This window comes from Meriones unguiculatus, chromosome X (assembly GCF_030254825.1).
Source record: "Meriones unguiculatus strain TT.TT164.6M chromosome X, Bangor_MerUng_6.1, whole genome shotgun sequence".
Lineage (NCBI taxonomy): Eukaryota > Metazoa > Chordata > Mammalia > Rodentia > Muridae > Meriones > Meriones unguiculatus.
Genome location: NC_083369.1, coordinates 57,215,170 through 57,287,258, shown reverse-complemented (window position 1 = coordinate 57,287,258; position 72,089 = coordinate 57,215,170). Strand labels below are relative to the sequence as shown.

General features: G+C 38.7%; 1 protein-coding gene across 1 annotated transcript; it reads left to right on the top strand.

Annotated features, from left to right (window-relative positions):
* Positions 1 to 24,387: 24,387 nt before the first annotated feature.
* Positions 24,388 to 70,977, top strand: Fam199x (family with sequence similarity 199, X-linked). Its single transcript, XM_021627592.2, has 6 exons — positions 24,388 to 24,584; positions 38,719 to 38,938; positions 51,357 to 51,506; positions 58,688 to 58,849; positions 60,274 to 60,540; positions 61,826 to 70,977. The coding sequence occupies exons 1-6, from the start codon at positions 24,388 to 24,390 to the stop codon at positions 61,994 to 61,996; spliced, it is 1,167 nt and encodes a 388-aa protein (XP_021483267.1). The 3' UTR covers positions 61,997 to 70,977.
* Positions 70,978 to 72,089: the final 1,112 nt, after the last annotated feature.

Here is a 72,089-nt window from a genome sequence, read left to right as displayed (position 1 = left end):
TCCTCATTCAGAAAGGCAAATGGGATAGACATTGGAAGTGGGAGAGATTACAGGTAACAGGACAGATGCCACAGAGGAGCTCTGAAAGACTCTACCAGCAGGGTATCAAAGCAGATGCCTAGATTCATAGCCAAACTTCAGGCAGAATGCAAGGAATCTTTCAAAGGGGAGATAGAAAGACCTGGATGGGGAAGGAGCTCCTCAAGGAGACCAACAAAACCAGGGGTCTTTGCAGAGACCGATACTACAACCAAGGACCGTGCATGAAGATAACCTAGACTCCTTGCTTAGACATAGCTCATGGCAGCTAAGTATCCAAGTGTGTTCCCTAGTAAGAGGAGCAGGCTGTCTCTGACATGAACTCAGTGGCTAGCTCTTTGATCATCTCCTCCTGAGGGGAGAGCAGCTTTACCAGGCCAATGAGGAAGACAATGCTGATGAGACCTGATAGGCTAGGGTCAGAAGAAAGTGGAGGAGGGTCTCCATTATCAGTGGACTGGGGGAAGGGCAGGGGAGGAATAGAGGGAGGGAGGGCAGGATTGGGAAGGGACAAGGGAGGGGGTTACAGCTGGGATACAAAGTAAATCAACTGTAATTTATAAAATAAATAAATAACTTTTTAAAAAGACAAAGCAAGCACAGTTCACATTAGTCCAAGGACAGGGTTCAAGAAACAGTTAAGCTTGTTTTCAAAGGCACATTCCTGTATCGCAGACATGTTCCAAGGTCTCACAGACAAGTTAACGAATCTTGGCAAAATCTCCTGTTTATTTCTGTCTCAAGGTAAAGGCTAAAGCATATTTTTCACTGAATAATATATAACAAGGCAAGCTTGCCAGGGAAGGAGCTGTCCACAGCTTGAGAAAGAACTTTTGCTTCCCACACCAGTACCTTGCTCAGCCACCATCAGAGAAGCTTCTTCCTTCAGCAGATGGGGACAAATATAGACACCCACATCCGGATATATGCAGAGAGTGGAAAACCTTAGAACATTCATTCCTAAATGGGATGTCTCTATTAACTCCCTTCCTTCAGATCTCAGAAAACTCTGTGGAAGAGGAGGCAGAAAGAAAGTAAGACCCAGAGGGGATGAAGGATACCAGGAGAACAAGGTTCTCTACCCGGTACACAGTATCTCCCTGTCTCCCTACCTCCTAGTCCACAGCTAAATCTGCAGATGAATATAATCTCTTCTATGAGTTATAGCACTGATAATTGGCAAGGCCAAGAAACACTAAGCATTTTTCTCTGCCAAGTTTGAATACAACTCTAAATAAACTCAGTTTTCATTTTTAAAAAATCAGTTAAAGTCCAGCAAGACAGTCTAGTCCTGTGTCTACATAAATGGAAGGAAGCTGGAGTGATGGCTCAGCAGTTGTTCTTGGAGAGAACCCACATATAATTCCCAGCACCCGCATAGTGACTCACAAACAGTTGGAATTCTAGTCCCAGGAGATCCAATTTCCTTTTCTGGCCTCCCAGGCATGCACATGGTACAAAAATGTACATTCAGGAAAAAAAAAAAAAACACAAAACACATACATTAAATTTGAATGTGCCCGAAAGAGGGCACCAGAATCCCTGGAACTAGAGTTGCAGATGGTTGTGAGCCACCATGTGGATGCTTAGACATAGCCTCAAGTCTTCTGCAAAAGCAGGATGTACTCTTAACTGCTGGCCACCTCTCCAGCCAAAAAAAAAAAAAAAAAAAAAAAAAAAAAAAAAAAGATAGAAGAACTGAGCTCACAAAACTGTCTTCTGACTACCACACTCTCCCTGCCAAAACACAAAAATTTTGAAATACACACACACACAAAGTGATTTTTTACAAAATCTGTTAATGAAGCAGACCATTCTGACTGAAGCCAAGGCATTACAGCCAGGGGCTTTGGTTTAGGCATTAAGGCTTACTTAGGTCAGGTTGGTTTAGATAACAACATTTCTTGTGATCCTAAGCTCACAAGTATTAGCATTTCCCTGTATAGGGAATCCAGTGGCCTATACTTTAACCAGCATTGGAGCTGATTCAGAAGCATGGAAAACTTTGAGAATCACTGACTTAGATTGCTTGCAAAAACATTGATTTTCTGGTTTGCAAAAGCACTAGGATGTATAAAATTTCCTGATGTGAAACCACTTCTTTGCAAAGTGAAAGTGCACACAAATATGTCAAATGTTCAGACCAGCAAATGTTGGAGTTTTGCATTGCGTTGGCCTAATATAAGATCACAGGCTGCACCACTCAGGGAAGACCTCATGGCTGAGTAAGGCAGATTCCGTTACTTAGATACATCCATTATGTGGGAAACACTCTAAACCAACCAACCAACCAAACAAACAAACAAACAAAACTAGTTTGGGCTTATATGCTGCTCCGTTCTCCCATGTGGCTGCACAGCGGGGCAAAAGTAGGAATATCCAAGGCCTGGAGGAAAACTTCCTTGAGGCTACTTTTGTCTTTATTCTGTTTGTAAAATCTGTTGAATCCCTGCTTCAAGGAACTGTACCAGACCTTGTCATCAATGTCGTCTGGTGGTCCATAGCAGGTTTCTCACACAAAATATGTCTGAGTCCAATGAGGAGGATCCACCTCTGACTAGCGCACAGGACACATGTCAATCACTGAAAAAGTCACTCTCAGTATTAATGATAAATTAAGTTCATAGTGTAAGGACTCCTTTTGATGTTGATTTTCTTTTAAATAAGACAATAGCAGATGGGGAACTGTAACTCTCCGTTGGACTCACTTGCTGCCTTGACTGTCTTGAACAAAAGGACTATCAGTGGTATAGCCAGCTGGACTACTCTTATTGCAGCAAGTCTTTGGAACGTTCTACGGATTCCTTGAGAAAACTATACGATGATACCAGCTGATTTCCAGTGATCCTCAATGCACCCAAGGCTGTCTGAAACAGTAGAACAAGCCTTGGTGAACCTCAGATGACCCTGAAACTACTTCTACCAAGACCAGGGGGAGTGCCCTTCACTTGATGAAGAAAGGGGACTTCTGGCACTGGTGTTAAGTTACATAGCTATGAATGGTCCAAAACGCAAGACTGAACAGTTCTGCCTGTATAAACAGGTTGCTTGGGCCCAATTACTGAATTGGCTTACATCAAAGGTTCTCAACTTATGGGTCACAACCCCTTAGGGGATTGTGTATCAGACATCTTGCATTTCTGACATTTACATTCTAAGTCATAACAGTGGCAAGTTCCAGTTATGAAGGAGCAATGAAAACAACTTCATGGTTGAGCAGGTCACCACAACATGAGGAAGTGTATTCAAGGGTCACAGCATTAGCAAAGTTGAGAGCCACTGGCTTAAACAAATCCTCTTGTGCTTTTTGATAGTTGTGTAACATCAGGCCCAATAAACTTCTCTTAAGTATTCTCTTCTTACGTACATTTAGTAGTGCAGGCTGAGCTGCTAACCCAAAGCAGCAAAGAGTGAAGGGCAAGGGCATCCTAGCAGTAGCTATCAGGCTAAGAAAGGTGGCCAGCTGTTATCAGCTGAAGATGAAGCTGCTGAAGAATTCCAGGGTGGCCAGGGCACAAAGTAAGGCTGCAGAACGAGAGGTAAAACAGGATGAAGAGTTGCTATTGAAGAAGCACAAAAATCTGTAAGAAGCCAGAAAGGAGAATATGCAAGGCCTAATCACCAGGAGAGTTACAAAGGGCTGTGAAAAACTTACAGACAAAGGAATCAGACCCTGTGTCAAGAGGTGTGATGTGTAACTGAGTTAAAGGTTAAGGAATCCCAACCTACTGGGCCTACAAAAGAACTGCAGTAGTTTCTGTGGAAGGCCAGTGATGTCACTCAACCTTGACAACCTAGGTTTGATGCCCAGCATTCATAATGAAAGAAATCAAATCCAGCAACTTATCCTCTGACCTCTACCAGCATACCACGGATCCTTTAATGCCAGTTGGAACCAAGGGACACAGAATCCCACTTTCTTTGACCACATAAGAACTATAGCACTTGTATAGTTAGTGTTCTCGGTACCCAAAAATGGATATTTCCACCTGCCAGATCAGCCACTGCTGTTAAGCACCAAATGCCAGACGGCAGTCCTTGAGGTCACTGTCCTTGTTTACTAAATTTGGAATCTGGGTAGAACAAAAGAATCGCCATCCAAATAATAAGTAACATATTTTTTTTCTTACTCTTTGTGTTCTGATTGCCCCTGTTTAATATGAGATGACAACCAGGAGAATGTAAATGACAAAAATAAAGCCAAATTCCTAAGTCAGGAGCCTCCCCAACAGCCAGACCATATCAAGAGCAACTTCAGGACCTTGGTTTTTGGGGGTTTTTTTTGGTTTTTTTTTACAGAGGGGTGAAACAAAAAATGTCACATAAGCCAGCCTGTCCTTGAACTCCTAACCTATGACCACCTCCCAAGTGCTGAAATGACACACATGAGGCACCATGCCCTGCAGAGTACTCAATAACTTATGTTTAAATGACTTATGTTTAAATGGTGGGGTTGAAGAGATGGCTCAGTCATTACCAGCACTGGCTGCTCTTCAGGAGGATATGAGTTAGATTCCCAGAACCTGCTTCAGGTTGCTCACATGTGAGCAGGTACCTCTTCTGGCCTTCAGAGCATTGTCTATGCAAGTGTTGCACAAACATGTATGCAGGCAAACCATCTATACACATAAACATTTGAAGTTTTGGTTTCTATTTTTAATATGTATATGTGACATTCCATTTTCTGGAGCCAGGTCACAGGCTGTTGTGATCCAACAAAAGTGGGTGCTGTAATTATTTTAATGTGGTGGGTGGTGGGGGTATTCATAAGCATGAGGAAGCACATATGTACCAGTGTCTGAGGATACAGGAGGACTCCAATGCCATCCTCAAGGAGCCATCCATCTCCTTTAAAACAGAGTCTCTCACTGGCCTGTAATTTGTCAGTTAGGCTAAAATGGCTGGCCAAGAAACCCTAATTATTTTCCTGTCTGTATCTGCTTTTTCCAGGACTGTGGTTACATAGGTTCTGAACTCAAGTCTTTATTCTTGAAACACAAGCAGTTTAGTGACTCAGCTATGACTCCAGCCCTATTCAGTAATTTCTAACAGAAATGAGTCACCCAGCCAGTGTCTGAAAAGTAGGACCAATCACACAAAGAAGTTCATCTGAGAGAAATGCTACTCTGGAGTGTGTAGAAACAGTAACATGTTCACAGATTTTCCTCCATTCAATATTCTCTGCTGTTTCTTCCCATCCTGCCTGTGACAAACATCAAAGAGTCCAAAGATGTCCCATTATGTAAACACACTGGAAACAGCACACACCTCATGTGGACATCATCAATAGTTGCCCAGCGTTTGTTCCGTTTTCACTCTCCTTTCCTGGTCCCCTCTCACTTCTGTTCCCTCTCTGTGTGCCCTGGGTGGCTTTAAGCTAGAAAAAGGCTGCAAGATCTGTCTCCTCTCCATTTTTGGTGTACTGCTGGCCCTGACCCATGGCCTCTGGGTCAGTATTGGTGGCAATGGCCATACCAGCCCTGGTGAAAAGCCTCAAGGGTGGTCATCATCAGTGAAAGCTCTGCATACTTCCAAAGGCGGTCAGGAAGTTCCAGGAAGTGAATCACCTGCATCTCCAACATGCTCCAACCTCCAGCCAGTTTGATCCCCAAAATTTTGGTTACTACCAGATGTTCACTGCATACCTAATAAGTATAGCCATATTAAACCACAGATCCTGTCACTAAGTAAGCATGTGAATTGGGAAGAGAGTATTTGCTATGTAGCAGCTCACTGTGTAACTCTAGAAGTCATAGAATTTACTCTTTTGCCTAGACTGGACTAACTAACATGTAGTCCAAGAGCTGAGGTAACAGGCATATGCCACAACAGCCCCTTTTTATTGCTTTTTTTCCTTTTGTTTTGCTTTGTTGACTCCCTGGCTTTTCTCTTTTTATGTTGTATCATTTATTTTATTTTAAATTTTACACATTATCACTATACGCTCCTCACTGAACTGGTAGTCCCTAAGCACCCATGAAGACCTGCTCCTGTTTGGAATCTCCCACTGTACATTGTATGTATGTAAATCCCACTTTCATTGTGGGTTTTATGAACAGAATCTAGATACAGACACATGCCAGGTAGGAGTTCTACCACTGAGCTATCTCCCCAGCCCGAAAGGTTTCATATGCTAATAATATGAAATTGGTAACTGGAAAGGAAAGGATACATGCCAATACTGACTTAAGCATTATAAAAATGGCAAAATTAATAATCTGTCAACTGATGGATAAAGAATTTTGTGTAAAATATACAATGGAACAAAAGCCTTCAAAAAGAAGTAAATTCTGAGACTGGTTTGCTCAGTTGCTGAAGTGATAAAGCCCATAAAATGCTTGCTTTGTAAGAACAAGGACCTTAATGCTATCCTCAGAACCCAAGTACAAAAGACTGGGCCAGGGACTATGGAGAGGTCTCAGTCTTTAAAGTGCTTGTCCTGTAAGTATGATGATCTAAATCAACCTCACAAATCCACATAAAAATTCCTGGAGGGGTAATTTATAATTCCACCCCTAGGAAGCCGGACCACAGAAGCTCTACAGGGTGCTGGCCAGCCAAACTAAGTGAATCCTGAGCTCCTCATTCACTGTGTGATTCTTTCCCAAAAATATGACACTTTAAGGTACCCCAAATCAGTCTCTGTATGCCATATGGTGCATATTCACACATGTCTGAACATGGTCCAGGAATGGAGTTGTGTGAGGAGGATTCTGAGTGTTTGTACGTACATTCAAAGAAAACAAGAGTCTTGTGACCTTAGTTCCTTCAAAACACAGAATTGTTCTTGGAATGTGTTTTTGTGCTTCTCCAGATATAGCAGATAGGAGTGAATAGAAGTCAGATTACTCATTATTGTTTACTGCTGATGTTCAATTAAATATGTAAACTATCCTTTATATGCCTCTTCAGAAAAACATGTTTTGCCATATGTGGCTTGTCCTTGTGATTGTGAACAGCTTGAACTCATGAGAATTAATTTTACTCAGGTGCTTTTTCTTAGCCCTCACAGTATAAATTGTCTGATGATCTGAATAAAGTTGACTGCTGCATGAGACTCTACTCTGCCTCATTTATCAGCTCCATTCTCCCAGGCCAGTGCCTCTAGAGTGGACAGAAATAGATGGACATGGATACACACACACACATACACACACACACACACACACACACGCTGCCCATAGGGCTGAAGAGATGGTTCAGCAGTTAAGAGCACTTGTTTTTCACCCACAGGGTGGCTTACAACTGTCTGTAAGTCTAGTTCCAAGAGACTGAAACTCTCCTCCCCAACCTCCAGGAATACATATGGTACAAAGACACACATATGAGCAGAACATTAATACACATAAAATAAAACAAATAAATTATTTTTAATATGTTGGCCTTAGGCCTAGGTAGATGAAGACAGGAAGACCCCTTGGGTTCATGCCTACATGAGGGGTTCCAAGCCACTGAGAGACCCTATCTAAAGAATAAAATTGTACATATGGCCTGATGAATAATGTAGGAAACTGTCCTCCAGGAAGAGTCTTACTGGGGAGACACAACAAACACATGTCTATTCACCTCAGAAAGGGAACCTACAGTGATCTAAAGTAACGACTGCATCAAAGTCTGCATAGGTGAACCAGTGAGTTTTTCCTGGAGTTACTCACAGCAATAATTGGGAGGGATTACTTACAAGGAGCAGAAGTGACTCAAAAGCAGCTGTATCACCAAAGCCCACCTCAACATAGGTGATGTTCACCAAGGCTTCTAGTAACCCTGGAGCTCTTCCCAGCTTGCAGGTAGCTTGATGGTTTGAGAATATCTTTTCTCTCAAGTTGGGTTTAGCAGTCTCCACACCCAGCAGTTGTTTACTCCTTTTTATACTGCTAGAAAGGCCCTCAAAAATCTTCCAGTTTTCTGTTCTCTCAGACATTTGTCTGTTCACAAGACTTCTTGGACCCTCCTGGACAGAATATTTTAATTTAGAGGAAACCACCATACAAAAGTATGTAGTGCACATTTGCCTACAAAAAAAAGGGATCCCATGCAGACACATGTCCACACATATGCACTTATCTTGCCACATCAAAGGAAGTAAATTCTTTTCTTTGCAACAGCATACAAGAAATATATATGAAGTGAAAACAGCCGGGCCTTCACAGAAGGAGAAATTCTCTATCTTCTCACATGTTGTAGGAATCTAAATCACATATATTCATGGTAGCAGAATTGAATAATGTATCTAGAGGGTGTGGAAATTGGAGATTAAGGACACAGGAAAGATGATAATCAGAGTGGGTTGAATTTTCAATTAGATATGAGGAATGTTTTAAGATTACTGCAATGTACAGGGACTAGTATTTTTTTTTGTTCTTTTTCATTTCTGTTTATTTACTTTGCATCCCAAGGGTGCCCCTCCCATCTCCTCCCAGTTTCCCTCCTTCCCCTCGTCCTTTCCCCCCAGAAACAGGGAGACCCCCCCTCCCTTCTCTCAATCCTCCCAAACACATCAAGTCACATCAGGACTAAGCATATCCTTATTCCCTGGGGCCAGACAAGACAGCCCTACCAGGGGAAAGTGATCCAAAATCAGGCAATAGAGTCCATGTTAGAAACAGCCCCCTCCCCGAACACACACAGACACTTGGCAAGCGACCCACATGAAGACTAAGCTCCCCATCGGCCACATAGGTACAGTAGGCCTAGGTCCAGACTGTGCATGCTCCTTAGCTGATATCTCAGTCTTGTAATTATCCATAGGTCTGGGTCAGTTGTCTCTCTTGGTCTTCTCATGAGGTTCCTGTCCCCCCACCCCAGTTCCTTCCATCTTTCTCTCAACATTTCCACAGGACCCCCGGAACTCCATTCCATGCTTAGCTGCAAGTCCCAGTATCTGTTCCAATCCACTGTTGGCTGTAGACTCCCAGGCAACTGGTAGGCTTCTGTCTACAAGTATAACAAAGCATCATTAATAGTGTGAGGGGCTGGCTCTCTACCGTGGGGTGGGTCTCAGGTTGGTCCAATCATTGGTTGGACATTCCCTCAATCTTTGTTCCCTTTTTATCTCTGCACTTCTTGTAGGCAGGGTAATTTTTGGATCAAAGGTTTTGTAGGTGGGTTATTGTTCCCCTCCTTCCACTAGTCCTGCCTGGCTAAAGAAGTGATCACTTCAGTCTTCATGTCACCACATCTTATGAGTCTGAGCTAGAGTCACATCCATATCCTCCCAGGAGCCTATCCTGTAGCAGGCCTCCAGCTTGACAAATCGTTTCCCCCCCTCAGTTTCCCTTCTTGTTCTTTACCCTCTTACCTCTTACACCTGTTCTCCCCACATCTGCTCCCCACCTTTGTTTTCCTCCCTATTCCATCTCCTGCCCAGTTCCCTCTCTTTATTAATTTCCAATGTCTATTTTATTTCAACAGGGTGCCACAAAACTGCCAAGGAAACATTTCAAATGTTCATATCAGAAAACACCAATATTTTAGGTGTCAGATAAGTTAGTTCTCTTGATTTTATTATTCTATATTGAACACATATAATATTGTGCACCCATAAACATACACAACTTTTTAAAGTAAAAAAAATAGTGTAAGTAAAATATCAAAATAGTTTTTGTGCACCGTGAAAACAAAATGAATTTGCCCTTCTCTCTAATGTGCTATTATTCATATCTAACTATCCTTTCACACAGAGATCCTGTATAAGTGGAGCTAGAAATCAGGATTACTGAGGGAAATGCCATGCTAGCAGTAAAAATGAACCACAGCCAATACTTCTTTTCCTCTGGCACTAAGAGCAACACTCAATTTCTAGTTGTCATCAGTGAATCTACAGGCTTATTCTACAAGTGTCTGTTTATTGAATGTTGCTTCCTCTTTTTTTCTCTCCTTTAACACCACTAAGGAAAATGGGAGACAAACTGAGAATTTCTGGTTCTCCAGATTCTGCCAAAACTATAGTTAGATTAAAATTCATGGGAGCTGAAGAAATGGCTCAACAGTTAAGAGCACTTGCTCATCTTCCAAAAGATTGGAGTCCAGTTTCCAGGATCCACATCAGATGGCTAACAACTGCCTATAACTTCAGCTCCAGAGGATCCAGCTCTTCTGGAGTCTGAGGTTGCTAGCACTCATGTGCACAGACACAAACACCAACACAAATAGTCTTTAAAATAATTAAATCTTTTATATACTCATATCTATGTATACATACATAATGTGGTTTTATAGATTTGTTTATGTCAATGTGGAAGACCATTCTCATCTAATCCAGGCCTATGGCCATGGGCTTCAGCGACACTTTCAGGTTCCCCGGCGTCAGCTCAGGAGACTAGTAGTGCCATTGCCAGGAAAATTATTTAAGATTTACATTCAGGTGCCCACCCCATAGCCAGCCAACTCAGCATTCTTTGTACTGCTGGCTTGGAGGCACAGAGAAATTTCAAAAGCACTAACTTTTACTGCCATAAGTGCAATTGTTTTTCTGGTGAACAAAGAAGCAGGTTGGATTATACAAAATAATTTAAAATATGTTTAGACTTTGGGGCAGACACACAGTTCACAGTTTCGAGTCTGAGTTGGCTGGGAGAAAAATGGGAATGATTTCAATATTCATGCGAGCTAAGCCCATCCTTGAGTTCCTGCAAAGCTGTTCTGACTAGACAATATAGGCTCTTCATGGAATGGAAAACAGTACCTATTATCAAATAAAATAGATTCTTTAGCAGGGGTCCAGCTATTACGTGCACAATTGGTCTGACCAGGATTAAGTTATTTTGAGACAGAAGTTACACTCTGTCAGTTCAAGTTGGTAGACAGAAACCTAAGTTTGTCAGAAACATGCCTGAAGGAGAGTTTTACCATATTTTTATCCTGAAATATGTTTAAGCACCACACTAAAGTTCCTGATACAGACTCCTACAGGGTAGGTCGGGTGGTCTCAGACAAGTTTTCCTGACACGATATGTGTCTGTGCTTTGAAGCAGATGGGAACTGGTAGGCTGCAAAGGGCAAAAATAAAATGTTACTCCTTTTGCTCATCCAGAGCTTCAAACACAGTATTTATAAAAGCAGCCCGTCTGGCACTTTCAATTCAAATCAACCTGTCTACTAGCAGTAGAACCTGAAACCAAGGCACTAAACTCATTCTGTCCAGACACAACTCAGATACGTGTGTTTGGGCCGGCAAACACACGTATCTTCCCTTGATCTGTCTGCTGTTCTCTTCCCTTAGATCCTGCCAGCCACTCACCCCAATAAAAAGTTGAAAATGCTCCAATCTCAACAACATACTAGAAACATCGATATGCTGCACCAGGAGACTTCATCACTGTTCCTCCGTCTCTTCCCCTTCCTCCTTGTAGTCACCTCTCACTTTGGCTCCCAGTTTTCTGCACCCCTGGTAGCTGGTTGTTCCATGACTTATCCTTTCCTCTTCTGCCATCTCTGGCTTCACTGGCCTCGCCCAGAGGCTTCAGGGAAGGTTGCTACTAACTAGAAGTTCACACCAAACACAGTGCCATAGAATCACATCACACATCCCCAGGCTATTCCAACCTCCAAACTGGGTTTGACCCTATGGAGTTCCTAGGCATTGGCAGGCCAACTGGTTTTTGCACCTGGGCAACTTTTATACTTAAACATATAAAATGCTTAGCCTGCCCCCTTTTCATTTGATAACATTTCCCTAAATCTGTGTTTAAGGTACACTCTTATTATTCATTCTGAAGTGGGAATTCATTTACCTCTTCAGTGAGCAGTATTTTGTGAGATGTTTTAGCTGCTGTTTTCACCACTGTGTTATGTTCACTGGGTTCAGCATGGTGCTGTAGCTTCATGTTTGACTTTCATCATATACCTAAGCAACAGAGATGTTTATTAATCTTAGTTTCTGGCATAGAATCCCCACTGTTGTGCTATATTTGTACTTTTGCTTGGGTGGGTTTTTGTTTGTTTGTTTTGTTTTGTTTTAGGTAGAAAGTCAATATGTATCCCTGCCTGCCTTTCTCATACCCACAGTCGCCCTTCAGTCTCTGAGTCCCAAGCTATGGGATTATACACCCAAACACCACATGTTCAACTGATAGTTTTGACAACACAGAGCCATCTCATTTAAGCAAAATACAATCCACCCAACTCTAAAATAACTAGGGAAGAAGGAAGAAAATAACATGACATTATCTACAAAGATTGTTGGATTTGAACTTCAAACCAACAAAAGTAACCATAGATAAACAGAATTATTCCAAAGTAAGGCCCTCTGCATGGTAAAGAAGACAATTAAGAGTACATAGAAAACATCCAGATGGTAAACAAAAAAAAAAATTGAAAGATAGCAGTTAAGAGGTTTGATATCATTATCTATAAAGAACACAACTCTATATACAGGAGGAGAAAAAAAAAAACAACTCAAATTTAAAATGACTAAAAATCCTCAATAGATTTCTAACAGGCCCCCAGGCCTTACCACAACCGACACCATGTTAGAGGCACCATTCTGACCTTAAAACCTAGCAAGTAGGCCTCAATACCTGCCAAAATGGGAACAAAGACCTAATCCACCAAATGCCTAGTCTGTACTTCAAGAAAATCCCCCAAATATCCTAACCTTGTTTTTTGGCTTCTATAGTTCTGCTTCTTGCTATATGAAGTGTTTTTGTGCATAAAAAAACAAGGAACTGTAAGTGCAGGGCTGCATGATTTGGACACGTTCCCTGTGCAGCTGACAACTGGCTAGAAAAGACTGGCTTTTCAGCTTTACGAGTGTGCTGTGGTGGTCTCCAATGGGCTTCCTTGTAACAATATCACTACCAGTGAAATTATAAGTAGTTGATTTCTCTGTAGTTTGTTGTTGTTTTGTCTTGGACAAGGTCTCCTTATAGGGCAGGTTTGCCTTTAAATTGTCCTCTTCCTTCCTTTGCTTCCCAAGTGCTGAAATTAGAGGCATGTTAGACAGGGCTCTACTAATGACAAGCTGTTTCTATTATGCTGAGGAAACAGCTCATTCAATAAAGTGCTTGCTATGCATAATGCATGAGAACCTGAGTACAATCCTTAGAACTCACTTAAAACTGAAGTGTGTGTGGTGGTTCCTACCACTGAGGGGGGGCACACAGAAATAGACAAATCCCTAGAGCTTGCTGGCTCGCCAGCCTAGTTTAACTGGTGAATCCCAGGCCTGGAGGAGATCCTGTCTCAAAAAACAAAGTAAATCTCAGTGTGGTGAGTGGTTAGTCCATGCATTTGGTAAGCAGAGGCAGGCAGATCTTTTTCAGTTTGAGACCAGACAGAACTACATAATAAGACCCTGTCTCAAAAGACAAGCGAAAATAAGGTGCTTGGTTCATAAGGAATGACACAAGGTTGACTTTTGACACACACAGGCATCAGTATACATGCACATACACACAAAAAAATTCTTCTCCATGTCATATAAAAAAAATCATTTGGGAGTGTTATAGGCTTCCTACAGCTCCCTACTGGTGTGGGTCCCCAGGAATTAGGATTCCCACAAGAGACACCATTTGGGGGAAATGGGGTATCTGGTACATGGAAGAAGAGCCATTTCCCAATTCTTATAACCTTGATTCCATAGCTCAACATACAGATTTGTATTTCCTAATAGTTGGATCATTGTTTCTATAATCTGTAACACTGCTATGGGTAAGGTGGAGACTGATTGAGAAGGTCTTTCCTCAGTTTTAATTAAAATTGTGGAGAAATTCAGCTCTATATAAGTAAATGATATTTTTCTTATCATTTGTGAGGGAGCCCTGTGGCCCAGGTCATCGGGAACACTACTTGGTAGTTTGCACTAAAGCCCTCTAGTAACACTTTCATGTTTACATGCCACCTCTGTTGCAGGCTGTGTTCAGATATTTGGCATTGCAGCATAAAGGTGTGGGTGCTAGGGATATGCTGGGCCACATTCCTAGCTAGCTGATACATATGTGAGACACAAGCTGGCTAGGAATGATAGCTTAACAGTTTTCCAAGGATGGAACAGTTTCCAAGGAAAACAGTTTTCCTATGGCCAGTGCTTTTTCCTGGAAACTGTTAAAATTTCACATTCTAGGAAGCATACCCACCAAATAGATGAAAGAACCCTATTACTGAAGCCAAGCAGCCTGTGTCTTAACAAATCTGCCAGATGATTAGGATGCCCAGAGAAATTTAAGCAGTAATTTGGATTACCTGGTATATTCTTGTTTCTCTCATTAATAAGCAAGAGGACAGGCTGTGGTCAGAATCTTTAAAAGCTTGCTTAAGGTTTTAAGAATGAAGGATTTCATGCTGTCAAATGACTTGGCTTAAGAAACAAAGAACTAACAGGAACCCTACAAGGAGACCAACAAAGCTAAATAATGTGAGTCCAGGGGGTCCTGCAGAGACTGATGCAGCAACCAAGGACCATACATGGAGAGGACCTAGACTTCCTGCTCAGATGTAGCCAATAGGCAGCCCAGTCACCATGTGAGTTCTCTAGTAAGGGGACCAGGGGCTGTCTCTGACATGGACTCTGTTGCCCCCTCTTTGATCACTTCCCCCAGCAGGGAGGCCTTTTCAGGCCACAAAGGAAGAGGATAAAAACAGTTCTGATGAGACTTGGTAGTCTCAGTTCAGATGGTAGGGGAGGAGGGCTCCCCCTTTCTGAGGACTAGGGGAGGGGGATAAGGGGAAAGAGGAAGGGAGGATGGGACCAGGAGGAAATAAGTGTGGGGGGGTCTACAATCTAAATGTAAAGTGAATAAATTACATATAAAAAAGACTGATTTTCCCAGAGGGGTTCTGCTCTTAACTACTTTGGGGCTTAAGTACTACTTGACAACCTTCATTCCCCACTCCCACCAAATAGCTACACCAAGAGCTAAACTCCCCAGAGGAAAGATGCCCCAAGGAAAGTTTTGCTTTATATTCTGTTCAAAAGAGGTGAACACAGTCCAATCAAAGAAAGCACTCTGCCAACCCTTTCCCAGGGGCAGTCTCTAGGTAGCTAACTCTTTGTGCTGTATTTGGTCTAATCCATAAATTAATGACAGCCCAGGGTTGTCATGCAGACCTGTAATCCCAGCACTCAAGGAGGCAGAGGCAGGCAGAGGCAGGCAGGTTGGTGTGAGTTCAAGACCAGCCTGGTCTATAAAGCGAGTCCAGGAAAACTGTCAGAATGTAAAGTGCAAAAATAAAGTCTAATTCCTCCCTCCCCCGCAGCTCACAGCCAATTACAGAAACCACAGAACACAGTAGATGTTAGTATTTAGGCAGCCTGCTTCTCGGTTGCCTAGTAACCTAGGATGTCATCATGTGTTCCCAGCCAGGTAGATGCACTTGGCAGGAGCAGTTCACCTGTGCAGAAGTATAAGTGGACCCCTTCCTCTTACCAGTCTCTCTGGTCTTGTGCTCTCTTGCTGTCTCCTGGTTTCTCCCTTTTCTCTATCAGGGCACACCTCTCCCTGCCACTGTGTCTCTCTCTTTCATTTTTCTCTCTATCACTCCACCTCCATCCAATAAACCTCTTTCATATAATATTTGTTGTGCACAACATAATTTCAGTAGGAGCATTTGATAATTTATATCACAAAACAACGATCCCACCAGAGGCCGAAGGAATATGAAACCAAGGAAGGGCCCAGATAATTTCATACAAATGCGACCTCTATTGAGTACTGGGCAGCAACAAGTTCTTATCTTCACTTCATCTTTTGATGTCCACCCTGGCATGCTGCTGGTCGCTTGCTGCAAACAATCCAAAAACAAAAACGAAACAAAAAACGGAGGCCAGCACACTGGTAACAGCTACACTCCCCACTGTGTTGTCATCAACCATCCCCAGGAGTTAGTCTGTCTCTTATTGCTTCTCCTCCCCACACCCACTCCCAACACCGCCTTCAGTTCCCATTTCTTTGCACCTTACGGGGCTGGAGACTTTTAGCTTTGAAGTGGAAAGACGCACTGCAACATCCTGCCTTGTCATTTTCTCTGAGATCTACCAGCCCAGCCCTGCGGCCTCCGGGAAATGGGCTTCGGCAACAGCAGTGACTGTGGATGTGGCCACGCTGGGCTCAATCCCAGAGGACTCTGTGAAGGTCGCAGTCCTCGAGAGCTTCTCACAGCATCCTTCCCGAGCCACCCAGGACAATGTAGGGTGGATTGTTCTGTAGTCATCCCCAACCGTCTCCAATGTCTAACAGAGGTTTGACCCTGAGAGTTGCTAGGGGTTGGAGGGCTAACATATTGTTGCAGCCAAACATCTTTTATGCTCAAGCATATAAAATGACTGCCCTGCCTCTTTCCCTTTTGTTCGAGATTGAATCACAGTTCTTCTGTGATATGTTCACTGAACTTTAACTGCATGCCTTAAGTGCAGGGGTTGTTTATTTTATTGTGTTTGTAGGCAAGTGTGCCAAGGCACTCTCATGTGGAGTTCGGAAGACACTCTTCAGGAGTTGATTCTTTGCTCCTACTTTGTGGGATCTGGGAACTGAACCCAAGTCATCATGCTCTCATCTTCAGAGCCATCTCACTGACCCATAGGGATTTTTTGAACTGCAGTTTCTGGATTTGAATCTCCATTCACCCTCTATCAACCATGGTGTCTTGGGCAAATCAAGTAGATATTCAATTGGCTTTCTCTTCTGTACAATGAGTATACTAGAAGTACCTACTGTTAGTGTGCTAATAAGAAGAGAAACATTTTGTAGCACAAACTTAAGCAGTATATCAAGGTACATATAATTATGTTTAAAATTATGTTTGATCTTTAAATTATTTTATATGTATAGACTCTTGTTTGCATTGATGTCTGTGTACAAGTAGGTGTCTGTAATCCACAGAGGCCAGAAGACAGTGCTGAATAAATCCCTTGGAACTGGAGTTAGATAGTTGTGAGCCACCATGTGGTTGCTGGGAATCCAACCCAGGTCCTCTGGGAGAGCCACCAGTACTCTTAACCCCTGAGACAACTCACCAGATTCATAATTAAAAAAACAAAACGATTTTATTTTCTGTATATGTGTGTTTTGTTTGCAAGTATGCGTGTGCACTACATGTATGCCTTGTGACCACAGAGGCCAGAAAGTTTTATGGAAAATTGTGAGACACCATATGGGTGCTGGGAACCAAGCCTGAGTCCTCTGCAAGAGCAGCAAGAGCTCCTAACTGACGAGCCATCTCTCCAGGATTTGGCAATTATAATTCTTGGAATTGATGGGATTATAGTCTCACCTAACTTAGGTGGTTGCCCATGCATAAGAAGGATAATAATGTTTGTTAGAGGAACTATGGAGCAGACAATATGGCAGTGATACAAAACAATAAAACCCATTGTTGCTTAATCCTCCCAATAACACTTTGGTGGTAGTTTAATATGTTGTCTATTGCTCTCCTTCCTTTGAATTTGTTTTGTGGGGAATTTTTTTGTTTAATTTTTCCCAGTGAGAATTGATTCCATGGCTTCAGGCACGGTAGGCTAGTGTTCTCCCATTGAATTACATCACCAGCTAATCCTGTTGATTTTTGAAGCAGCAGGTTTGAAAATTCATTTTACTCAGCTTGCAAAGAAGTCAATGCCCTGCAAATTGCCACAGTTCAAGAATAATTTCAGCCTATACTTTAGTTCAAATAAATCCACTTGTGGCTGGGGAGATAAATCATACCATAGAAGAACTTGTTGCAAGAATGTGTGAGGACCTGAGTTCAAATCTCCAACTCTCATGTAAAAATCTGTTAAACCTATCAAAATCCTGGTTCAGTGAAAGAACACGATGTCTTAAGGGAATAAGGTGGAGTGTGGGGATGGGGACACTTAAAGAAAAAAAAGTACAGGTATATCACCGTACTTTTCAAATGTCATCAAGAAAAGGACCATTAATAAAAGTATACTAAATTGCTGCTCCTCCCCCATAACATGCTCAAGACTTGTGCCAGTACACATTAAGGTCAGACTTATCTTTTGAACATAAGGATAGCCATCAATAAAGATCTGTCTCATGAAAGCTGGTCACCTAGGCTAGGAGTAAAATAGCACTGTTCACGAATACCTACCAAATTCCCTTAAGCCATGCAGACCTCAGTACTGCCTATTTTACTTCAGGCTACTGAGAGTAAAAGTGCAAGACCCTCACTTCGCTCTGTTCTTTATAGAACATATAGGATAGATTATGACGCGAAGAGACTGTGCAATAAATACTCCTGTTGCCAGCCAATATTTAAGTAATTTCTACAGTATTACTCTGCAGATTTGGCTTCATAATAAGTTCTTAGCTAGTCTAGACTGCCACATAGTGGCACAGGTCTATAATCCAATAATCAATGAGCACAGACAGGCAGGAGTATCATCAGTTTCAGGCTCTCCTGGGCTATATAGAAAAACATATTTGTTTGGTTAGCTCTGGGGGGGAATTGAAAACAAAGCATCACAGATGGCAGCAATTATTTTACCATTGAGCTAAAAATCAGTTATGATTCACAAGACACAGCAGCCTTCACTATGCAATCAGTGAACATATTGGGTAAGACTAATGGTAAGACTGAAAAATGCAGCTTAAAATGATCTGATTTTTAAAATATACATTTGCAAGCATGAAAATTTAGTGACATCTGACATCTTATTCACTTTTCCCCAAACATGTATATTAGATGGATTTGATATAGTTACCTATGTTAATCTCAGTAAATCAAAACAAATTTTTTCCCACAATAAAGAACCCAATACAATAATTTTATTGGGATTATCCTTGCAAATCACTTTCATCTATATAAAGGACCCAGTCTTATCTGAAAACTTATTTCAGAGTACATTTAAAAATATTCCTTTTGGTATGGCTTTTTGTAATTACTTTGCTTTAAAAATTATTTATATTTGTTTATTATACTGTAACTTATTTTAATTAATTTAAATAGTTTGTTGTTTATAAAAATATACTCATCATCACCCCTCCAAAATCGTATTATAAAAAGATTTTTTGGCTCAGTAACTGAAATAAACAGTTTTTATAAGAAAATTTGATTAAATTAAAAAATTGTACTTATCTGGAATGTTGGAATTTTTTTTTGAAATCCCTCATTTAGTATTTCTAATAGTTTTCTCATTTATGAAAGAAATACAGTTCTTGATCATAATAAACCTATTTTGTTTTAATTTTTTTGTTACTTTTCAAAAAGTACCTAACTCTTGTTTTCCATTGCTAACTATCATAATTATTGAAGTTTTCTGACAGTTTTTTCTTGCTAAGTCTGATTTCTAAATGTAAAATGGAATACCATTCAAGATCGTGTTTTACAAGTACATTTTGATACTTTCAGAGGCTCATGGATGACAATAAGAGACTTTTTTTTTTGCTTTATCAAAGTAAAATTGGACAGTAAATTCCAAAGTAAATTGGAAGCAATTATATTTACTTGATGTTCCTGATGATGATAGCATAGGTAGTGTTGACCAAGCAGAAGAGATGTCAAAAAAGGGTCAATACCACCCATGTTAAATGTGTATAAAATGCTATAAAATTTTCAGAAAGGTGTTTTGTGGAAGATTACCAGTGATATCACAGTTTATCTGAGTACTGGTGGTGCTTTTTCTGATCACACAAAGCAACCACAGCAGAGTATTATCAAGCATAATTTCAGTCATAACTATTAATAAAAGCCATACTTGTTTACAATATTTTATTTATTTTAATCTACCATTTTTAGGTCACTGTTTAAGGTTTTGGTTTTGGTTTGTTTTGGTTTGTTTTTTTGAGATAGGGTTTCTCTGTGTAGCCTTGGCTGCCCTGGATTCCCTTTGTAGGCCAGGCTGACCTCAAAATAACAGAGATCTACCTGCCTCTGCCTCTCTGAGTGCTAGGTCAGTGGTCTTTAATTAGGTATCCACGAGAAATTTAGGATATTTAATTAGATAAAGATTTTTTTGGACTTGCTGGAAAATAACTAATTTATTTAGTTGATGTTATTGCTATTTTCTATATATTTGATGTTCCTGTGGTATTATACTTTATATTCTAATGTTTTTGCATCTGTAAATGTTGTAAATGTTGTAGTCTATTCCGGAGACTTGGGAGGCTGAGGCAGGAAGATACGAGGTTCTGGCCTAGAATAAATAGGAAATTTAAGGCCAGTTTTTGCAACTAACTTAGCAAGACTCTCTCAAAAATTAAAAACAAAACAATATATATATATTGTTACTTTTCAAAAAGTACCTAACTCTTGTTTTCCATTGCTAACTATCATAATTATTGAAGTTTTCTGACAGTTTTTTCTTGCTAAGTCTGATTTCTAAATGTAAAATGGAATACCATTCAAGATCGTGTTTTACAAGTACATTTTGATACTTTCAGAGGCTCATGGATGACAATAAGAGACTTTTTTTTTGCTTTATCAAAGTAAAATTGGACAGTAAATTCCAAAGTAAATTGGAAGCAATTATATTTACTTGATGTTCCTGATGATGATAGCATAGGTAGTGTTGACCAAGCAGAAGAGATGTCAAAAAAGGGTCAATACCACCCATGTTAAATGTGTATAAAATGCTATAAAATTTTCAGAAAGGTGTTTTGTGGAAGATTACCAGTGATATCACAGATATATATAGTAAGGGATGGGTGTTTTGTTCAGCAATAGGATAGTACAGCATATTCAGGTCCACAAGTTCAAACACCAAGAAGGTGTCACTTAGACCAGGCTGTTCTGACACTCCATATGTAGCCAACAATGGCCTTGAATCATAATCATCCTGCTTCTGCCTCTCAAGTCTCCACTGGAAATTGACTCAATTATTGTCTTTATGGTTATTTTGCCAGAGCATGTGAAATTACTTTTATCATTGGCATTGTTACCGAAATTCTTCATTTGATACTATTTTTCTTATAAGAAAAAATTGATAAATGCAGGATATTGAAAACTGGAGGAATTCTGATTCAATAACTGAAACCTAGGTTAGAGATGTAGCTCAGTTGTAGAACATTTGCCTAGCATGTGCAAAGCACTGGGCTCAGACTACAGTACCAACAAAATAAAACACCTAAAACCCTCACCACTTGATAAAAATTTTGGATATGTTCCTTGTCTCTTCAGGCCTCTTAATTTCATACCTTATAAGAGGACTCATAAGTAAACAATTTCTACATGTTATAGTTCAGAAAATAAGAAGTCATTTAAACCACACTCTATGGTAGGCTGAAAAATAATAGTCTCAAACGATATATCTACTTTGTAATATATGGAACTTGTGACTATTACTGTATGCGTCAGAATAATAGATTCATTAAGAATTTTGATTGAAGCACTTTGACTGAATTATATGCTTATGCCAGAAGCCTGGTAATAATATGGTTACAGATGTAAGTCAGAGGGAGATCTAACAAACATGCACAAAGGTTAATGTTGTGAAAATGAAGATGAAATGTAAACATGAAATCACAGGTGCCAGAAGGTATGTGAAGCCACCAGAAACTGAAAGAGATAAGGGGCAATTTCTCCTCCTAGCAACTCTGGAGTGAGTATGGCCTTTCCAGACCTCACACTTTGAGCCTCCAGAACTGCATGAAAATAAATTGTTGTTTTAAATTACCAGGTTTGTAGAAATTGTTTAATTTAACTTCAGAAATCTAAGATCTCACTCAAGACTAAAGAATTTCTTGCCCTAGAAGGTCATGAAATTGAAAAGCCCTTAGTTCAGAATAGTTAATTCAAGATATGAGATTACTTGTTGAGGGAAAATGTGGGCTGCTTTGGAGACAGAGAGAGGAAGAGAGACAGAGACAAAGACAGAGACAGAGCTTTGATCTATGGAGACCACATCTTAACTTAGACAGTTTGGATAATTACATCATAGCTAATTCTGCAGACTTCAGACTGGACATGGAACCTATTCCCTTGCTTTGAGGAGTATTCTTAGCTATAACTTCTATCACAGTCCTTACAAAATGTTTTGTTTTGCAGTTTCAGATGTGTGATTTCCCATCACATCCATTGTTCCAATTAGTGTTCCAACAAATTATCATACCACAAGAAATACAAAGAATCTGACATACAGACTTAAACAATACACAAAACTCGGAGGTCTAAACATCCATAGATAAGAAATTGATACATTGTTGCAACACCTTGAAAAGTAGTGAAGATATGGATTGATTACACCACGTTGTTTTATTTTATATACAGAACCTTACAGTGCAGCCCAGGCTGGGCTTAAACTTTTGGCAATCCTCCTGTCTCAGCTCCTTGACTGCAGTGATTGCCAGCATGAGTCACCATGTCTGGCTTTCATCCTGAGTTATTAATAGTTTCCTCTTTGGTTTAGGCAAAATTTACAGTTCACAGGAGGGCCTGAGTACAAAAACTGTCTAGCTGCACACTCAGCTTCTTAGACAAATTCAATATAAAAGTAAATTTACAAACTAAGAACAGAATTCATTTAAAAGTTAATATGGCTCATGATATTTGCAGAAATAAAACTTCGCTCGGAAATGTAAACATATGTAAACAGTTATTGGACAGAGTATGCTCTTGGGCCTGAGAGTGCTGCATAAGGAGGCATGTGAGGACTCCACAGTCCCAACACTAATTTTCAAAATTCTGCAAAACTTTTGTGGAATCTATGGCTCATTCAGCTTCACTAATCCCAGACAAACCTCTGTCGATTGGCGCATCGGGGACTATGATGCAAAACACCATCATTTGTACAGCTTTTAAATTGGTCAACCCAATCAGATCTTAAGGAATGATAGTTTTGAAAGTCACATTCTCGGTGCAATACTTTTTTTAAACAATCTAAATAAAACAACCTCATTTAGTAGGTATGTGACTACCCCTATCCAGTACATGGAGTGAGCTATCTACATCTCTGGATCCACATCCTCGGATTCAATCACTTTGGGAGGGGGATATTGGTGGGGGACTCAGATGACAGGGTAGCTGAACAGTTGTGAGACATGCTCAAAGCCCTAGGATCAATTGCTGTCATATAGTGTTTTAAAACACATGTATTTTAACATGCAGATTTTTGTTATTTGTAAAACAAACTAGCATAAATTTTCATAGCATTTATACACCCTAGAGATGATTTAAAGTATTTTAGAAAATGTGTGTAGATTATATGTAAATACTATATAATTTTATAAAAGGAATTTGAATTTCCATTAATTTTCCTCTTTTTAGGTATCCCTCATTCAGGATTAATCAGAATTATTCCAGGGATAACCAAGAATGTGCATATACATTTTAAAAGGGATTTAAAGAAGCTGAATATTAGGAGAAAAACATGCCTCCAAGATTTGAAATCACTTGTCTCCAACACAGATAAAGGTGAAGTGCTAGGATAAAAGAGCACCATGTGATACCTAATAAGATGATTTAAGTCGAACAAGTTAAGATCCATAATACCAACGGAGGCAGGGTTGCGGGACCTAACAGCAGGAGTAGGACATAAGTCTCCTTTGGGAGATAGAGAAGGCTTCACCGAGAAGATAGCACTTGAGCTGGGGATTTAAGGATTAGCAAAGGAGAATGGCAGGACGTTCCAACAGAAAGAAAGCGCAGAGCACAAAAGAACATTACTATCCAGCAGCTCTGGGTAGCCTAGCCACTGTTATCAGCGATTTTGGAGTCAGGTGACTTAAAAGTGAGGTGGGATTTTTTTTCCTCTCTCTATGGCCCATTTCTCTTACAGCTCATTGCTTTGGTTGGACACACATACTGCAGGAGCTCAGTACAAGTAGAAGCCGGGTGGTTCCACGTGCTGGTATTCAAGGGCACTTGGGACTCCTTTTACACATACTCCCTTAGTTTGACCTTGGCTAAGTCCCTAGTCCTAAAGGCTATAGTTGTTATTTAGCCACCGTTTTGTTCTCGAGAGCGAGTGGGAAGCGCAAGGAGAAGGTTGGCTGAGGCGTGGGCCCTTCAAGCATCCCCGAATGAATCCGGGACCGCGTAGGTAGAGCACTGTGCTTGGGGCAGGTCGCCCCTGGCTTCAGCCACCAACATTCAGTTCCTCCTCCACTCCGGCAGGGGGCAAGGGCAGCGGCTCGGGGCGGCCCTGTAGCTGGCAGCGGCTGCGGGGCGAACTGAAGCCACAGCAGGCGGCGAGCGCAGTGGGCGGGGCGGCCGGGCCGGGCGGCAGCGCCGCAGTGACTCGTTCGTCCCGGCTGCGGCGGCGGCGGCTTCGAGGTTTCAGAGAAGCGGAGTGGGTGGCTGGTGGGTCGCTGCGGCCTCCTAACGACCTTTGTGCAGAGCCCTTGACTCCTCGGGCAGCTTTGGTGGGCACACCCGGGGACGGAGGCCACCTCGGACAGGTTAGCGTGGGGGAAGGGACGAGCACCAGAGTAGCCCATCTCCAGCCGGTGAGTCCGAGCCGGCCCATCTCCCACCATGTCCGACGAGACGTCGGCCACCACTTCCTATGAGAAGTTTCTAACCCCAGAGGAACCCTTCCCGCTCCTAGGAGCCCCTCGCGGGGTGGGCACCTGCTCCAGCGAGGAATCCGGCTGCCTGGACATCAGCGACTTCGGCTGCCAGCTCTCCTCCTGCCATCGCACGGATCCGCTCCACCGGTTTCACACCAACAGGTAAGGGTCTCTTCCCAGAGCAGGGGCGGACTTCCAGTAGCCCCTGGAGGACGCAAGGTCGCTCTTCAGTGGGTCTCCCCCTGGTCTCTCGTGCTGGGCTGAACTGCAGGCTTGCCCCCTCCCCCATCTTCCTTTGACCAACACGCTTCCCAGCTCCTCCCTGTTTTCACCCCCTGCCCTCTGATTTTTCTTAAGACCTGTTTTCCAGCGCCTTCTTTCTTCCCCTCCCCCTCTTTGGACTCTAGTAATTCCACCCTTCCCAGATCTTCTTTACCTCTCCGTGACGCCCACCCCCACCGGCGCGCCAAGAATCCTAAACCCCAACTCTTGTTTTTAGATTCATCTGTAAAACTTTAACCCCTTTCATTTCCTGTCTACTATTGAGTTGATTTGAGGGCGCTCAGAATCGATCTGTGGATCTTATGAAAGCACTTTTAAGGTTAGAACCTCCTCTTTCTCAATTTTTAGCTTTGCCCTAAACCAAATTATACGGAAGCATTAGAAAATTAGTCTTTTTCGCCCCTGTTGCTTTGAGACAGGGATTTGCCATAGCTTAGTTTATCATCAAAACTGGTTACGCAGTGAAGATAGTCATGAATTCCTGATCCAGTTTCTGCCTCCCAGGTGCTGGGATTACAGACGTTTGTGATGTCCCAACTAATTTTAATAACTTCACATTTATAATTTGTTTTCACATTACTGTAGCTTGAAACCAGAGCCTCGTGCATGCTAGACATTCTACCAACTGAGCTATACCCTTACCTCAGAACCTAGTCATTTTTTTCTCTCTTCTTTATGAACACCTTGACTTAATTCTGTAGGCTATCCCAAAATGTAAAGTCTGAAAGATTCCTTCCTATAACATACCACTTGGTTTTCATCATGGACAGAAGTAGAGCAAGTTTAGGGTGGGCAGATTTATATAAATTTCTTTAAAAGGATCATCTATAGATTTTTTTTTTTTTACTGGGAGGCAGTGTTCTGGAGAATTCTCTCATGCAAGCATTTAAGTGTTATACATAATGTGGGTTGTTTGAAAGGGGTTTTCAGTATAGCCTCAACTTTTTAAAAATGTGTTCATTCACTTAACACCCCTCTCGAAGCCCCTCCCTTCCTTTTCTCCCAGTCCCACTCTCCTACCCTCTTTCTTTTCTCAGAAAAGGGGACAGCCCCCTCCCCACTAACCAACCCACCACACATCAAGTTGCATCAGGGTTAAGTACATCCTCTTCCACTGAGGCCAGACAAGGCAGCCCAGCTAGGGGAAAATGATCCAAAAGCAGGCAACAGAGTCCATGTCAGAGACAGCCCAACTCCACTTGCTAGGGAATCCACAGGAAGAACAGGCTCCTCATCAGCTACATGTGTGTAGGGGACCTAGGTCTAGTCCATGTAGCCTCAACTTTTAAAAATGATTTATTTTATTTTAAATTGTGTGTATTTCGTTGGTGTACGCACAGGTGTCTGTGGCAGCCAGAGACATTAGACTCCCTGGAACTGGGGTTAACAGGTGGTTGTGAACAGCCTTTATCTAGATGTTGGGAACAGAATTTGTATCTGCTACAAAAGCAGTATGTGATCTTAACCACAGACCCATATTTACACACACCAATCACCAGGGCTTGTAGAGTATGGATAAGAGATGAGGAAAAGGATCCATCAGAGCCATATTTACACACACACACACACACACACACACACACACACACACACACAAAAGGGCTTGTAGAGTATGGATAAGAGATATCCGTCTATGAACAATAGAAATAAAGAATCCAGTTGCGGTTTCTGATTCAGGTTTGCTCTGTGAGTTTGTTCATATGGTTCCATATTCTGCACATAATTCCCCTCTTATCCTTAAATCAATCTGTGTAACCCTTGTGTTTACATAGATAATGTAATTTTAAAAGGTAAATTTATCGTTTTTGAAACAAAATGTTATAGCTGAATAATCTTTCAGAATATCATCACAACACATTTTAAAATGAGGTGACAGTATGTTTCTTAGAAAAATTCTCAATATTCATGGCAAACTGAAGAAACTAAGGCCCAGAGAGAAAGATCATATGTGAAGGTCATAATCCCTATTTCAGGTAAAGGCCTTGCAGACTTAGCCTACTCCTTTTGGAGGCAGTGATTAGAACCAAAGGATCTAATGTTCTCAATGGTCAGTTATTAAACTTATTAAAATAAGAGAATCATAGTTAGCCTGTGATGTAATGAACATGCATGTAAAATTGACAAAAAAAATTAAAGTAGGCTTAAGGTATTTGACTTTTGTAGCAGTAGACAAAGTTATATACCTAGTAATATTTCAGTAATTTCACTATTTGCCATCAATACTGATTGGTTGAGGGTAATCAGCTAGTGAGAGGTTGAACATTGCCACAGTCTGGTTTGGGTGAGAGGTTGAGGGGCTGGAGAGATGGCTCTGTGGTTAAGAGCATATACTGTTCTCACAGAGGACCCCATATTTGTTCTCAGCATCCAAGGCTTTCATTATTGTACAGCTTGTTCTCCTCTGTTATCACCCCTAACAACTCTTTTAAGATCTAAGCTATTGTTTTGTTTTTGGTTTTGCTTTTTTGGTTTTTTTTTTTTTTGAGTTTTCTGAAGTCACATTATTTCTCCTAGCTACTGTTTGTTTAGTTATTTTTTGTTTATTTCAGATAGGGTATCATTCTGTAGCCTGGCCTGGTCTGGAAATCACTATGTAGCCCAGGCTATGCTGTAAATTAAGACAGTTCTGGCCTGGTCTCTTGAGTGCTATAGCACTGCAGCAAGAAAAACCAAACCTGGATTGACTGTTTTGCTTCCAACTTCCCTCTCCAAGGAGGTTCCAGCTTTTCACAAGGCTTGGAACAGTAAGCAGGAGTCCCAACTGTGTATAGTTTTCATCAGAAAGTACGAGAAAACGAGTTGGTAATATATGTACAATGGATGCTATTTTTGACCTAGACTGTTTTTATTTTTTTTTTAATGCATGTTTGTTTGGCTAGAGGTTTGAGATATCATCTCATTTAGCCAAATATGGCCTTTACTTTGTGATCTTCCAGTCTTTCAAGTGTTGAGTTTACAGGCAAGTATCACTAAACATCTTTCTTTTTGTTTGTTTGTTTTCAAGACAGGGTTTCTCTGTATAGCCTTTGCTGTCCTGGAACTCGCTTTGTAGACCAGGCTATCCACCTGCCTCTGCCTCCAGAGTGCTGGGATTAAAGACATTCACCACCATGGCCTGGCTCAGGTTCTTTTGAGTGAATTGGTATACTAACTTGGTTTTATTTATTTATTTATTTATTTGTTTATTTATTTTAGTGAAGTTTATCTTTCTGTAGCCCAGGCTGGCCTGGACTTTACTATACAACCTAGGCTGAATCTCTAAATGGAGATCCTACCTCTGCAGTGTGAGCTGTCATACCTGGCATGCCTTTCTTTTTAAATCTTTTCACTTTCTGCAGTGTTCTCCCTTTTTGCCCTTCTGTAAGAATACCATCTTGGAGAGATCATGTCCTTGCAGCCCAGCCCATTCTTAAAAGGGAGAAGCAGACAGCGAAGTCATACATGCAGGCACAATTTAATTTGGGTACTTGCTTTATTTTGGAGTTGTATGCATCTCTTGTTTTCTTCACATCATTTGCCAAGTCATGCAACAGTCCATAAACCACATATAAATAGTTGAACATGAAACTTCTGCTTGAGATTCTGTCATTGTAAAACAAACTTTACTGCATCTAGAAAGTTTGTCAGTGGTTAGATATTTGGTTTATCTTTGTTTTGCTTCCTGTTTGTTACCAGATAAGAAAATGGCCAGGCTGTTTAAATAATACCCTTGATAAGAGCCTAGTGATGATGATGACTCCTCATTTATCAGATACCAGGCTGTATCTACAATCTTATTAATCCATGGAGTCACAGCACTAGCCTCTGAAGTTGCATCTCACCTGTGACATAGATTTTGTCTAGATTTTGGGAGAAATATATTCCACCACAGGTAAATGCTGTTGTTAAGGAACTCAGTGGCATACACATATGGTCTCTATTTCTTGGGGTGCCAAAGCAGGAGGATCACATGAGCCCAGGAGTTTGAGAATGTTGTAAGTTAAGTTTCTAGACTCTGTCTCAGAAACATTTATCTTTTCTTGTGAGTATATGTTATAACATAATTGGGTTTGTCTAGAATTCTGGAGAAATAGAATACTTTTTTATTTGTTTTTCAAGACAGGGTTTCTCTGTGTAGCCTTGACTGCCATTAGACTCCCTTTGTAGACCAGGCTGACTTTGAACTCACAGGAATCCGCCTGCCTCTGCTTACCTGAGTGTAGAATACATTTTATTAAGTCAAAAATGAGTAGACTTATAAACAAAATGTCAGTGTTAAATATATATGCATGTGGAAGACTTTCGTGAGGTTTTCTTCTGTAAATAGAGTTTTTTTTTTTAACCTATATATCTATCTCTTGTTGCCTTCCTGAGAATATTGGTAAGTCTTATAACTAAAATACGAGATGAAAAGGTATAATACAGACTACCAGATAAGTTGTCCCCTTCATCTTTCAGGAGAATATATATCAACCTGAACATTGTAAGAAGTATATGGATGAGGACATTACCTTACTTTTTCATACCTTCCTGGCATGATGTAAAATGAGCTATTGAATATATCAATTACTCAGTTGGGTCATCTGTTTTTGTAGAACTAGAGAGTGTTCTAGAGCCTCCTGAATTCCAAGCAAGCACTCTACTACTATTGTATATCCCTTATCGTATTTTTATTTTGATCTTACAGGATCTTGTTGAATTAACCTAGGCTACCCATGAAGTTGTACTCTTTCCTACACCTCCTGAGCAGTTGGGATTACAAATGTGTACCACCGAGCCCAGGCCCTGATCAGTTGTGAGATTTTATAACCACATACTCAGTCACCACCTACCACAAAAATTTCAGTATCTATTTTGTATCTTCTTTTTCTAGTTTCACTGAGTTACATTCTTAACTCTAGTTCTGGGTGTTTTGTACCACTTACAGTTTTCCTATGTAAGCATGGATCTGGAGGTTCTTCAGGTTTGTGCATCAAGTACTTTAACCTTTGGACCACCTCAATAGCTTCATGATTTTTGTTTTTTAAATATAAAGTCTCGTTATATAATTCTACCTGGCCTGGAACTCACTATAAAGACCAAGCTGGCCTGGGACTTCTATTGATCCTTCTATCTCTACTTCCTGAATGCTGGGATTATAGGCCTGCATTACCATACTTGGCTATTTTTTATTTTTATGTTTTGGTTTTTCAAGACAAAGTTTCTCTGTGCATCCCTGGCTGTCCTGGAACTCTGCCTGTAGTCCAGGGTGGCCTCAAACTCACAGAGATCTTCCTGCCTCTGCCTTTCTAGTGCTGGGATTACAGGTGTATGCCACCACTGCCTGGTTGCTAGCTCTTTTGTTAATTTTAACATTTTTTTCTAATTTTATTTTTTACATAGTGCTTTGTACTGTAGCCCAAGCTGGCCTGGAACCTAATCTGTAGCTTAAGCTCCTCTTGAATTTGCTTTGTAGCCCAAGCTGAGCTCAAACTCATACAATGCTCTTTCTTTCTGTAGCTTGCTGAAATACTGGAATCACTGGAATGAGCAAAAGCACCTAGTTTAATTTTAATATTTAAACAACCACATATGAAAATCACCAACTCCGTAGTGCTTATATACTCTGGAACAGCCTTGGGAAGAAATGCTATTGGCTTTACTGTTTAAAAAAATTTAAAATGTGAACAGCAAGGTTGAGTGTTTAATAAAAAGTAAAATTTGAACAGCAAGCTTAATTGTTAAAGTCAAATACCATAAATATCGGGACTTTTGTCAACAGTTTTCTCTTAAAGTTTTGTAGAGAGTCTCCTTTGAGATATATGGCCATAGTTAGAATTTTGATGTTTAGCAGCCTCAGCATAAAATGTAAGGGCTCAGGCCCGAGAGATGACTCTGCAGTTAGGAGCACTGACTGCTCTTCCAGAAGACTAGGAGTCCCTTTCCCACCCAGCTGTAACTTCATTTCTCAAGGATCCAATGCCCTCTGCTGGCTTCTGTGGGTAGCAGGCATGCATGTGTTGTCTAGACACACATGCCAGGAAAACACCATACACATAAAAATAAATAAATAAATAAGTTGAAAGTGTAAAGGCTTGTAAATTTGAACAATTCAGTGCTGAACACAAACCGAACGTACACAAAGAGTTCAAAACCATCAGAACAGTATAAAGAAATCTTACTTTGCTTTTATTGCAAATGCTCATTATAGAAAATTGAAGACTGAGCCAGGTGTAGTGGCACATGCCTGTAATCCCAGTACTCGGAGAGACAGAGGCAGGAAGATCTCTGAGTTTGAGGCCAGCCTAGTCTATAAAGAGAGGCCAGGGCAGCCAAGCTACACAGAGAAACCCTATCTCAAAACAAAACAAAATTGAAGGCTCTTTATTTATTTTAGAAGATTTATTTATTTACTTATTATTTATACAGTATTCTGTACTGCATGTATGCCTGCATTCCAGAAAAGGCCACCAGATCTCATTATTGATCATTATAAGCCACTGTGTTTGCTGGGAATTGAACTCAGGACCTTTGGAAGAACAGCCAGTGCTCTTAACCTCTGACCTATCTCTCCAGCCCTGAAGGCTCCTTTTTTTTTTTTTTTTTTTTTTGAGTTTTCTTCTATTTAATACTAAATAAGAGCTTCTATTTTCTTTGATTCAGGGAAAACCCGTGTTCCTTTATTTTTTTGGGGGGTTGAACTTTTTTTATTAATTACACTTTATTCACTTTGTATCCCCCCATAAGCCCCTCCCTCCTCCCCTCCCAGTCTCTTCACACATGCCCCTCCCCAAGTCCACTGATAGGGGAGGTCCTCCTCTCCTTCCTTCTGATCTTAGTCTATCAGATCTCATCAGGAGTGGCTGCGTTGTCATCTTCTGTGGCCTAGTGAGGCTGTTCTCCCCACAGAGGGAGATGATCAAAGAGCAGGCCAATCAGTTCATGTCAGAGGCAGGCCCTCTTCCCATTACTATGGAACCCACTTGGACACTAAACTGCCATGGACTATATCTGTGCAAGGGTTCTAGGATATCTCCATGCCTGGTACTTGGTTGGCGTATGGGTCTTTGGGAAGACCCCTGTGTTCAGATTTTCTGGTTCTGTTGCTCTCCTTGTGGGGTTCCTGTCCTCCCCAGATCTTACTATTTCCCACTTCTTACATAAGATTCCATACACTCTGCCCAACAGTTGGCCATACGTCTCAGTGTCTGCTTTGATAGTCTGCAGGTCAGAGGCTTTCAGAAGCCCTCTGGGGCAGGTTCCTAGGTTGTTTCCTGTTTTCTTCTTCTTCTGATGTCCAGCCTCTTTGACTTTCGGGATGGGGATTGAGCATTTTAGTCAGGGTCCTCTCTCTTGATTAGTTTCTTTAGATGTACAGATTTTAGTAGTTTTATCCTATGTTATATATCTATATGAGTGAGTATATACCGTGTGTCTTTCTGCTTCTGGGACAGTTCACTCAGGATGATCCTTTCCAGGTCCCACCATTTAACTGCAAATTTCATGATTTCCTCATTTTTCATTGCAGAGTAATACTCCATTGTGTAGATGTACTATAATTCCTGCATCCATTCTTCAGTTGAGGGGCATCTGGGCTGTTTCCAGCTTCTGGCTATTACAAATAAAGCTGCTACAAACATGGTTGCGCAAATGTCCTTATTGTGTACTTGAGCCTCTTTTGGATATATGCCTAGGAGTGATATGGCTGGATCTTGAGGAAACGCTATTCCTAGTTGTCTGAGAAAGCGCCAGATTGATTTCTAGAGTGGTTGTACAAGTTTACATTCCCTCCAGCAATGGAGGAGGGTTCCCCTTTCTCCCCAACCTCTCCAGCATGTGTTCTCTTGAGTTTTTGATCTTGGCCATTCTGATGGGTGTAAGGTGAAATCTCAGGGTCGTTTTGATTTACATTTCCCTAATGGCTAATGAGGTTGAGCATTTCTTTAATTGTTTCTCTGCCATTTGATATTCCTCTACAGAGAATTGCATGGTAGCTTCTTTCATTTCTTTTTTTTTTTCTTTTTAGCCGCAAAGACCACTCATCTCTTTTCTCAGAGAGAACACAGTCAGCACTTTGTTTCTTTTCATGTTTTTCTTTCTATGTAGAAATACAGGTTCAGGATTGCTTATCTGAAATACTTGGAATCAGATGTGATTCAAATTTTATATACTTTTGGTTGTTGTATTACACACGAGATATGCTAAGAGATGTGAACAAAGGTATATCTTAAATTTATGTTTCATGTGTATATCACAGACATAGCTTGAAATAAATTTTATGTAATATTTTTAGTACCCCTATATTTGCCTGTATTCCATCATGTGATGTTAGGGTAGAATTTTCCATTCATTCTATAAAGCTTGACTACAAAAAGTTTTGGATTTGGGGACACTGTGAACTCTGGGTTTTTAGATTAGAGATGACCAACCTATACAATAAAACAGGATCAGTTATATATATATATATATAGTGAACCATTTATTGTAATTATGTTCTATGTTTCCTGTTCTTTTTTCTTATGTCCGTGTGCAAGTATATGTGTGTTCAAGTATGGGAGTACCTGTTTGTGTAGGCCCAAGTAATGTTGACAGTTGTTTTTGTCTGCCCTCCACCTTGTTCATTCAGACAGGATGTCTCAAGTAAAGCCAGAGTTTGTCCATTCAGCTAATTTGGTAACCAGCTTGTCTTGAGGTTCCCCTGTCTCAGCTTTTAGAATATTGGAATTACATGCATAGTTTTATGGATTGTGGGATTTGAATTCTGGTCTTTGGACTTGTGTTGCAAATGCTTTAACCATTAAGCCATCTCCCCAGCCCAGCACTTTCTTTTTTGATAAGTGGTTTTGATAGGTATCGTTATTGAGATACATTGATTATTCTTCATGCTTTGGGGCATTTACTTTTATTGTTTAAAAATAATGCTATTTGTTTGTTTTGTAATATATTTTTCATTTTCCGAATTTCTGTTTGGGGATTGGAGTAGATCCCTAGAAGAGGAATTACTGAGTCCAAAGGATGAACTTTATAAACCTCTTGCTGTTCACACAGTACCGACTGCCAGAAATGGATAAAACTATTACTTACCTTTTGTTTTGTTTTGTTTTTTATTTGTTTTGGTTTTGGTTTTCCATGACAGGGGTGTCTGTGTAGCCTTGGCTGTCCTGGAACTTGCTCTGTAGATCAGGCTGACCTCAGGCTCACAGCGATCCTCCTGCCTCTGCCTCCTGAACGCCAGGATTAAAGGTGTGCGCCACCACTGTCCAGCATACTTACTTTGTTTTATCTGCATTGCTTAAAGATAATAAGAATTGTGTTTGTAAATTAGACTAGCTCTACATATATAGAATTTAAAAGTTTTTGACAGGAAAAGGGACTATTTTGTTGTTGTTGTTGTTGTTTTACCAATTATTTGTTTTAACTGTGAATCCTGTTCACTTCCTGCTGATAAAAAGCAGCCATTTGGAGTGTATCTCAGCCTTGCTATATACACACACTGATCTGAAAACCTGAGTAATATGGTAAGAGTACAAAACCAAGCAAATACCTGGCTCTTGTCAGTGATTGACTAGTTAGATTGTTAAGTGTGACAGGCTTTTTGTGAAGAATGTCATTATTGCTCAGAGAGGGAAACGTGTTTCTGTAGGACTTTTTCAAGCTAAAAGGCCATTCTAATGAAAAACAAAAAACAAAAACAATTAATCACAGCTTTCCCCAGCACTGAAGATAGTATTTGGCACCTGGATGTTACTGACTAACAATATTGTCGAATGGGGTAATGAGCAAAGGTAGGGAGTCACATGGAATTTGAAGACAAGAAAAAATAGCTTACTTAATCTATTGCAGCATGTAGGATAGATTTTCTGATTGCTATTTAGAGCTTTTATTACATGACCTGGTAATTTGGTTAATTCTGCTGGATTGTTTATTAGTACTTTGTGTGTGTGTGTGTGTTTGTGTGTGTGTGTGTACTTGTTCATGTATGTGTATACGTGTTCATGTGTACACAAGGATTGTTGTCAAGTGTCTTTCTCAGTCAGTCCCCACCTTATTTTTTAAATTATTTTAAAATATTTGTTTATTTATTTAATGTGTATGAGTGTTAGGCCTACATGCATATCTGTGCACTGCATACATGTAGTGCTTGTGGTATCCGAAGAGAGTCAGAACCCCTGGAACTGGAGTTACAGATGTTTGTGAGCCATCATGTAGTTACTGGGAACTGAACCCTGGTCTTTTGTAAAAACAAACACAGAGCTAGCTCTCCAGCCCCTAAATAATAATAATAATAATTATTATTATTATTATTATTATTATTATTATGAGACAGGATCTCTCATTGAACCTAGAGCTCACAGATTTGGCCATACCAGCTGGCCAGCAAGACTGGATCCTCCTGTCTCCACCTTCCTATCACTGAAATTCTATGCTTTCATTACTATACCAGTCTTCCTTACATGGTTGCTAGGGCTAAACCTCAGGTCCTCACATTGACACCCCAGGAACCTTACCAACAGAGCTGTTTTCCCAGCCCCATTATTTTTTTAATGAGGATATTATCCACCTAGTAATTATATGTTAAATCTAAAATATTAGGAAATGTTCTAGGGTCTGGGGAAATAGCTTCGTCTGTAAGGTACTGGCTGAGTTCAATCCTTGGAACTCCGAAAGTGGTGAAGCCGCATGCACTTGTAATCCCACAGCTGAGAAGAAGGGCACAGACAGATCCCTAGGACTCACTGGCCGATCAGCCTAGCCTACTTGCTGAGTTCCAGCTGGTGACCTATCTCCAAATGAAAGTGGACAGCACCTGAGAAATCATTCAAGGTTGCCTTCAGGTGTAAACACATAATCTGCACATGCATGAATCTCTTCTCCTAAACACACATATCCACACAAAACAACAGAAATGAAAGTGTTCTTTCTAGAATTCTTACACGATTTTTCTCTTTACGAAAGTTTATTGATAGCTGCTCTTTTACAGATTGAAATAAAGTAGTTTAGTATTTGAGTTTCAGTGTGTTAAAATATTCACCTTCAGCTCAAAGGAAAGTACACCCTGCATTTTTTATTTATTGCCTACATTTTGTAAGTCATGAACTGTGCTACTTAAGGTTAGCCATACAAAACAGATGAGGAATTTTTCAAGATTATGTAATTCAAGAAAAGCTAGATTTAATGAAGGATGCGGAACAACCTAATAATAGACTTTTCCTCAGGAAATCATTATTCCAGGAGCTTACTAGTGTTGTAAATACTAATTAGCTTGAGGATTAATTTCCTATGCTACTGTCAAGGCAACTTGAGTTTATGTTTGATCTTAATGATGAATGATATAAAACTAGTGGAAAAAGATTGTTATATTTGCTATATTGCAAGATACTCCCTGTAACATACACTAGTGACAAAATGTTATATATCCTTGAATGTCTGAAACACTCACAAAGCAGTAATAAAACATTAGCACAGATAATAAAAAATAGCTGATACATATTTTTTGTTGTTGTTGTTCTGAAACAGACTTTCAATATGTAGTCCTGGGTGGCCTGGAATCACTTTGTAGACCAGGCTAGGCTTGAAACCACCAACATCTGCCTGCATCTGCCTCCTGAGTGCTGGCATTTTGCAGGCATGCACTACCATACCTGGCCACATACATGTCTTTAAACAAATCAAACAGAAGCTATTCTATTTATTTTTAAAGCTTATTCATTACTATTGTGTGTGTTACTATTACTATATGTATGTTCATTCTCTCTCTCTCTCCCTCTGTGTGTGTGCATTTGTGTGTATTTGTTTGGGGGGGGGAGGCAATGGTGCTAACAGGACTCTTTTGTAGACTTAGTCTCTTCTTCTGTCTTTATATGTGTTCCAGGGATGGCACTCGGGTCACCAGGCTTGCTTTAGCCTCTGAACCCTCCTACCCATCCCAGAAATCAATTTGACTAAATGTACAATGAACCTTAGAATTGGATGTATTTTTGATTCAGTAGTTACCTTTCAAGCAGCCTATCTTAGGAGACCTTATCTTTGGCTAAATAATAAACAAGAGTGCTAATTTCAGCTAGACCAAAAGCACAGGACTAATCCCAGCTAGTAGCAAACCTGAGGCAGAGAGATTGCAAGCTTAAGACTTCATGGCCTAGAGAGCAAGTTCTAGTCCAGTCTGTGCCACTTAGTGAAATCCATCCTTAAAAATGTAAAACGACAGCCAGGAATCTAACTAAGTGATGTTAGAATGTTGAATCTAACTAAGTGATGAAGAATGATTTTCTGTCCTGTGATTCTCTATGTTCACTTGCTTGTGGTACTGCCAAACATATGTGCACACGCACGCACACAAACACACAGCTCATCTCAGTATTATAAAAACACTAGAAGCAGCCTATATATCTATTATTGAGATAATATGGTAAGTGAATCATGATGTATTCAGTCAATTGACTACTACATGATATTGAAATGCTTTCATACAATAAATAGGTTGAACATAATTTATGGAAAAATCCCAAACCTCAAACTTTTGAATACCACCATTACCCCTCATGTGGAAAATTCCATTCTTGCTTCATATGATAGGGTGCAGTCAAAATACTAGTGCATTAAAAATACTTTATATTCCACTGGGTGGTGGTGGTATGTACCTTTAATCCCAGCACTTGACAGGCAGAGGCAGACTGAGTTCTAAGACAGCTGGTGTTACAAAGTGAGTTCTAGGACAGCCAGGGCTGCACAGAGAAATCTTGTCTTAAAAAGACCAAAAAATACTATACATTTCTCCACAGGTAGAGGCACTTACCACCAGCCAAGTCTGATGACCAACTCCTGCAAGTTATCCTATGACTTAGACACACACACACATCATAATAAATATATAGTGTATAGGATTACTTTCAAGTTACGTGTATCGGGTGAATGTTAAAAATAAATTAGCTTATTTATTTTTATGTATGTGGGTGTCTTGCATTCCTGTATGTTCCTATACCGTGGTTGTTCCTGATGCCTGCAAAAGCCAAAAGAACATGCTGGACTCTCTGGAAGGAATTACAGATAATTATGAACTGCCATGTGAGTATTGGCAGTTGAAGCTGGTCTTCTGGAAGAGCAGTCCCACATAAATTGGTTTTATATTTAGACGTGGGTCTCATCTTCAACATCCCTTAATATATGTATATACATATATTCTTGAAATTAAAAAACATTTGTAATGTTAAAACACATCCAGTCCCAAACATCTAAGGTAAGATGTATTTATCTTTTACTTAAAATGTTGAGTATATAGTGTGCACTAAGTGTAAGCAGGATACTAAAATATTCGCACACATGGGAAAAAGCACTCTTTTTTATCCCAGCATTTTTTATAGTGAGCCTATTTAACATTTATAAAAAATATTTAAAGGGTCAGAAAAGTGGCTCAGTGGTCCAGAGAACTTGCTGCTCTTCCAGAGAACCTGAGATCAGTTCCCAGCACCCAGTTAGCTCAAGTGGCTCTAGGTTTATTCTAACTCCAGGTGTCTGATGCCCTCTTCTGCCCCCTTGGGCACCTGCATATACAAGACATACTTGAGTTCGTGCACACAGACAGAAAAAAAAAGAATAAAGAATTATTTAAGCTAAGAGGCACTTTCCCCTTTTCTAAAGAGAAATGGAGGGCAGGGAGGACTGGAAGGAGAAGAGAGAGGGGAAACTGCATTTGCAGTTAGGATGAAAAGTTAATAAATGAATTAAGAGTCACTTGAACTTCTGTCCATTTCGTATTCCTTTTATCTGTCCTGAAGTGGCTTGCCTCATTCTTTAGTAACAGTAATAACTGCTGTGCATTGTGTTGAGTGTGTGTGTGTTGAGTTTTCCATATGGGTTGTCATGTAACCCTCACAATAACTGTGCCATCTCTCCAGCCCTTATTATATCTTTTAAAGGTAAAGGCTTTAAAAAGTAACTATGCTACCCTTATACCACAAAAGATGTTTGTCTCAAATATCTTAATTGGGTTTTATTAATGTCTTCAAATTGTGTGTGTTCTTTGCGTCCTGAGGTGATTTCTCTTGTGGTTTTGAAGGTGGAACCTCACTTCTTGTGGTACAAGTGTTGCCAGCTCAGAATGTAGCGAGGAGCTGTTCTCATCAGTTTCTGTCGGAGATCAAGATGATTGCTATTCCCTGTTAGATGATCAAGACTTCACTTCTTTTGACTTATTCCCCGAGGGAAGTGTCTGCAGTGATGTCTCCTCTTCTATCAGCACGTACTGGGATTGGTCAGATAGTGAATTTGAGTGGCAGGTAAGGTTCTCCTCCCCTTGTTAACATCATTATTAGGTAAGTAAAGGTGTAAATTCTTTTAAAATTTTCATTTCTGCCTCCAAATATTTATTTACTTAATTCCTTCCTTCCTTCCTTCCTTCCTTCCTTCCTTCCTTCCTTCCTTCCCTCTTCTTTTCTTTTCTTTCTTTCTTTTTGGTTTTTCAAGACAGGGTTTCTCTATGTAGATTTGGCTGTCCTGGACTCACTTTGGAAACCAGGCTTGCCTCTAACCCCCAGAGATCCACCTGCCTCTACCACCCTGAGCACTGGAATTTTAATTATATTTTTTATATGTACCACATACCTTTCAGTGTCATTGCTTCTTCAGTTAGGATGTGAAAAGAATTGGTCTGAATTTTTATCATTCATGGCTGGGAGCTAGGCAGGAAATTATATTAAGGAGAGCAAAGTGCCTTTTATTCTTGCTCCTTTTTAGTGGTACTTGTGCCAACACTCATTTGAGTTCCTTTTAAGAAACAGAAGTTGTTAGCTCTAAGTAGCTGAAACGTATGTAACTATTAGCACCGTGCTGACCCTAGCGATGCTCCCTTTGCTTGTGTTGACATTCTTTCTGTAATACTGCGCATAATCAGTCTGAGGTGTGTCAGCTGTGATGAAATCCCACATCAGTATCCAGTATGGCAGCCCTCCCAGTTTAACATCCATGGCCTTTTTCTCTTTCGGTGGTATGACTGATGCCATCTTGGAGTCCTGGTGAAGTAAAGTTTTCTATTTGTAGTTTTTGAAAGCATGTTGTTCAGTTAGGAAATAAATAGATGGAATATGCTTTCCACATTTTCGCTACTATGCCTTTTAAGCTTCTGGTGCTACAGTTATCCTATTGTATCTTTTATGTATTGTGTAATAAGTACTTTTCTGTGCAAATTTTTTTCTCCCTAATAGCATTTATATGCTTAGAAGACACATACTAGGATTATGTTACATATCAATATGAAAAACCATTTCTACCGTAGGCATATAATTTTTGGTTCTCTTAGAAATATATGGTAGTTTGTCATTTTATATTGTTTTTGTATGCAGTTGTTTTTCTCCCCACAATAATTTTTCTCTTCTTGTGGTATACGTAATATGTAAAATGTCTTTGTGGGAAATTGAAAATTGAAAAAGCTGCATTGTAATGAGTACGATATGTCAGAAAATGCATGTTTCTTTATTGTAGCATCTATTTTATGAAAATAACATTAAAAGAAGTTTCCATTGCTTAGACCATATGTTTTATTAAACAGATAAACTTGAATCCCTGTTATTTTGGGAGTCATCAAAATATGTGAACTTGTATTTTTAAAAAGGGCTCAGATATTATTTATTTGATTAGAGCTTGACAGAGGGTGTTATAAATTAGAAGTCTCAATCCTACTCTGATTACTGCTATGAAGCATTTCTACAGTTACAGATATATGTTCATATACAAATAGGATCATATAGTCAATATTTGTATGATTTTTTTCAGATAATGGAATATCTCATTCTTTTCCAGTGCTGCATCCATAACATTTTTAAGTTGGCTTCAGTTTTGTGTACATATGTGCAATAAAGATTGCTACACCAAATTAAGAGGTATTAGAGAGGAAAAAAAGAATTCACTATACCCATTTTTATTTTTGTGTTATTTCAGCTTCTGTGCTCCATATAGATTATAGATATGCTTTGCATAAGTTTTTAACTTTAAAAATGATAGATTTTTTCATTTAAATAATTTAAAAACATACAATTTTGCCACGGACCGGCCCAGTCGGGCTCCCGTCATCCACGGGAAAACAAGGCTTTAGACAGGAAGACACGGTTTCGGCGAAGAATTGACAGACAGAGACACCTTGATGGTTTTGACTCTGCTGCAACTTTACTGAAATCAAGCTAGTATTTTTATAATGATTTCACAAAAGGCACCTTAAAATTGGCATACTTCCCAGAACATTCAGACTTTTACCAAGAATACAAAGTTTACATTTTAACTCAAAATGCAGTCAAACATAAAGCAGTACCCACGAATAATCTTGGCCTAAAAACTTTTTGATCAGAGCAAACAAAGGAAAAGAAACCTCAAATATAGTCAGATGCCTGCCAAAGTCCCTCTCTATATCAAAATCTAACTACACCTTTGTTAACCCTCCTCCCATATGTCCTGCCCAAGATTTATGATCTTCCTTAGGAACAAGGCACTGAAGAGAGGGGGGAAACTCCCGCCAGCTGCACCTCTCATGCTATTATTTCTTAAGAAGGAGCCTATTATTATTTGACTATTCTTAATGCCTTTTAATACTAAATCTAATTCATTACTTTCCTTAAACTTATTTTTATTAAAGCCTTTAACAATCTACTAATAATAAATTTCTTTATAAAGTTAGTTGTGCTGTTTCAGGTGTCACAGAGAAAGATCAAAGAATTCATTATTCCAGCCCCAGAGCCACAACTGAAGAAGCGTAGAAATCTCAAAACACGTCTCTTTTCCAAGTGGGATGAGTTTGCCAGGGACCTTCCAGGGGGCGTATTTCTGGGGAAATCATATCCCCCACCCTGTAGCTTATGCTACTATGGTGACACTGGCGTGGGCGTAGCACAATTTCACGTTTATTAATATACTTACAGTATTATGTTGGTATCACCATTAATTCCAGGGTATTTCTGTAACACCACCACCACCACTAAAAGAAACTGTATACTTGTTAAGCACAGAGTTCTACTTCCTGTCTGCCTTTATCACCTGGCTATCAGCAATCTCTTCTATAGATTTATTTCTGAAATGTTTATTAATTTAGTGTGTGTGTGTGTGTGTGTGTGTGCACATGCATGCATGCCATGGTGTGCATGTAGAGGTCAGAGGACAAATTGTTAAGAGTGAGTTCTTGTCTCTCATTCCATTATGTGGATCCCTGGGATTAAACCTAGGTTATTGGGCTTGACTATAAGCTTTTCTACCCTCTGAGCTATCTTGCCAACCTTCAGTTTACCTTTCTTTTTGTATACGTGGGCTTACGTAATTAAATATGGCTGTTGTGTCTAGCTTCTTTAACTATTGCACTGTTTGCAAGGTGCATCCATATTGTACCATGTAACAGTACTTTATTACTTTCTGTGGCTGATTTCAATTTCTCCATCTTTGACTGTGCTTCATGTTCATCTATTTTATTTCAGCCATCATAGTTAGTGTGAGTTGGTGTCGTATTGTGGTTTTAATTTACATTTCTCTGAAGACTGATATTGAGCATCTTTTTATTATGTCATTTCGTACACTTTAAAGAAACACCTATTTAAATACTTTTCTCATTTTTCCTGATGACGTCTGACTAATTGTAAACCCCTTTTCTATATTTTTCTTAATAAATATACAAATTATTAACTTTCCCCTTTTGTACATTGTCTTTTCACTTGATAGTCTTTTAATTTGATAATAATATTTGATAAACAAAATAATTTATTTAGACAGGATCTTTCCACATAGAACAGGCTGACTTTCAACTCAGGACCCTCCTGATCCAGTTGTAGTCTTTCTACTACGTGCAGCAAATTATTACTTGGGGCTGGGGTTTAGACATGGTTTCTCTGGGTACCCTTGACTATCCTGGACTTGCTTTGTAGAGCAGACTGGCCTCAAGCTCAAAGAGATCCCCTGCCTCTGCCTCTGGGAGTACCTGGATTACAGCCGTGTCTTACTACACCCTGCTCAGCAAATGATTTTTAATTTAGATAAGATCCTATTCATGTTTTTTTTTTCTTTATTGTGTTTATAATGTTGTATTTTTTTTTACAGATAGTTCCCTTTTTTCCAATGCTCACTTTAACAAGGCCTTAATCCAGTCGTAAAGTAGTTGGTGACCCACATAACATTTATGCCACTGCTGTACCATAGGCATATCTTGCCAGACCACTTGCTATTGTAGCTCTCTGGGTTGTATTTTTAAAAATTGCTTTACTCAAGATCAAGATCACGATTTACCTGTTCTTTCTTAGGGTTTTAGAGATTTGGTTCTTTTATTTTTTTGCTTATGGTCCTCCCTGCCTCAAAAGAAAAGTGAAACTGGAGAAAGCCTAACTTTTTTCTTGGTCAGAGGGGAAAGTTTTCAATCTTTTACATTGAGTGTAATGTTAGTCCTGTTTTTCAGTAAATGCCCTGTGTGATGATAGAGAGTAATTTCTCTTCTCAGTTTATACAAATTTATTCCTGTGAATATTGATTTTCAGGTTTTTAATCCAGCATCATTTGCTAAAACATCTATTGTATTTTTCATTGAATAGTCTCAGCATACTCTTGCCAAGTTTTATTTACTGTTTATTTTTAGACTCATAATTCTAGTCCCTTAATGTCTGTGTATTCTTGTGTTTGAACAATACTGTTTTAATTGTGGTGTAGCTTGTTTTGAAATTGGGAAGTGTGTGTTCTTCCATGTTGTTGTTATTTGTTTTTAGTTAGTTAGTTTGTTTGTTTTTTAGTTTGTTTAGTGTTTTGGTTAATTTAAAAGTATGGCTAAATAATGTTAATTATTAACCTTACAATTATTATGGTGGTATATTTAACCTGCTCTCACAATCAATATAGACATAGACAGCTGATAGATTTTAGAATAGCCTTATTTCACCTGGGGCAATAAAGATATTAAACCTCTAAATTACCATTACTTCCCAGTCCCCATCCCAGGCCAGTTGTTCTAATTTCTATCTGGGCTACCTTCCATCCCTAATTCCATAAATACTTGCTTATTCTCTCATCTGGCTGCTTTCCTCTATCCACAAAGCAACCATGTGCTCTTCACCCAGCTAACCCATCTTCCTGTTTCCCTTCTCTTTCAGTACCTATCTCTCTCTCCCATGAGCCTTCCATTTCCAAAGCCCTCAAATCTTAGCCATGCCTATTTTTTCTGCCCTTTCTAGGTACAGGCCTTTTTATCAGCCAATCAGGAATAATTTATTAGGCAAGGTTACAAATGTCATTTTGAGGTATGTGAGGTATGCTAGCCTGGGGAGCAACCAGATCGTGGGGGTAAATAATTAGTATCAGAATACAAAGCACCAGACCAACCCCCAACAGTTTTGTTTTATATTTTGTTTTTGTATTTTTCAGACAGGATCGCTCTGTTTACCTTGCTGGCCTAGAACTCACCGATCAGGGGCTGGAGAGGTAGCTCAGAGGTTAAGAACACTCGCTGTTCTTCCAAAGGTCCTGAGTTCAATTCCAAGCAACCACATGGTGGCTCACAACCATCTATAGTGAGATCTGGTGTGCAGGCATAATGTTGTATAAATAATAAATAAGTCTTTAAAAAAAAAAAGAACTCACGGATCAGGCTGGGTTTAAACTATATTCACCTAACTCTGCTTCCCAGACTTTAAGACTTGCACCTTCATGCCCAACCAATGTTGTTGCTCTTTATTAAGATTGTTTGGATATTGGGAGTTTCTTATAATTCCATATGAATTAGTTTTTCTGTTTCTACAAAGTAGGGAATCGACATTTTAATAGAGATTGCATGGAGCCTATAGATCACTGGGAGGAGTGTCACTGCCATAATTTAAATATTACAGTTCATAAAGGTGGGGTTGTTTTTATTTAATTCTTTCAATGATCTTTTACAGTTTTCAGTATTCAGATTTTAAACTTTTTTGGTTAAATTTGTTAAAAATTCCTTATTTTGTGTTTGGAAGTGGCATCCTTTCCTTAATTTTATTTTCAGATTTCTCACTGCTGTGTATATAAAGCAATATACAATCCAGTCTTTTTCATATTGATTTTGTGTCTTGTAGCAGAACTTGTTTGTTTGTATTTTTTTTTATTTTGTGCTTTGTATTTTTCCTCCTGTGTGGTTTCATCTCTGCTTTCCATATTTAATATCCTGTTATTGGTGAATAGTTTTCCTTCTTTCCTTCCAGTCTGTTTATTTTTGGCTTGTTTGCCCTACCTAGATCACACAGTGTTGAGTACAATTTTTGAAGTGGCATGGTTATAATGATGCATACCTATATTCCCATCACTCAGGAGACCAAGGCAGTTGGAGGCCAGCTTGGGTTATATAGTGAAACCTAGCTTTGTCAAATGTTTTTTTTTTCTTTTTTATTGAAATGTTAGATGATTTCTTCGTTCTATTAATAGAATGATTAAAGATTATTAATGGAATTGATAGTATTGCATTGATTGCTTTTCATGTTTAATTGTCTTTATATTTCTGAAATAAGCCCCAGTGTTTCATAATAATTAGTTCTTTTAAATTGCTTTTGAGTGTAGTTTTATAGTATTTTGCTAAGGAAGTTTTACATTTATTTTCATAATTGTAAGGGACACACACCGGTGTATAGTTTTCTTATGTGTTTGTATTAGCCAGGGTTCACTGAAGAAACAGAACTTATAGAATGAACATATATTAAATGGAGACTTACTTATTATATTGACTTACATGGTGTTGTCTGAGTAATCCAGCAATGGTTGTCTCACAATGGAAAGGCTGAAACCTGGTAGTTGCCTAGTCCATTAAGCTGGATGTTTCAGTAGTCTCAATCTAGTGCTAAAGGTCTGGAGGGTTTATGGAGAGCCACCAGTCATCAGTCAATTTGGAAGCCCAATACTGGCCTTTATTATCAGCAAAACTGTAGAGCAGAAGCAGTAGCAGCAGAGTAAATGAAGTTGCCGGTAAGAGTGAAGTCAACAGGTCAAAAAGAAAGCTTTCTTCTTCTAGCTATCAATTTTTTCTTTTTTATTTATTTATTTTTAAATGATTACTTAAGGTGGCTTTTTTTTTTTTTCAAAGACAGGGTTTGTCTACGTAACCCTGCTTGTCCTGGACTCACTTTGTAGATTAGGCTGGCCTCGAACTCACAGCGATCCTCCTGAGTGCTGGGATCAAAGGTGAGCACCACCACCACACTGCTCACTTTTTCTTACTTTTATTTGGATTGTCACCCACATTTAAGGTGGATCTTCCCACTTTATACAATCCAATAAAGAAAATCTCTCACAAGAATTCCTAGTGGCTTTGTCCCTTTACTTGATTTTTATTCAATCAATTTGGCAAACAACCCACACACCGTGATAGGCTTGGTGTCAGTGTGATAGGGGATGCAAAAGTAAGTGGATCTCTGTAAGTTCAAGATCTACGATCTTCCTACTCTATATGTTAACTGTAAACATATAATATAAACATATATAACTATAAACATATACAGTTAACATATAAACTATGTGAGTTTCATACCAGCTAAGAATACATAGTGAGAAGCTGTCTCCAAAAAATAAATAAGTAAGCAGATGTAAATGAGGTAAACACTTTCATAAGTTATAGCCCATCTAATACTAGAGATAGTATATAACCATAAAGGTGTTAGGTAGACCATGAGAGATTTCATATGTCAAGTGAGAAAATATTATAAAATGTACCCCCAGAGAGGACTGTTTCTTAATTTACCCATGTATTTAATAATTAAAGGATTTCAAGCAAGGGAAAGAATCAGCAAAGCAAAATGATTCAATGCCACTGCAAAAACTAAGGTGCTGCTTCATCTGGTTTAAGATCTTACTTTTTAGAGAAGCTACTATTTTTCCAGAGATCTACTTGCAAGAACAACAAGGACTCATAGTTGCTGAGCCAACTCCCAGGCAGATTTTCCATTGATTTTCATGTATTCCATTCCCATGAATATTTTTAACATTCAAAAATGTTAGGAAGTTTGAAATGCTTTCTCATCTTTTGAGATTTCAAAATGATATTAAGTAAATTATGCAAGATGATGACTACAAATTATTATTGGGATTAACAGCAAAATCATTGTTATAGTTAGAGGTTAAAAATATTAACTCTTGGTTAAAATCTGCACCTGTTTAAACTTTTGAGCAAATGTTTTGGTGCTACTAAATAGTTAACATAAATGATTCACATATTCTTTGGAAAGGTACATTTGATGAATCATACTTTGAGAAAACATTTATCTTGTTGAGCAGAAAAGTTTATAGAATGCAAAGAGTGAGTAATTCTGCTCTCATATTTTAAACCAGAGGTACATATCAGCTGTTAGAGAAATGAGGTAGCTCATAGAAATCTGTTGCAGCTAGCAGAAAATATGACAGAGGTTTGATTTAATTCTCTCCAAAGGTCATAGATACTGATTATGCTATAAATATGCTGAATACAGTTGATAACAAATAAAGCATAGGACTCATTAAAAATTTTATTTTGAAATATTTTACCAGTTATAAAGTGGGAAATTACTTTGCTAATAAATATATAGGGCCCCATATAATTAATTGTGCTATACAACTGTTACTCTAGTCCCATATGTTCAATTGACTACTTGAAAATTTTACCTGAATGACTTTATTATTCCATAGAACCCATTATCTGCTGCTGATCAGTGATGTAACTTCCAGTTATAGTGTTTTCATGGAAAAGGTATATGAGCCTTTGTGACTCATCTTTTAACATAGTGAATAATAACTGTTGTCTATTCAAAGTATATTTGCACACACCCCGTTTCCCTGCTGTCCATATCAAGATTGCATTCTTATTTCGTACTACATTAAAATGCCTGGCATATTTGAAAATACTGCACTCATGTCCTGCTTTAGATTTGGTCATTGGTTATATGAGTCTCTTTGGATGCCATTATTTGTGAGAATAAGTGTGTTAAGCTAGACAAATTGTTAACACTTGAAGACTTTAAGTATACCATCCTGGATGACTTATTATCATAAAATAGTTGTAGCTGCTCTTAATATTAGATTCCTTGTTAACTATTTCGTTGTCAAAGAGCTCTTTTCTTTCTTTTTTCTCTTTTTGGTTTTTGGTTTATTTATTTATTTATTTATTTATTTATTTATTTTTCTGAGGCAGCTTCTCTGTGTAGCCGTGGCTCTTCTGAACTTACTTTGTAGACCAGGCTGGCCTCAAACTCACAGAAATGTGCCTGTCTCTGCCTCCCCAAGTGCTAGGATTATAGGCGTGCACCACCATGCCCAGCTGCTCTTTTTTTTTTCTTTTATTCTTTTTTTCTTTTTTCTTTTTAATTTTAATTTTATTTATTTCACATCCTGTTCATAAGTCCCTCCCTCCTCTACTCCTGGTCTCATCCTCCCTCCTTTTTCCTCCTTATCCTTCCTCCTCTACGCCTTAGAGAAGCCTCCTCACCTCACCTACCCACCCCAGAGCGTAGAGTCATATCAGGACTGAGCACATCCTCTTTCCCTGTGGCCCATGAGGCATCCCCTCCAGGAGAAAGTGATCAGAGAGCAGGCAACAGAGTCCATGTCAGAGGCTGCCCCTGCTCCACTTACAAGGGAAAGCACATGAAGACCCAGCTGCTCCAGCTCTTTTTGTTTATTCGTTTCTTTTTGAGACATGATTTCTCTGTGTAGCCTTGCCTGTCCTGGGCTTGCTTTGTAGACCATGCTGGCTTTGAACTCGCAGTGATCCACCTGCCTCTGCCTCCTGAGTGCTGGGATTAAAGGTGTGCGCCACCACACCTGGCTTTTTTTGCCCCCTTAAGGAATGGTTTATTTTTTATATTTTGAGGGTAAAGTCCATCCTGGGGGGAGGTCCACAAAGTAGAATCTCGAGGCAGCTTCTCACATTGTATCAGCAGTCAGTAATCAGAGAGCAATGAAGGTTCCTAAACAATTTATACATTATTTTCTTTTATCAAAATTTTTACACCCATCCATTTTTCCTGCTGATTTATATTAGAGTATATGTAAAATCATAACAAAAGCTTCATTTCTAGTTCCAATCTTTCTTCATTCTATATTGTTTCATCAAGTTACTATCACTTAGAAAATACCACAGAAGTACTTTTCGTTTTCCTGTTCAAATACTCAGGACTGATTTTCCTTCCTTCCTTCCTTCCTTTCTTTCTTTTTTAAATAGCATCTACTATCCATCTACATATTTATTTATTTCAAGACATGGTCTCTCTACATAGTCCTAGGTGTCCTGGAGCTTGCTGTGTAAACCAGGCTGACCCCAAACTGACAAAGATCCTCCTGCCTCTGCCTGCCAAGTACCAGGATTAAAATCGAGCTATACCACTCCTGGTTTCTCTCCTATTATTTATGTCAGTTTTTAAAACATCACCCTGTTTTTATCATCTGTGGTTTTACTAAATTATTTTTCTTTCCCAAATGTCTTTTCTTTTCGCTCTGATGTCATTAAGCACTACCTTGTAAAATATAAACCAATGAATTTAGTAACATAGGACAATTCTATAAGGCCTTTTACTACCTTTTTAGTGCTCCGAAACCATGGCAAGGAATGGAAAAAGAAAATACATTTTATCAAGTGTCACATGTGTTCTATAAGTAAGCTTCTTAGTTTCCTTTGAAGTTGATGGCATTAACCTTTTTTTTCCACCGAAGACTGTGACTCAGAGAAAATTAACTGAATTACACAAGATCACTAGGCATGATGCCTCATCCCTGTAATTGTAATATGTGGGAGGAGGAAGCAGGAGGAACAAAGCAACCTGGGGTACATATTGAGAGCTCCATATAGCCTGAAATATAGTGAGATCTTGACTCAAAAAATAATCAACCAATAAATAAAGACGTTACCTCTAGTGAACAGAGGAATGAAGATTTGTATTCTAGTATGTTTTAGCTTCTCCCTGAAAAAAAATTAACCAAACTGTTATTCATTCCTTTTTATAACTCCTTATCTCCTACACCAAACAACAAAACCAAAGATTCAAATTTAAATGCTTATCAAATAGTCTGACCTCAAACAGTCTCCAGAGATGAAAGAAAAATTTTCTTAAAATTTAAAACATAAGTATTTTTTTATATTCTCTAGATTTATTTAGTTTATGTTAATGAGTGTTTTGTCTGCATGTAAGTCTGTGTACCATGTATGTGCTTGGTGCCTGTGGAGACCAGAAGAGGACATCAGAGCTGCTGGAACTGGAATTCCAGATGGTTGTGAACCACCATCTAAACCCAGGTCCTCTGAAAGAACAAATGTTTTAAATCATCAAGAAATCGCTCCAGCCCAAGTATAGGAATTGGCTGAAGCTCATCAGTTAAGCTTAGGCTGATTGGCCAGTGAACCCCAAGGAGCTTCTTGTTTTTATATCCATCATGTGCTTCATTGTGCAGTTGTATATGGATGGTATTGTGTTACCTTCCCAAGTATAAAATTTTCATGTAATGATCATGATTTCCACTCTGTTGAATTCCCTATACCTATGATAGTGCCGTGTGTATGTTAGAATTTCAAATAGTTTTTCGTACTAAACCTTTGGTCTTTTGAAGAATTTCAAGGCCTAGAAATAATCCAGAGTCATATATAGTTGCAAATTATAGAGCCAATAAAACAATAAAACTTAATATAACTTGTAATCTTAAATATATTCTTTGAAAATTACTAGGAATAGATTTTACCGATTTCTTATGAATATTTTAAAAATAGTAAATTACATTAACTAAGTTTCAGATGACATTTCTGTGCCTATCACCTTGATGTGACTGTTTTGGTTTCATGGGTATATATATATATATATATATATATATATATATATATATATATACATGTTCAACTATATTAAATTGTACACTGATTGTGTAGTTTTTGTTTATCAAGTATACATTAATAAAGCTGTGTAATCCACTCTTTTTAGAGGCGGTATATTCTAGAAATTTTCTCTCTTTAAACTGATTAGATTTTTCTGTGTTTAGGGTTTAATTTTTCCCCCTTGTCTATGTCTTTTGTTTTTGTTTTCATTTTCTTTTCTAATATTTCTATACCTAAGAGATTTTTTTGCTCTATATCAACAGCATATTTTAAATTGCTTTTTGTTGTTCTTAAATTGTTATTGTGCACTGGAGGAGAAGAATTCATGGGATATGTGTCTTTAATAACATTAGTTAGTAGCAGATCACTAAGGTCTCCTGTGATAGAGGCCACTAACTACTGCTTACTCGTGTTTTATGGACTTGGATTGTATTGCGACTATAAAATAAAAACCTTAGTGATTATTGAAACTTATTAGCGTTTTAGTAATTCTCAGTTATAATTTCTTCTTTTTATAAAATATATTTTCATGGCATAGTTTCAAAGAGAATATTCTGACATTGGTGCATTTGTATAAAAGAGGTATGGATCAGTATTACTCTTACCTAAAAGATCCTCTGATTGTATATTTATTTGCCATTAGTCTTGTATTGAGTGGATTTTATTTTATTTTTGACACATGATCTTCTATACGTGAGGGTGAATTGAGGCTGATTATTTAGCTCTGGGTATCCTCAGACTACTGATCACACTCTATTCTTCCTGAGTATTGCAGGCATGAGTACAAACCATGCCTGGATAAAGTATCTTTTAATAAATGTATGAAATGTGTTACCATATTTAAATGTAGTTTTCAACTTTTATTTTCCTTAACCCCAGTACTTCTTACTTTTATAAAGTTACCAGGCAGTGACATTGCCAGTGGAAGTGATGTACTTTCTGACGTCATACCCAGTATTCCAAGTTCACCTTGCCTTCTTTCTAAAAAGAAAAACAAACACCGGAATCTAGATGAACTTGCTTGGAGTGCGATGACAAATGATGAGCAGGTAAATATGTTGACATTCTTGGATGTTGACACTCTTTTTTTTTTTTTTTTATTTTACTTAAGTTTATTTACTTTACATCCCAATGATTTTTTATTAATAATTTTTATTTTTTTATATTAATCACAGGTTATTTACTTTGTATCCCAACTGTAGCCCCCTCCCTCATTCCCTTCCAATCCCACCCTCCTTTCCTCGTCTCCTCGCTACCCTTTTCCAAGTCTACTGCTAGAGGAGTAGCATGCCCCTCCCCTTCCCTCTGAGCCTATCTTATCAGGTATCTTCAAGACTGGCTACCATGTCCTCCTCTGTGGCCTATCGAGGCTGTTCCTCCCTCAGTGGGTGGGGGGGGAGGTAAAGGAGCCAGTCATTGAGTTCATGTCAGAAATAGTTCCTGTTCCCCTTACTAGGGAAACCCACTTGGAAACTGAGCTACCATGGGCTACATCTGAGCTACAGTTCTAGGTTATATCCATACATGGTCCTTGGTTGGAGAAACAGTTTCATAGAGGACACCTGTGCCCTGATATATTTTGTCCTTGTGTAGCTCCTGTCCTCTCCCGGTCATATTAACTCCCCCTTTTATCGTGGATTCCCTGCACTCTGCTGAAGGTTTGGTTATGAGTCTCTGCATCTGCTTTGATACACTGCTAGGTAGAATCTTTCAGAGGCCCTCTGCGGTAGGCTCCTGTCCTGTTACTTGTTTTCTCCTACTTCTCATGTCCATCCCATTTGTCTTTCTAAGTGAGGATTAATCATCTTACTCCTGGTCTTCTTTCTTGTTTATCTTCTTTAGGTGTACATATTTTAGTATGTTTATACTATCTTACAGGTCTATATGAGAGAGTACATACGGTGTGTGTCTTTCTGCTTCTGGGTTACTTCACTCAGGATGATCTTTTTTAGATCCCACCATTTGCCTGCAAATTTCATGATTTCCTTGTTTTTAATTGCTGAATAGTATTCCATTGTGTAAAAGTACCACAATTTCTTGAATGATGTATTTAATGTGCAAGAGTGTGAAGGTGTCAGATGCCTTGGAATTGATATTACAGACACTTGTGAGCTGCCATGTGGGTGCTAGAAATTGAACCCAGGTCCTTTGGAAGAACAGACACTAAGCCATCTCTCCAGCCTCTGGGTATTGACACTGGTTTTTTTTTCCTTTTTTTATTATCATTTATTAAAATTTATTCAATTTGTATCCCAGCGGTGGCCCGCTTCCTCCCTCATCTCCTCCTAATCTTACCCTCCCTCCATCTTCTCCACTTATGCCCCTCCCCTAATCCACTGAAAGGGAGGGTCCTCCTCCCCTTCTCTTTGACCCTATCCTATCAGGTCTCATCATGACTGGTTGCATTGTCTTCTTCTGTGGAGAGCCAAGGTTGAACTCCACAGGGGGAGGTGATCAGAGAACCTGTCACTGAATTAATGCCAGAGAAATCCCTTGCTTCCCTTATTAGGGAACCCACTTGGAGACTGAGTCTATGGGCTACATCTGAGTCAGGGTTTTAGGTCCTTTCCATGCATTGTCCTTGTTTGGGGTATCATTCTCTGCAGGACTTCCAGGGCTCATTTTTTTTTTCTTTGATCTTGTTTTTGAGCTCCTGTGCCCTCCTTGTGTTTTTATCTCCCCCTTCTTTCATACGATTACCTGTAGTCTGCCCAAAGTTTGGCTATGAGTCTCAGCCTCTGCTTCAATACCTTAATTAATAGAGTCTTTCATAGGCCCTCTGTGGTAGTCTGCTATCCTGTTCCCTGTCTTCTCCTGCTTCCACTATCTATTGCATTTGTCCTTCTGAATGAGGATTGAGCATCTTCCCTAGGTTTTCCTTGTTGTTTAGCTTCTTTAGGACTACAGATTTTAGTATGTTTATCCTATATTATATGGCTAATATCCATTTATAAGTGAGTATATACTATGTGTGTCTTTCTGCCTCTGGATTACTCACTCAAGATGATCTTTTCTAGTTCCCACCATTTGCCTGCAAACTCCATGATTTCCTTGTTTTTATTAGCTGAGCAGTATTCCATTGTGTAAGTGTACAATACCTGTATCCATTGCTCCGTTGAGGGACATCTGGGTTGTTTCCAGATTCTGGCTATTACAAATTGAGCTGCTATGAACATGGTTGAGCAAATGTCCTTGTATAGTTGAGCATACTTTGGATATATGCCTAGGAGTGGTATAGCTGGATCTTGAGTTAGCAGTATTCCTAACTGTCTGAGAAAGCTCCAGACTCATTTCCAAAGTGGTTGTACAAGTTTACATTCCCACCAGCAATGGAGGAGGGTTCCCCTTTCTCCACAACCTCTCCAGCATGTGTTGTCACTTGAGTTTTTTATCATAGCATTCTGATGTGTGTAAGGTGAAATCTCAGGATTGTTTTGATTTGCATCTCCCTGATGGCTAAGGACTGTTTCTCTGCCATTAGGTATTCCACAAATGAGATTTCTCTGTTTAGCTCTGTACTCAATTGTTTAATTAGATTACTTAGTTTGTAGGTGTTTATTCTTAGTTTTTTATATATTCTGGTTATTTGCCCTCTGTCAGATAAAGGGTTGGTGAAAATCCTTTCCCACTTTGTAGGCTGTCATTTTGTTTTGATGACAGTGACCTATGCTTTACAGAAGCTTTTTAGTTTCATGAGGTCCCGTTTATTGATTGTTGGTCTTAGAGCTTGTGCTTTTGTTTTTCTGTTCGGGAAGTTCTCTACTGTGCCAGCTTTTCTTCTAACTGGTTTAGTGTGTATGGTTTTATGTTGAGGTCTTTGATCCACTTGGAGTTTAATTTTGTGCAGGGTGATAAATATGGATCTATTTGCATTTTTCAACATGTAGACATCCAGTAAGCCCAGCACGATTTGTTGAATATACTATCTTTTTTCCATTGTCTGGTTTTTGCTTCTTTGTTAAAAATCAAGGGTTGGTGTGTGGGTTTATTTCTGCATCTCCTATTCAAATCCATTGATCCACCATTCTGTTTCTCTGCCAGTACAATGGAGTTTTTATTACTCTATATAGTTTTTGTACTCTATATAGTACAGCTTGAGATCAGGGATGGAGATACCTCCTGATCATCTGTTGTACAGAATCGTTTTGGAAATTTTGGATTTTTTGTTTTTTCATATGAAGTTGAGAATTTTTCCTTCAAGGTCTGTAAGGAATTGTGTTGGTATTTGATGGGAATTGCATTGAATCTGTATATTGCTTTTGGCAGAATGGCCTTTTTCACCATGTTAATCCTACCGATCCATGAGCACAGGAGATCTTTCCATTTTCTGATACCTTTTTCAATTTCTTTCTTCAGAGGCTTGAAGTTTTTTTTCATACAGGTGTTTCACATGCTTGGTTAGAGTCACACCAAGGTACTTTGTGTTATTAGTGGCTATTGTAAAGGGTGTTGTTTCCTTAATTTCCCTATTTTCTTTCCCTGCTCTTTTGTCTTTTGTATACAGGAGGGCTACTGGTTTTTGTGGGGGGTTTTGTTTGTTTGTTTGTTTGTTTGTTTTATGTTTTGTTGTTGTTGTTGTTGTTATCTTTGTATCCAGCCACTTTGCTAAAGGCATTTATCAGGTGAAGAAGTTCTCTGGTAGAATTTTTGGGTCACTCCTATATGCTATCATATCCTCTGTGAATAGTGACACGTTGACTTATTATTTTCCAATGTGTATTCCCTTTATATCTTTAGTTGTCTTATTGCTCTAGCTAGAAATTCAAGTACAATGTTGAAGAGATACAAAAAAAGTAGGCAACCTCACCTCGTGCCTGGTTTCAATAGGCTTGATTTAAGTTTCCGTTTAATTTGATGTTGGCTATAGGCTTGCTGTATATTGCCTTTACTGTGTTTAAATATGTGTGTTGTGTCCCTGATATCTCCAAAACTTTAAACATGAATTGCGTTGGATCTTGTCAAATGCTTTTTTGGCATCTAAGGAGATGATCGTGTGTGTGTGTGTGTGTGTGTGTGTGTGTGTGTTTCCTTCTGTTTGTTTATGTAGTAGATTACATTGATGGATTTCCGTATGTTGAACCACTCCTGTGTGCCTGGGATAAAGCCTACTTGCTCATGGTGGATGATATCTTTGATGTGATCTTGGATTCAGTTTGCAAGTATTTTGTTGTTTGCATCAATGTTCATAACAGAGATAGGTCTGAAGATCTCTGTTTTTGTGGGTCTTTATGTGGTTTAGGTATCAAGGTTCCTGTGGCTTCATAGAATGAGTTTGGTAATGTTCTTTCTGATTCTATTTTGTGGAATAGTTTGAGGAGAATTGGAGCTAGCTCTTCTTTGAAGGTCTGGTAGACTTCTGCCCTGAAACCATCTGGCCCTGGGCTTTTTTTTTTTTTTTTTTTTTTTTTTTTGGAAGGGAGACTTGATGATGTAGTACTCTTTAATCTATTTACCTCATCTTGATTTAATTTTGGTAAATAAAATCTATCAAGAAAATTGTCCGTTTCATTTAGGTTTTCAAATTTTGCAGCATATAGGCTTTTGTAGTAAGACCTAATGATGTTTTTGGATTTCCTCACAGTTTGTCATTATGTCTCCCTTTTTGTTTCTGATTTTGCTGATTTGGATAGTTTCTCTCTATCTTTTAGTTAGTTTAGCTAAGGATTTGTTTATCTTGTTGATTTTCTTAAAGAACCAGCACTTGATTTCCTTGATTCTTTGAATTGTTTTCTTTGTTTCTAATTTGATTTCCGTTCTGAGTTTTATTATTTCCAACCTTCTACTCCTCTTGGGTGTGTCTGCTTATTTTTTTTCTAGGGCTTTCAGGTGTGCCATTAAATTTTTTGTATAAGATGTCTCAAACTTCTTTCTGAAGGCATTTAGTGCTATGAACTTCCCTCTTATCACTGATTTTATTGTGTCCCATAAGTTTGGGTGAGTTGTGCCTTCATTTTCATTGAATTTTAGGAAGTCTCTATTTTCTTTTTTCATTTCTCCCCTGACCAAGCTGTCATTGAGTAGAGAGTTGTTTAGTTCCCATGTGTATGTAGGCTTTTTGTTATTTCTATCGTTGTTGGGGTCTAGTTTTAGGCCATTGTGGTCTGATAGGATACAAGGGATTGTTTCGATCTTCTTGTATCTGTTGAGGCTTGCTTTGTGTCCGACTATATGGTCAATTTTGGAGAAGGTTCCATGAGGTGCTGAGAAGAAACTATACTCTTTTGAGTTTGGTGAAAAGTTCTATAGACATGTATTAGGTCCATTTGATTTAGGACCTCTGTAAGTGTCATTATTTCCCTGTTTAGCTTCTGTCTAGATGATCTGTCCCATGGTGAGAGTGGAGTGTTTAAGTCTCCCACTATTAAGGTGTTGGAATCGATGTGTGATTTAAGCTTTAATAATGTTTCATTTACAAACGCAGGTGCTCTTGTATTTGGGGCATAGATGTTCAGAATTGTGATGTCTTCCTGGTGGATATTATCTTTGATGAGAATGAAGCGTCCCTCCTTATCTTTTTTGATTAATTGTGGTTGAAAGTCTATTTTATTAGATGTTAGGATAGCTACTGCAGCTTGTTTTCTGGGTCTGTTTCCTTGAATGACTTTCGCCATTCTTTTACTCTGAGGTAGTGTCTGTCATTGTTGCAAAGGTGTGTTTCTTGGATGCAGCAGAATGTTGGATCCTGTTTCTGCTACCATTCTGTTAGGCTATCTTTTTATTAGAGTTGAGTACATTGATGTTGATAGATAATATTGACAAATGAATGTTAGTTCCTTTTATTGTGGAGTTTGTGGTAATAGTGTGTTTGTGTGCTTGCTTGCTTTTGATTTTTGGTTGTGAGGTTATTCATGTATTCCTCTATCCATCTGCTGGTCAGTAGTCTTTGCTGTTTTTTCCTGGAGCCTGTACTGCAGACTGGGGTCTGTTTGTCTCTGGAGTCTGAAGTATTCTTTGGGAAGATGAAAGATGTCCCCCAGTTTGAGATTGGTTGTTGGTGTTTCAGATGCAGCTAAGGGAGGAAAGTCGCAAGTGCACAAGTGTGCAAGGGAAAGTGTCTGTGGAGGCGTGCCTGTCTGGAAGGGTAGATTGTGGTGCAGGAGCTATTTGCCGTTTGCAGGTACCCTGAAAGGCTCAGTGGTTCACAGTATTGTTTCAGTATTGTGCTCCAAGCACTCAGATCTCCCTGAGCTGCATCATCTTGGCTCCAGGGATTTTTTGCCTGGACTCCACTGGGAGACCCACAGAACAGGGGCTTCAATGTTGAGAAGGCTGTCCCAGAGTTCCCTATGTTACCCACAGCAGGGGTGTGGGTGGGAGGGATCCGGTGTCTGCCTGCTAGTGTAGAGGGACCCGATCTTGCAGAAGCACTCACTAGCAGGCCTATGTGGAAAGTGCTGAGGCCCACGAACTCACTCACAAGTGTGTGTGGGAAGCAATGAGGGCCAGGGAACTCACTTGCAGGTGTCTGTGGGAAGTGCAGAGGGCTGAGAACTCACTCACAGGTGTAGGTGGTAATATCAGAGAGCCCCCAGTGTTCTGCTCTCTGATTTGGGTCCCCTGTTTGGCTGTTTTATTAAGGAGGCGCCCCATACCTGGGATTATGTACTCCCCATTGCTGCTGCTGTGCTGCCAGGGCAAGTGGAACAAAGGAAAGTGCAGTTGAAAGTGCAGGGGTTTGACAGTTCACCACTTTCAGAACCGGGAGACTTCCATGTCCATGGGGGACCTGGATCCAATCTGTCCCTGCTCACAGCTTGTCCCCTCTAGCCCAGGAAGCTTCAAAGTTGATGCTGTGGTTTCAGTCACCCATCCATTCTCTAATTTTGGAACTTCAGAACTTTTGCCCTTCAGAAATGGTACTCAGTGGTCATTGCCATCTTGGTCTTGGAGCCCAGGTGTTATCACTCTCAATTAAAAGTGCATGTGGAAAGTAAATCATATTTGTAGAGAGGACATTGAGCACCCTTATTGCCTGTGAATTATGTGTAGCCACTGAATTATGTGATTTCTTTAATCTGTCTGAAATTGAGTTTCACCTTCCCCCCCACCCCCAGGAAACAAATGAAATTATACCATCTTAGCAATGATCCTAAGGAACAAGGAACAATCAACTTTTTTATTCAGACAGTGCTTGTTTTTTCATTGGAGCCTGGGAGAAAATAATTCTCCTCATGTCTAAAATTTGTCATTATTCACATAGCATTGTTTGTTGTAATTTTTCTTCACGTAGGTAGAATATATTGAGTATTTGAGCCGTAAAGTGAGTACTGAGATGGGCCTTCGGGAGCAGCTTGATATTATTAAAATCATCGATCCCTCTGCTCAGATCTCTCCTACTGACAGTGAGTTCATTATTGAACTTAACTGTCTCACAGATGAAAAACTAAAACAGGTATGTAAACTGCATATATATTGTTTATGTACTGGTGATGCCACCATCTTATAAAAACGTAGGTTTCTGTAATCATATTTGTATTCATATACTATCAAGCCCAGAATCACTTGTGAAATGTAATGTTAGAAAAAAATGATGCTGAGGTGAATTGTGTCTTAGCAATAGAGAGGGGCATGCACAGAGTCCTGAATTCAACCCCCAGTACTGCAAAGGAAAAAATGACAATAATTTATGAAACATGTGGTTTGAAGAAGTTTTATGTCTCTTAGAGCAGTACCTTTCTAGTCAGTGAAGACCTAGTGAAGAACCTGCTTTTTGTTATAAATGTCTTGAAACTCATTTCACCACTTCAGGGATGACTTAGACTAAGGTCCAGATTTGTACTCAGTTTAAAACGGATGAATTGTCAGACTCAAAGTACTAATTAAAATCTTGAGTGGTGGCACAGGCCTGTGATCCCAGCACATGGGAAGCAGAGCTAGGAGGACCAGAAGTTCAGGACCGTCCTTGACGGTTAGGGACCTCAAGGTCGGCCTGGAATACATGAGATCCTGCAGGAACCCTCCAAGTCCTACTTAACAAGAGCTGCACTGTGGACTCACTGAGCCTGTGCAGGTGTTTTGAAATGTACATTTCCGATCTCTTTCGAATAACATTTTTTGCTGCACGTTTTCTCTGGCACACACTTTAACGAAAAAGGTTTTTAATTCTCTACTTTTGGTGTCTGTGTTTAGCATTTGTGAAAATTCTCTCATTTTTCACAACAGGAATCTTTCCACATTTCAGCTAGTTTTTCTAGTAAGGTAAGTTGATGTGTTGCATTTGAAATCAAGTACTATTGAGCCCCTCACTAAAATTAAGGAGGAAATACACACTAGTTGGAGACAGAATTATTAACTTTATTACATCTTATAGTGGAGGCCTTTTAAAATTTACAGCCACATCTGTTTACTTTGTTGCTTTAATTTCAGCGTTCTTTTCTTAAAAATCAAATTCTGGAGGTCAATAACATTTGCTATATATAATACTGTATAATTTTTAAATATAGGTCTGTGTATTTGCTAGAGTTTTGAACAGTGTCAGTATCTTGGTTCTCTTTCCTTTATTCCCTTCTTCTCTTCCCTTCCTTCATGCATTTCTTCCTCCACCCATCTTTTGAGTATTGTTTTAAAACACTCTCAGTCTATAGCCCAAACTGGCCTTGAATGTAATTAAGCTCAGGCTGGGCAGAATTAATGCATGTGACTTGTATTTATTTCTATATTTCAATATTTCTTATGACCTTTTATTGCACTTCTTTTATACATCTTTAGCACTTTGGGCATCTTTCAGATTAAGTGCACTATGATTGTTTTCTCCAGCATCTTGAGAGTAGAATATCAAGGTGCAATACTTACTAGTGCTTGACTGTGTGTCCCAAGGTCAGAAACTACATCAAGGAGCATAGCCCTCGCCAGCGGCCTACAAGAGAGGCCTGGAAACGAAGCAACTTTAGCTGTGCAAGCACCAGTGGAGTGAGTGGGGCCAGTGCCAGCGCCAGCAGCAGCAGTGCCAGCATGGTCAGTTCTGCAAGCAGCAGTGGGTCCAGTGTTGGAAACTCTGCTTCAAACTCCAGTGCCAACATGAGTCGAGCACACAGTGACAGCAACCTGTCTGCAAGTGCAGCAGAGCGGATTCGGGATTCAAAAGTAAAATGTCTAATCAATACAGAACTTTCCCTTTCAATATTAACATTAGCACGCTTTCCTTTAAATCTCTTGGAAACTAAAAATTGTCCCACTGTCTAGATGCCTGTGGGTTTAGCATTTGATTGAACAAGCAGAATGCTTTGCTGTTGAGCAAAACACTCTAAGATGAGTGCTTTCAAATACTCTTAACCCACAACTATGGTACCTTCAATCTTCTCTGATTTTTATGTTTGTTTTCAGTAAGAAATACTGGACATATGAAAATAGATAATTCTCATGATTGCAACTCATTACTGAGCGAATCTCACTATGTCGCTGATGTTGCTGTTTATTCGCTCCTAAAACTGTTCTGTATGTCTTTGGTGTGTGTGTGTGAATGTGAATTTTTAGTGTTTTCTTGATGTTTCAACGTTAACTGTTCCTTGACTAACTAAATATAATAACGCTTTCTGTAAGTCCGTTCTGTTCTTTCATAGTTGAAACTTATTGTTGAACACTTGTAAAAGAAAGCTGAAGTGTATATGGAATGGTTATGTGGTTCAGCATGGGAGTATGTATGGTTCCCTGCAATGACACAAAATAGGGCCAATTTAAAAATGAAAAGAGAATCTCATCTCTTTGAGAACCCAGTGGTGATCAGAAGACACACAGTGATTCCTTCCCTGTTTTGTTTTGTTTCTTTATCAAAGTAGAAGAAACAACACCATCTTTGATAGTTACCAAGGGATTTAAGTTGATATGTGCTCATTCTATTTTGGTATTAGTTTACTAGTGATGAAGATGGAGTATGCACTCTGTTCATAACAGGCTTTTAAGATATCATTTGCCTAATATTAAAAAGGCATGTTCTTTTATAGCCACTGGAAATTTTTTAGTACTCTGGGGTAAAATGTACCTTGAAAGCATAAGCATAAGGATTTAGGCAATGTTTTTTGGATCGTACATTCAGGACTGTGCCTTATTATTTTATTTTTGCTATGTTGATACCAGTATGCTCTAATTTGATTTAAAAAAATAGAATTCTACAGAGCATCTTGTTATCCATAGCTAGCTCAAACGATCAAGTATCAGCCCTTCCTACCCAAAAGAGTCAAATGCCATAAACATAGAAACTTAAAGATTTTTTTAAAATCTAAACCAATGGCTTACTTATTGCTGTACGAATATTCTGCACAGAAATTTGAACAAATTAAAATGTAGAAAATAGAGGATTAGAGTCACAGAACCCTAGACTGCATATTGCAATGTCTAAACTTCACTGACCTTATACTTCTCACTTTGACAGAAACGATCCAAGCAGCGGAAGTTACAGCAGAAAGCCTTCCGCAAGAGGCAGCTGAAGGAGCAGAGGCAGGCCCGGAAGGAGAGGCTCAGTGGGCTCTTCCTTAATGAAGAGGTGCTCTCCTTGAAAGTGACTGAGGAAGACCATGAAGCAGATGTTGATGTTTTGATGTAATAGGGTGAATTGATCCGAATTCTTTCCAAGCATTATTCTCTCATTAGTTTACACGCATCTTGACCAACGTTTTGGTTAGGGTTGTGCTGATGTACCATTAATAATTTAGGCCAGTGATTCTCAAAGAGTAAACCCAGTACCCGCAGCTTTCAGCATCACCTGAAAAGATGTTAGAATTGTGTTTGGGCCCCATTCCAGACCTACAGGCAGTAAGGATCTGGAGCAGCACTGTGTTTTAACCTATGCCAGGTTATTCTCATTTAAGGACCACTGGTAAACATTTTAACTACTTTAACTTTATGGGGGTTAACTGAGCTTTTGAAAGTTTGGTGAGAAGTAGTTTATTTTGTCAATATATGTGTAGAGTCTGTACTCCAGTTCCCGTCTTAATGATAAGAGCTTTTAGTTTATTTTTTCAAGAAGGCCATAGTATAATTCTCAATTCCTAGGGACAAATCTTTTTTGAGGTAAGGTTGCACATGAGGTATGCATTACTGTTTACAATAGTGCCTTCATTAGGTTTAGTTCCGGTTTCATTAATGATTAATGCAAAGGTATAAAAAAAGCCCTAATCTTTTCCAATTAGATAATTTTTTTTGTTTTTCTCTGTGTCAGGTGAGAATCATTTCTGCACATGATAACTACTGAGAAAATAATATTACATTAGTGAAATTTTAGACTTAATACTGTGTTAATTTTCAAGTGGAGATTCCAGTTAGGCAATGATACCAATCAAATTTTCCTACTGTATCCTTAAATTTTAGGCTATCAAATAATCTTCAAACTAGAACATTTATCTATCAATTTTTAATGTAACATATCTCCAATTTTATGTTTGTTATGTGATCAGGTTAATGTTCCAGATTAACTGACAGCCCACTTAGAGTTCTACCAGACTTCAGAAACTTCTATGAGTATACAAAGCAGTGTGGTCCCCAAACATTGTTGGGTCCTAATAGGACCCTAAGTCTAAAGGTGAAACCATGGAGTTTATTTAATCATATTTTCGAAGAATTCATTATCATGAACATAGAAATAGTCTGATTCCTTTTCTTCTTCTACATGTCTTTGAACATTCACATAGAAGATACAAACTCAGACTACTGACAATCAACTTGCTTTCTGACCTTCATGATTTTCATTTGTATTAGAGCATTTAGAAGGCAAACTGATTGTGTAATCTTTGAAAAAGACTATGGAGTTCAGAAATTAATAGGGTTTTAACAACATTTAACTTTAGTTCTTCAAAAAGAGTAACAACTTCAATTCTTAATTTTCAATTAATAAAAAGGCTTATATTTTACTAAATTAAAAGTGAAAATTTAATCATAGTATGTTGGCACACTTGTTTAATTCTAGCACTCAGGAGGCTGAGGAGAGAGTTGTTAGTTGAAAGCCAACTTGGGCTACATAATGCTACTAAAATTTTACATGCATTAAATTTTTTAATTTAATTTTGTTTCTTTGAAGATTAAAGAATTGAAACTGAGGGTAAAAATTAGTACCTTGCAGCATTGCTGAATTCTTTCGATTGCCTGTAACTTTTGAATGCCTACTAAGATCAGAATTTAAAACGGTACTAAAATAAAAATATGAATATGTGTGCTTTCAGTTAAAATAGTATTTCTGACTTTCTTCCTACCTAGTTTGGTACTCCTGCCTAGTTTAGAGGGACCAAAGAGATCTTGGGGTCAGACCCTCAAATACTTGATGAAAAGTGTATTCCGTTTTCCCTTCCAAGTGCAGAAACAGAAAAACAAGAGAAGCAAATACATCTAAACTCTCTGCTTTCTTTAGCAGTAGCAAAATCCTGCAGAGGAAGTATCTGCACGTTCTTCCTGTTCTCTAAAGAAGATGGGCTGCATTGAGATATAGGGCAACATTTATCCATCACCCACTTGAAAACTATTTATTTGTTGATGCTCAGTAAAAGAAAATCCAAAACTGGTTCAGGATATAATTTAAGACCAGTCTTCTCCTCTCTCCCAAATCATTTAATCTTCTTATCTTAGATTTAACTTAAATCACTGTTTAATACATTTACCAAAGTGCCATGTGCAGATTTTTAATGTCTATAAAGGTTTGACTATTTATAGAAGTGTGTTGTGAAATTTTCTTTAAGTTCAGATTCACTCTTTATGTTAGAACTGGAATATAAAGTCAATTTGGAGGAGAATGAAAATACTACTTTCATTTAAAAGACAAGTTCTAGAACTACTAGATTTGTTTGTGGTGTAAGAGAGGGGGAGAGAGAGAGAGAGATTAAACTCTTTCTTTTTCCTTGCAAAAGCAGATTTCTAGATTTTACAAGTAGAATCTAGATTTCTTTTACAAGTAGAATCTAGATTTATCACAGAAAGATGAAAGTTTCTCCTGTCTTTTTTTTTTTTTAATGTGCTGTGGTCTGTTATCAGTTAAGATGTGTCATCTAGATAATTCAGAGAGAATTATGGAAATAACCAGTAATTTATTAAATCTAGTATCTATGTGGCATTTTTAAAACAACTTTCAGTCAGTATCTTTTTTTTTCCTTTTTAGTGGAAAACCTACTTAATCAGTTAATTAAAAGGAAAATCAGGGAAATGCAAGTCAAAAGTGTTGTGATTCTATGTTACTCCAGTCACAATGGCTATCATCAAGAAAACCAAAAGCAAACAGCTGTTAGGAAGAAACCTGTATATAATGTTGGTGATAGTATAAACTGGCTGTACCAGTGGAAATCAGTATGGGAGTTCTCATTTTTAAAACGTACAAATGAAGCTATCTTATGATCAAGCTATACCATCTCTGGGTGTATGCTCACCATAAATGAACTCACCATATGACAGGTGTATGTGTACTTCGATGTTTATCACAGTACTCTTCTCAATAGCCAATAAATGGATGCCCAACAGCAAATGGATAGATAAAGAAAATGTGATATATACTCTATTATATACATATAATAGAGTTGTATTCAGCTATAAAGAAGACTGGAATAATGTGTCTTGCAAGAAAATGGTTGAAACTATATAAAGATCATCATGTTAAGCAAAGCAAGCCAGAGCAAAACACAAACATTGCCTTTTTCTTTTACAAGTGAAATCTAGATTTAATAAAATGCAAGACATGAAACTAGAAGCGGCCACTATTTGGGAAGATGAAAGGCTCTAGTGAAAAAGAGAAAAGGAGAACAAAATGGCGGGTGATTATGATTGAAGTAGATTATGAATATATGTGGATAAATAAGTGAATGAATGAGAAGTCTATAATTTGTTCCATTGTTGGCTATCATCTGTACAGAACTGACGGTGCAATGAATAAGTCTCCTCTTTATAGATTTATTCAGACTTTTTATTAGATCTTATAAGAGTATGTTGGTCCTTACTACAGCTTTTAAAAGTGTGAACAAGGAGTTAAACAAAATGGCATGTATTTTTATACCGTTTTGCAAAGGATTAAAGGAAGGTGTTGTTTTAGAATGTAGTAGGTCATAAAGGGCTAGTTCATTCTATCTGACCAAGAACATCAAGTAAAATGACACTTTTTCTTCATTCTTTGGTAGACATTGGCAGTTTCGCTGAGTTGTTCTGTTGGTTGGTTAAGTTAGATATTGCTGAATTAAATCCCAGAAACTGACTTATAAAATAATGATGTATAGTGTAGTTTTAGACAGCTCATTTATTTTAGCTGTTAAATGTTGCAAATTCCCACAAAAAAGAAAAATTATATGAAACTATTGTATAAAGGTATCCAGATTCTGATGAGTTTTAAAAATTATAAGATATATCGTATATCTTCATGTTTTAAACTCTAAAGAATTCTTGTTTGTTTTCGGTTCTCTTAGCAGATTTTTTGCTCATGGCTTCTCTGTAGCCTCACGTGCCTTAAAGGTAGTGAATTGTGTCATTTTCATCAATATCAGGCTTTCTCAAAAACCAAACAATCAGAATATTATAATTTGATTTCATATAATGCTCATGGTTTTTGGATATTAGTAACTTATTAATCAATAGTAATAGAGTATAAAACAAAGTAAAATCCTTCTGATATTAGATTCATTTGCTTAAAACTAGTTTTGATCCACCAGTTATTGAAGAGCCTTGAATTTATGTAAAGTTTTGGTTAATGTATTGTTTTATCCACTGGGAAAAAGGTCTGAAGCCAGGATATTTTCTACTTCCCTCTTTTTAAAATTTATTTTTTATTTATTTTTATTTTTTGAGATAGGATCTCCTTATATACTTCAAGCTAGTCTTGAATTGCTATGTTGTGCAGGCTGGTCTGGAACTGTAATCCTTTCCCCTTAGAGTCACTGGTGTTTGGGACCCAGACATGCCTGGGGAAGATACCTTTTTAAACTACGTAAGTTTTATCAGGAAATATAACTTTTAGGGTCTAGACAAAAACACTTGAAGAACCAAGTGTTCTTCCAGTAACTTTAGGATTCTTTGGATTCATTTTTGTAATTTACTGGGTGCCCTATCTTCTTTCCTTTACCAAATTACCTTTTAGCACTCTGTCTTCAAGAAGTCTTCTTTGGTATTGATGGAGGATGAAGTCTGTTTGGGTTAGGTAATAGCATAGTTCTTTTGTGTTTCAATAGTAGTGTTGATGTTGAATGCACTGATGATCAACATATTTAAATTAGAGATAAATCCTATCTTGAAAAGGACTATTAGGAAATAAATACTTGAGCAAAAATCTAGCTTTGCAGTAGATTTAAGCTTGATAGAATAAGATAAATTTTATCTCAAATTTGGACACTATTAAATGAGTAAGAAGCCTTTGAGGTATTTTGTGCTAGGCATTTCTGTCAGTACAGTGTTTGGAGCACAGTCCTTGGAATATTTAAATTTGCTCTCTGAAAAATAAGTTACTATCTCTATGAGGCCTATAAGGAACTCTGACAATTTCCGTAGCTGGCTGTAAAGACTAAGGCAGCTGCATGGCATAGCTCAAGATCCAAGTTGGCTTACTACAATTAAATTTGTATTTCTTCAGTACTGAAACTTGTTTGCAGCTCCCTGCACACCTATTTTTTGAATAGAGGTTACTGATGTTGTGACCTAGACCAGGCAATGGCAAATTTCATTTTAATTTGGCTTTCATGCCGAACTCAGAAAAAAACAGTGTGGTCTTTTTTATTTCAATATGTAGTAGTTTTTCTTTATTGTCAGATTTCTTCAGTTACATCTTTGTGGTGAATGCAACCTATGGAAATCTGTGTTCTTTTTTTGTGGTGATGGCTAGGATGGAAAAGGGAAGAATTGCTTAATTAATGCTTATCTGTTTTGACTGTGTCAAGGTGATTGTAGCATTAACAGCTGAGAAGTACATCCTTGAGATGCTGAATTGTTCAGAAAAAACAGCTGTGGCTTGTTCTGTAAAGTTGCTTGTTCTTTAACTGAAGCTGACTTCTTGGGTTTACATTGAGATTTCAAGGCTTTTGGAAAACGGAGCTGATGGTGTCTCATCCTGTAGTAGGTGAATTTAATTTCCTGCTTGAGTGCACTAGTTTAGTTTTGTAAAAATCACCAGTCTTTGTGTTGACAATTTAATAGGACCTTTATCAAAAGAAATTAACAATAAACCCAAATACATGCAAAAAAAAAATCTCTCAAGTGGTTAAGAGTTGTAAATTGTGGTACTCCCCCTCCCCTTCTTTTCAAAAATTAGTTATGTAGCATCAATATAACCAAAGCAAGTAGGGAGTTTACTGGTTTGGAGAATCTACAAGTAGTCTTAAATATTGTAAAGTATCAGATTGTTAATCAGGACATTTTTCTGTATTCCTGTGAAATGTATTCTATATTGATGCACTTTTGTATAGATGACAGTCTTCTGTACATTCTGTACTTACTGCATAGTGTATATAAAACCTGGCTTTTCTTGAAGCTGTGTGAGGGAATTAACTATAGTTATAACACAATTGGTTTCTATTTTGAGTTTCTTGCACGTGAAAATATTTTAGCAGTTATATCTAAATGAGTTTTATGATTGTAACTAAAGCTGGCTATGTGGCAGAGCTGTTTTTTTAATGCAATATTAGAATAAAAAGAGTCATTTTAATTATTGAGAATTGAGGTACTCATACTAATTAAGTATCTCTTTTAAAAATCTCACTGATGTTTGCTGCTATATACTCTGAATCAGCTCCTTTCAAAGCTCCATTCCGGAATATTCACTATTAAAAGTAAATTGCCCTTTTCTTTGGTTCAGAGTTCGATTACACTCTCTAAACTTGTTTTATGAGAGTCTCATCCCCACCCCCAATCATGAGCAAAACATTTTATCCGAAAAGATCAGATTTCTAGAGAAAGTATCATTCACACAGTAAGTGAAAATTAGGTTGAAATTTCTGTTGACAAAAAACAAATTATCTATTTTCTTTATATATTGCTGTAGAATCTTTTTTTAAATTTGTTATTATTATCATTTATTACAATTTATTCACCTTGTATCCCAGCTGTGGCCCCCTCCCTCATCTCCTCCCAATCCCATGCTCTCTCCCTCTACTTCCCCTATGCACCCCCCCATTCCACTGATAGGTGAGGTCTTCTGCCCTTCTATTTGACCCTAGCCTATCAGGTCTCCTCAGGACTGGCTGCATTGTCTTCCTCTGTGGCCTGACAAGGGTGCACCCCCCAAGGGGGAAGTGATCAGAGAGCCTGCCACTGAGTTCATGCCATAGAAAGCCCTTGCTCCTCTTATTAGGGACCCCACTTGGAGACTGAGCCTATGGGCTACGTCTGAGCCAAGGTTTTAGGCCCTCCATGCATGTTCCTTGGTTGGGGTATCATTCTCCTCAGGGCTCCCAGGGCTCAGTTTTTTTGGATCTGTTGCTCTCCTTGTGAAGCTCCTGTCCCCTCCAGGTCTTTCTATCTCCCCCTTCTTTCATAAGATTCCCTGCACTCTGCCCAAAGTTTGGCTCTGAGTCTCAGCCTCTGCTTCAATACCTCAGTCAATAGAGTCTTTCATAAGCCCTCTGTGCTAGTCTCCTATCCTGTTTCTTGTCTTCTCCTGCTTCCACTATCTATCGCATTTGTCCTTCTGAATGAGGATTGAGCATCTTCCCTAGGTTCTTCCTTGTTGTTTAGCTTCCTTACAAGTATAGATTTTAGTATGTTTATCCAATATTGTATGGCTAATATCCACTTATAAGTGAATATATACCATGTGTGTCTTTCTGCTTCTGGGTTACTCAAGATGATCTTTTTCTAATTCCTACCATTTGCCTGCAAATTTCATGATTTTCTTGTTTTTAATTGCTGAGTAGTGTCCCATTATGTAAATGTACCACAATTTCAGTTGAGGAAGAACTGGGTAGTTTTCCAAACTCTGGCTATTACAAATAAAGATGCTACAAACATGGTTAAGCAAATGTCCTTGCTGTATAGCTGAGCATACTTTGGATATATGCCTAGGAGTGGTATAGCTGGATCTTGAGCTAGCACTATTCCTAGTCTGAAAAAGCTCCAGATTGATTTCCAAAGTGGTTGTACAAGGTTACATTTCCACCAGAAATGGAGGAGAGTTCCCCTTTCTTCACATACTCTCCAGCATGGGTTATCACTTGAGTTTTTTATCTTAGCCATTCTGATGGGTGTAAAGTGAAATCTCAGGGTCATTTTGACTTGCATCTCCCTGATGACTAAGGATGTTGAACATTTCTTTAAATGTTTCTCTGCCATTCAGTATTTCTCTATTGAGAATTCTCTGTTTAGCTCTCTACCCCATTTTTAATTGGATTACTTTGTTTGTAGGTGTTTAACTTCTTGAGTTCTTTACATATTCTGGATATTAGCCCTCTGTCAGATACAGGTTTGGTGAAGATCCTTTCCCACCCTGTAGGCTGTTGGTTTGTTCTGATGACAGTGTCCTTTGCTTTACAGAATCTTTTCAGTTTCATGAAGTCCCATTTATTGATTGTTGATCTTAGAGCCTGTGCTGTTGATGTTCTGTTATTGGCTGTAGAATCTTTTAAAGTTCAGTTTCAAGAAAAGAAATGTCTGATCAGTTGTATGTATAGATTCAGGTGCCATTCTGGGTTGTGTGTGTGTGTGTGTGTGTGTGTGTGTGTGTTTAAGGTTTTTGGTTTGGGATCTTTGGTCTTGGGTTTTGTTTTTGTTTGTTTGTTTGGTTGGTTTTGGTTTTATTTTTCTTTATTGCAGTTTATTCACTTCATATCCCAACTGTAGTCCCCTCCCCAATCCTTTCCTCCCTCCCTCTTCCCCTCCCCTCCTCCTCCCCGAGTCTACTAGTAGAGGAAGTCCTCCTCCCCTTCCCTCTGATCCTAGTCTATCAGGTCTCATCAGGAGTGGCTGCATTGTCTTCCTCTGTGGCCTGGTAAGGCTGCCCCCCTCCTCAGGGGGAGGTGAACAAAGAGCTGGCAACTAGTTCATGTCAGAGATAGCCCTTACAAGGGAACCCACTTCGACACTGAGCTGCCATGGGCTACATCTGTGCAGGGGTTCTAGGTTATCTCCATGTATGGTCCTTGGTTGGAGTATCAGTCTCTGCAGACTGCCCCCCCCCACACACACACACACTGGGCCCAGATTTTTGGTTCTGTTGTTCTCCTTGTGGTGCTCCTGTTGCCTCCAGGTCTTTCTATGCTCAATCCTCATTCAGAAAGGCAAATGGGAAAGACATCAGAAGAGGGAGAGAACAGTGAGCAGGACAGGAGCCTGAAACAGAGGGACTCTGAAAGATTCTACCCAGCAGGGTGTTGAAGTAGATGCTGACACTTGTTTGTTTTTAACCAACAGTGTTTTCTCTTGACACTTATCTCCTTTGGAAAAATCTTAAGCTTTTTGTTTGTTTGTTTGTTTGTTTCATATATTGTCATAGACTTAGTCTCAAAATGTTTTTTGTTAGTAAATATGTTAATTTTTAGTCAAGTAGATTAATTAAGCTTGTCTAATGAAGAAGGCAGTCATGTTCTTGTTGTCTGTAATTTTCCATTTTTAATAAATGTGAGTTAGATACTAAGTAAAATATGTATGAGTGTCTGGGTGTTTCTTTTTAAGGTACTCCATAGCTGTACTGTCTTTATGATAGACATATATGACTGTGTAAATGAACTGAAGTTAAAGTTCAAGATTTGTCCCTTAGTCTTGCAAAAATATTTCAAGTGCTTAATAGCCAAACACAACTTTAGGCTACTTTTTGTTTTGGAATGCACAGGGCCTAAAATGTTCCACGTTGCTGGGGATGGTAGGGACAGGCCTTTAATCCCAGCACTTGGGTGGCAGAGGTCTCTGTGAATTCAAAGGTAGCTTAGTCTACAACAGTGAGTTCCAGGACAGCCAGAGCTGCACAGTGAGACCAATTTCAAAACAAAACCATTGAAAAATGTTCCACAACTGCAGAAAATTCTTTTGGAGAGTGCTGCTATAGAGATTGAAAAGTTTCCCTTAACATTCTTCCAGTGAACAATAACCAGTAGTTTCATTATATTTCATTATATATTGGTTTGTGTATAATATATGTAACAACAATGGTTAAAAAAGAAGCCATGAATTTGGGAGGAAGGGTGGGGTCAGATATGGGATGGGTAGAAGAGGGGAAAGAGGAGGGATAAATGATGTAATTATGCTATAATTAAATAAAACTTCTTACAAATATAAAAAGTATGAGTCATAGAATCAGTTTTTTTATTAATTCTTGTGATAGGAGATTGTAATAGAGTCACTGCTTTTTTGAGCCTGACAATATTATACCCTCTTGCTATTAGTTTGCATCTCATGTTAAGTGGAATGTTATATTGCATTATCCACGTTTTTTGGTAATAGACTGGCAGTTAATAGATTTAGGTCCAGTGGTACTCACTTTAAAGAGTACTGTTTTCTTGTTTTGTTTTCATGACTTTAGTCACTAGGATGCTATAATCACTATGAATTCTTTCATCTTAAAATTAGCATATGACTGGGTTTGTGTAATTTTAACTGTGTACTATAAAAAAAAACTTTAACTAGACAAAACATAACAATGAATCCCCATATAGCCCATACCTATTTCAACCTTGTCATCCCAGCCAATTTTGTCTTTTACCTTCCCCGCACTGATTCACTCATGTTACCCTCTTATGCTACAGAAGCTAAACCTAGGT

Bases quoted from the DNA above. Each gene is read 5' to 3' on its own strand.
- Fam199x (XM_021627592.2), top strand. From the start codon at position 24,388: ATGTCCGACGAGACGTCGGCCACCACTTCCTATGAGAAGTTTCTAACC. The intron at 38,939-51,356 runs GTAAGGTTCTCC...ACTTTTATAAAG, and splicing joins ATAGTGAATTTGAGTGGCAG to TTACCAGGCAGTGACATTGC. The intron at 58,850-60,273 runs GTATGTAAACTG...GTGTGTCCCAAG, and splicing joins CAGATGAAAAACTAAAACAG to GTCAGAAACTACATCAAGGA.